The sequence below is a fragment of the Bos mutus genome, chromosome 23 (assembly GCF_027580195.1).
Source record: "Bos mutus isolate GX-2022 chromosome 23, NWIPB_WYAK_1.1, whole genome shotgun sequence".
Classification (NCBI taxonomy): Eukaryota; Metazoa; Chordata; class Mammalia; order Artiodactyla; family Bovidae; genus Bos; species Bos mutus.
The window spans coordinates 2,388,940-2,460,811 of record NC_091639.1 but is presented as its reverse complement, the minus strand read 5'-3'; the positions used below and the strand labels follow the sequence as shown (position 1 = coordinate 2,460,811).

The window sequence follows — 71,872 nt, the reverse complement described above, 5'->3', positions numbered from 1 at the left end:
CACACACACACACACACACACACACACAGCAAAAACAACGGAAACGTGAGTAATGGCTTCCTTAGACTTCAGTGTTCAACATGACAGTAAAAGGGAAGTACAAAAAAGACTGGATAGTTTTTGGCATTAATTTCAAATTTGATCTATTAATTTATTTTGCATCAGATCAGATCAGATCAGATCAGTCACTCAGTCGTGTCCGACTCTTTGCGACCCCATGAATCGCAGCACGCCAGGCCTCCCTGTCCATCACCAACTCCCAGAGTTCACTCAAACTCACGTCCATCGAGTCGGTGATGCCATCCAGCCATTTCATCCTCTGTCGTCCCCTTCTCCTCCTGCCCCCAATCCCTCCCAGCATCAGAGTCTTTTCCAAAGAGTCAACTCTTCGCATGAGGTGGCCAAAGTACTGGAGTTTCAGCTTTAGCATCATTCCTTCCAAAGAAATCCCAGGGCTGATCTCCTTCAGAATGGACTGGTTGGATCTCCTTGCAGTCCAAGGGACTCTCCAGAGTCTTCTCCAACACCACAGTTCAAAAGCATCAATTCTTCGGCGCTCAGCCTTCTTCACAGTCCAACTCTCACATCCATACATGACCACAGGAAAAACCATAGCCTTGACTAGACAAACCTTTGTTGGCAAAGTAATGTCTCTGCTTTTGAATATGCTATCTAGGTTGGTCATAACTCTCCTTCCAAGGAGTAAGCGTCTTTTAATTTCATGGCTGCAGTCACCATCTGTAGTGATTTTGGAGCCCAGAAAAATAAAGTCTGACACTGTTTCCACTGTTTCCCCATCTATTTCCCATGAAGTGGTGGGACCAGATGCCATGATCTTCGTTTTCTGAATGTTGAGCTTTAAGCCAACTTTTCACTCTCCACTTTCACTTTCATCAAGAGACTTTTTAGTTCCTCTTCACTTTCTGCCATAAGGGTGGTGTCATCTGCATATCTGAGGTGATTGATATTTATCCTGGCAATCTTGACTCCAGCTTGTGTTTCTTCCAGTCCAGCGTTTCTCATGATGTACTCTGCATATAAGTTAAATAAACAGGGTGACAATATACAGCCTTGACGAACTCCTTTTCCTATTTGGAACCAGTCTGTTGTTCCACGTCCAGTTCTAACTGTTGCTTCCTGACCTGCATACAAATTTCTCAAGAGGCAGATCAGGTGGTCTGGTATTCCCATCTCTTTCAGAATTTTCCACAGTTTATTGTGATCCACACAGTCAAAGACTTTGGCATAGTCAATAAAGCAGAAATAGATGTTTTTCTGGAACTCTCTTGCTTTTTTGATGATCCAGTGGATGTTGGCAATTTGACCTCTGGTTCCTCTGCCTTTTCTAAAACCAGCTTGAACATCAGGAAGTTCACAGTTCACATATTGCTGAAGCCTGGCTTGGAGAATTTTGAGCATTACTTTACTAGTGTGTGAGATGAGTGCAATTGTGCGGTAGTTTGAACATTCTTTGGCATTGCCTTTCTTGGGGATTGGAATGAACACTGACCTTTTCCAGTCCTGTGGCCACTGCTGAGTTTTCCAAATTTGCTGGCATATTGAGTGCAGCACTTTCACAGCATCATCTTTCAGGATTTGGAATAGCTCAACTGGAATTCCATCACCTCCACTAGCTTTGTTCGTAGTGATGATTTCTAAGGCCCACTTGACTTCACATCCCAGGATGTCTGGCTCTAGGTCAGTGATCACACCATCGTGATTATCTGGGTCGTGAAGATATTTTTGTACAGTTCTTGTGTATTCTTGCCACCTCTTCTTAATATCTTCTGCTTCTGTTAGGTCCATACCATTTCTGTCCTTTATCGAGCTCATCTTTGCATGAAATGTTCCTTTGGTATCTCTGATTTTCTTGAAGAGATCCCTAGTCTTTCCCATTCTGTTGTTTTCCTCTATTTCTTTGCATTGATCGCTGAAGAAGGCTTTCTTATTTCTTCTTGCTATTCTTTGGAACTCTGCATTCAGATGCTTATATCTTTCCTTTTCTCCTTTGCTTTTCGTTTCTCTTCTTTTCACAGCTATTTATAAGGCCTCCCCAGACAGCCATTTGGCTTTTTTGCACTTCTTTTCTAAGGGAATGGTCTTGATCCCTGGCTCCTGTACAATGTCACGAACCTCATTCCATAGTTCATCAGGCACTCTATCAGATCTAGGCCCTTAAATCTATTTCTCACTTCCACTGTATAATCATAAGGGATTTGATTTAGGTCATACCTGAATGGTCTAGTGGTTTTCCTTACTTTCTTCAATTTCAGTCTGAATTTGGCAATAAGGAGTTCATGATCTGAGCCACAGTCAGCTCCTGGTCTTGTTTTTGCTGACTGTATAGAGCTTCTCCATCTTTGGCTGCAAAGAATATAATCAATCTGATTCCGGTGTTGACCATCTGGTGATGTCCATGTGTAGAGTCTTCTCTTGTGTTGTTGGAAGAGGGTGTTTGTTATGATCAGTGCATTTTCTTGGCAAAACTCTATTAGTCTTTGCCCTGCTTCATTCCGTATTCCAAGGCCAAATTTGCCTGTTACTCCAGGTGTTTCTTGACTTCCTACTTTTGCATTCCAGTCCCCTATAATGAAAAGGGCATCTTTTTTTTTAAAAAAAAGAAAAGGGCATCTTTTTTGGGTGTTAGTTCTAAAAGGTCTTGTAGGTCTTCATAGAACCATTCAACTTCAGCTTCTTCAGCATTACTGGTTGGGGCATAGACTTGGGTTACTGTGATATTGAATGGTTTGCCTTGGAAACAAACAGAGATCATTCTGTCGTTTTTGAGATTGCATCCAAGTACTGCGTTTCGGACTTTTGTTGACCATGATGGCTACTCCATTTCTTCTGAGGGATTCCTGCCCACAGTAGTAGATATAATGGTCATCTGAGTTAAATTCACTCATTCCAGTCCATTTCAGTTCGCTGATTCCTAGAGTGTCGACATTCACTCTTGCCATCTCTTGTTTGACCACTTCCAATTTGCCTTGATTCATGGTCCTGACATTCCAGGTTCCTATGCAATATTGCTCTTTACAGCATTGGACCTTGCTTCTATCACCAGTCACATCCACAGCTGGGTATTCTTTTTGCTTTGGCTCCATCCCTTCATTCTTTCTGGAGTTATTTCTCCACTGATTTCCAGTAGCATATTGGGCACCTACTGACCTGGGGAGTTTCTCTTTCAGTATCCTATCATTTTGCCTTTTCATACTGTTCATGGGGTTCTCAAGGCAAGAATACTGAAGTGGTTTGCCATTCCCTTCCCCAGTGGACCACATTCTGTGAAATCTCTCCACCATGACCCGCCTGTCTTGGGTTGCCCCACGGGCATGGCTTAGTTTCATTGAGTTAAACAAGGCTGTGGTCCTAGTGTGATTAGATTGTCTAGTTTTCTGTGAGTATGGTTTCAGTGTGTTTGCCCTCTGATGCCGTCTTGCAACACCTACCATCTTACTTGGGTTTCTCTTACCTTGGGCGTGGGGTATCTCGTCACAGCTGCTCCATCAAAGCACAGCCATTGCTCCTTACCTTGGACGAGGGGTATCTCCTCACTGCCGCCCTTCCTGACCTTCAACGTGGGATAGCTCCTCTAGGCCCTCCTGTGCCCGCGCAGCCACAGCTCCTTGGACGTAGGGTTGATCCTCCCGGCCACGGCCCCTTATTTTGCATAGAATCATTTAAATGTTGATATTTCTGTTTTAAACTATTTCACTTAAGTCTTTTGAAAATACATCATGAAATCAGATGTACAGTAGCTGGTATTATTTTCCTCTTTTGATATGTAGCTTAAAAATACATTTTTAAAAAGCCCTGGTAATGGAGGTTTCTGGGGAGTGTTCACTGTAGGCACACACTTATTGGGCATTTTCTGTGTATAAGGTCCTGGGGAGATGTCAAAGATGTAAATAAGATGTGGATGTTACTTTAGGAAGTCTGCAACCAGCCTAGACAAATGAGACTGAAGTGAAAATGTAAATCACAGTAAAAATGTAAAAAATGATCAAAAGTCATGATTCCCAGGCATTTTTTTTTAGACTCTTATAAAGTGATTCTAAAGTTCATTGGGAAGAAAAAATGAGCAAGAACTGCCAAGAAAAAGTTGAAAAGAATTATAAGCAGTGACTGGGGAAGCTGCCCAAAGGACTATAAAACCACTGCCGTTACGAAAGTCTGCACTCATTAGGATCAAATAAGATAACAGAAACGACTCAAGTGCGTGCATGTGTGTGCCAGCATTCAGTTTACGATAAAATTGGCATTTTAAATCACAGAAAAAGATAATATTTCATAATTGGTAAACTCTTTGGAGAGCTTCCCAGGTGGCACCAATGGTAAACAATCTACCTGCCAATGCAGATGTAAGAGACTGGGGTTCGATCCCTGGGTCAGAAAGATCCCCTGGAGGAGGGCATGGCAACCCACTCCAATATTCTTGCCTGGAGAATCCCATGGACAGGGGAGCCTGGTGGGCTACAGTCCATGGGGTCACAAAGAATTGGAGGTGACTGAGCGACTGAGCACTCACATCTGTGAATCAGCTGGGTGGTTCTTCTCCTTCAGATCAGCTTGTCAGAGCCCTGGTGGGCTCCATCGTGTCTCTGCAGTCAGGCTGGCCACAGATGACCAGGGATGAGCTCACCCAGCAGTCTGGCAGTTGACAGGCTGTCGGCAGGGGTGGCAGGGTGACTGGGCCACGTGTGGTGTCCTCCAGCATGCCAGCTTGGCTTCGTCCCGTGGGGGCCACTGTAGGGTTCCCAAGAGCAGCCAGAGAGCCCCCCAGCATGTGAGCACACCGCCAGTCACTGCTCAGATTCACTTGGCTCGTCAGGTCTCACAGCCAGCACAGATTTTAAGGTTGGAGACGTAGGGGCAAATGCTAGGTGGGCAGCTTTACACTCTCTCATGATGCATTATTGATAGTGAACCTTAGAAAGCATCTAAATGGGGACTTCCCTGGTGGTCTCGTGGCTAAGACTCCGTGCTCCCAGTGCAGGGGCTCTGGTTCCCTCCCTGGTCGGGAACTGAGAGTTCCCACGCTGCCACTGAAGTTCTCACAGGCTGCAACTGAGACCCAGTGCAGTCAAATTCATTATATTAAAAAAAAAAAGGCATCTAGATGTCCAGAAACAGGGAAATGGCAAAATAAAATGCATTTCAACCATACAATGTACAAGGCATGATATTACAGGGGGAAAAAACTGATATATAAAGATGCCATGTGAAAACACAAAACCACTTTCATGAAAAAAGAAAAAGCTTGAAAAAAAGACACAAAAACAAAGTCTAAAATGTTTTCACACCTATCTCTGAATAGAAGGGCTATGAGAGAAATGTTTCCTTCAATTATAGGTTGGACTGGTCTCCACCTCTCGGGAACAGAAGTAAGCTACCAAAACTCCTCAAGTCGTGGTTTATTCACCTGTAAAACGGGAGTCACACCTTAACACCTACCTGGATAAGTTGTTATGAGGATTAAATGAAATGTTTCATGTGAAGGGTTTCACACATAGCCAGACAAATAATAATTACTCAATACATGGTAGATAAGAATTATTTTTTTTTCAATTAGAGAACAGAATAATACTGTTTTTAAACCATAGTTTAAAAGATACAGGCTTAGAATAGCATTTGTATTTACTTAGTACCCATTGATTGAAAAAGTACTTGACAAAAAGTGTCAATACCTTTTAGCAATGTTTTCTATTAGATTAGTGTTTTATTAATACCAACGTGAAAAATGGCAGTCCATAGAACATGTGATAAATTTTTACTGAATCCACAGATGACGTGTGCTGTGCAAAGGGATTTGAAGCCCTGCCAATGATTTTTGTCTCGTGCTTTGGGAGCCAATTATTTGAGACAACAAAGGAAAAGATGCAATAAGCAGAGGCTGATCAACTGCTAATGAATTCCTCTCGGCAGTAAATGGATACTGTGTGTGTGTTCAGTCGTATCCGACTCTTTGGGACCCCCGTGGACTGTAGCCCGCCAGGCTCCTCTGTCCCTGGGATTCTCCAGGCAAGAATACTGGAGTGGGCTGCCATGCCCTCCTTCAGGGCATCTTCCTGACCCAGGGGTTGAACCCTTGTCTCTTGTGTCTCCTGCATAGGCAGGCAGATTCCCTACCAGTAGTGCCCCCTGGGAAGCCCTAAGTGGATATTGCTGTTTGCCTAAGATTTCTTACTTGTTAAGAAATTTCTTAAACTTGTTGATTTCTTAAACATTAAGACTTGTTCTCTATTATAAATGGCACCAGAGACCCGTATGGCCCCAGCTATGACCAGCCACGGTCTGTCTTCCTTGCCTTCTGTTCTTGGTTCAGACTCACTGCCCTCAGGGTTCCGTGGAAGCACAGATCTCGTACAGCTGATGCTTCCTGGGTGCTATTTGCTACTTTTTAAAATCTCACATGTGACTTTCAGAGTTTGACTAGTTTGGAGTCCACAGCAAACCTCCCAGCTTAAAAAAAGCAAAAAACAAAACACTCCCAGCTTATTTTGTCCCCAGAATTCTTCCAAAAAAAAAAATCGTTTATTTGTTTGGCTGCACTGGGTCTTAGCTGTGGCACGCGCTTCGTTGCAGCATGTGAGAGGTTTCAGCTGTGGCACGTGGGATCTAGTTGCTGACCAGGGGTCGAACGTGGGCCCCCTGCACCGGGAGTGCAGAGTCTTAGCCACAGGACCACGAGGGAAGTGCCCCCAGCATTCTTTCAAATGCTCTCAATCCCCTAAATCTCATTAAAGCAGAAGAAAACACGGAAGTGGGTGAGACGCGTGCCCCTGGAGGCCTGTCGGTCGGACAGCAGTGTCACCGCGTGAGGTTCTGAGAAGGAGCGGCTGCTTTTAGCGGCTCAGCTGTGCAAAGGGCCCCTGCTCCCTGACATTTGGGGTGCCCCTCTTACAGTCAGTCCCCGAGTTTTCTTCTGGCTGCACTGAAACAGTACTGACCTGCCTTTTCTTTGGAGGAATCTGATAAAATTCTATGAGTTTCCATCTCCGCCATTTCATTCTGGGCAGAAGAGGCCCCGTTTTTGTTCCCTCTTCAAGAAGGTTGCCCATCGTCTTAATTCAGACACCTCTGCCGGGACCTCCTGGTGAGGCCTGGACATCAACATGCTCAGCGCGATGGCCATCGAGTCAGCTGGGCAGGGACTTCCGAGAGCAGCGTATCCTAATGGGTGGGTTTTACTCTTCTCCTGATTTTGGCCCCAGCCAGACCTTGAGGAAGTAGCTCAAGGAAGATCCCACGAGACCCTCAGGTCCTCTTCTTGGACAACAAGGAGCCTGGTCCCAGGCCAGGAAAGTCTAGGGAGTAGGACGTGAGTGTTACCTGCCGCGTCGCCACCTGAGGCCCCCGACTTCATTCCTGCTGACCCATGACCCGGTCCTCTTGTCTCCTCGCTGGCTTCACTCTAACCCCTGGGAAGCGCAGGCTGCTTTATTTTTGTGCAGGGGTTCCAGCCTTTCCTCTTACCCACCCCTCCTCCCAGGAGCCCTAGGAATACAGGACAAGGCATTTCGAGATATGCTCCCTGTTTCTACAGTGAAATGAATCTCCCTGTGCAGCCAGCCTGCCTCGGGCTTTGGCAGCCTCTGGGTACAAATGAGGTCACATCCCTAGATCCCAACAGCCCGATTCTGCAGAGCCTGGACTGTCTTCCCCGATCCTCACTCCCCTAAACCCCCCGAGACGTGTCCGAGACTCCCAGCACGCCCTGGATTCTGCAGATGGTTCTGAGTGGCCCGCATGCACAGCGCAGTGGGCGCTCTTTGAGCCCCTGTAACTTGAACAACCACAGCCACCCTGATGGTCCTTGGGGCCGTGATGCCCACGGGGTCAGTGGGACTCGGGGGCACAGCAGCTGCTAGGATGGGACTGGAATCAGCTCTGCCTGCTTGCCTCTGCTGCTAGCACTCAAGAGCCTGGGGAGCCCACTGGTTACCGCGTGCTGCCCTCACCGTACCGGAGCTGGAGGGCCAGGCTCCGGCTGTCCCCAAGGGCACAGCTGCCTGTTCAGCCATCTGCTCCTACTGGAGTCAACCTTCGGGGTCAACCTACCTTAATTGACCCTGGCTCTGGAGAGCTGTGGGAGAGAATGGTGTTGCCTGTAGAACTGCCCGAGTCCTTGATGTTCCAGTTCTGAGAGTTCAAACAAACCTGAAGCCATCTTCCTCCAGGTACAGGAGGGCGTCAGGACGACTGGGTCAGGTGGACTTCAATTTAAATCCAAGACGCTCTGCCTTGAATCAGTTCTCTGATTTTTATGTTTCAGAGCTGGTAGACTCTAGGTTGCCCTGGACTCTCGGGGCATCGCATACAACGTGTACAGCATGCACAGCACAAATCTGAAAAGAGATTGGAAAGTAAATGGCTCCCCTGGAGTTGTTCAGTGCACGACCCGCACAACTGTTCACAGCGACCCTTGGTGCGCTCTCTCAGCCTCCGTTGCCCTCACTATAATAGGGATGCTTTGCAATCCTTTGCTGCGGGAGGGTCAGAGATCCACTCGCTCCTCGCCTCCCGTATTAATCAGTCTTTGTAAACATTTGCAACAGCAGAGAGATGCTGGCAGAATGTCACTCAAAGCCCAACCTGTGTCCTTGAAAGATAGGCTTTCCCATCTCTTTAGCCTCTCAGATCTTGTGAGGCATAGAGACCAGTAAATCTTGACAGCGAGTAAGTGTTCCTCGTACCAGGAATCCCTGCCAAGCCGCCTGGAACAGGAAATAGAGTCATCGCTGGGGTCACAGCCCCTGTGTTTTCTTGACGTCAGCATCTCTGCTGCTGCTCCCTGGATAGAGACCATCTGCTGAAACGCCCGCCTCCGTCTGCATCTCCTTTTGTCACTGCTGTGAGGGCTGCGGGGGGTCTCGGAACAGGCTCTGCGCCTCTGTCCTTCTCCACAACTCCCTGGCTCCGTGCCTCTGCGGACACGGCTCAGACTGCGTGCCCACCGCTCGGGTGCCTGCGGCTGGGTCGCTGGACCTTTATTTGTCAGAACAGAGTCCCAGCTGGCTACTTCAGACGATGAGCTAATCAACAGTGTTAGTGATTCGGCGTCCACAGATTTTCTCCACACGGTTCACGGTGCCCACGGAGAAACAGGACTTGAAAGACTTCACCAGGAGGCTCAGACAAGCGAGCTGAAAATACCGGAACAATGACATCTATATATAGGGCTGCCCCGGACCCATCCCCGGCCGCAGGCTGTGACACCAGGCCTCTCTCCTCACCCAGTTCTGCTAAATGTCAGAGCTGCTTGTGAAGGACTAACGGGCCCCTCATTATGGTCTTGTTTGATTTGGGGGCAGCCACGATGAGACCATCACTAGGCCCAGAGCCTGGCAGGGTCGTGGGTTGGAGTCCAGGCTCAGCTCTCCCTGAGAACCGCCGTGCCAGCCTGCAGGTCACTTAACCCCTGGGGCCTCTGTTCTCTCATATGTGATTTAAAAGGACGACATTAGCAGAGATGAGAGAAAGAGGTTTAAAAGGCAGGCAGAACTGGGTTTTAACCCCAAGTCTTACCACTTTCCAGCTGGTCGTGTTGTTGGACGCTGAGCTGGCTTCTTCTTCACTAAAATGAACAAGTGCATACTCACCAGGCTGGCCTGGGAAAGAATGAAACAGGAAAAATATGTGCCAGATGCAAAGTAGGTCTTCAGTGAGCGCTGAGAGCTTTGCTCTCTGAAGCCTTGCCCAGTTGTGTTAAAAGCTGGACTTGGCATCAGAAAGCCTGAATCTAAGTCTCCGTGGTCTCAGCGTGCGCAGGTCACACGGTGTCTCTGAGCCTGTCCCCGCATCATGTAATGGTCTTCTCGCTCCTGGGAGCAAGCGGAGCAATGCAGGGGAAGTGCCTGAAGACATAAAAGATGGTACAATCAGAAGGCGGGGTGCTCCCCCGGCCCGCCCCCGGCTGTCATCCTCTCTGGACCCTCCGCTGCATCATTAAAAACCCCCAAGGAGTGGGTGAGGAGAGGGTGTGCCTTCTCGAAGGGTCCACGTATGTTTCCACTGCCCAGCCTGCCTTCTCGGAGAATACTTTCGAAGCACCAGGCCAGTTACCAGCCAGCCCAGGAGGCTCTGAGACCAGTGGTTTAGGTGAACACGCCTTCCCAGAGGCCCCTGACCTCAGGGTCTTCAGTGAGGGTGGGGAGGTAGAAGCCAGCACGGTCCCAAAATAACAGGTGAGCCTCCCGCTGGAATCCCAGCCAGCCGGGCGCTCAAGGGTCTGTGTGGCGGGGCTCCTGGAGGAGGGCTGACTCTCACAAGAGTGGGGGAGGGCAGGCATCACTTCCTGGGGGTCCTTCCTGGATCACGCGTGGCCGTGCTCCACGAGGGGACACGCAGGCCTTGTGTTCACGCCCACTCCCCAACGTGGAGACCCCCATCACTTCCCTCCAGCATTTCCTACAACAGCCCACAACCCCTGAGTTCATGGCTCAGAGCTAGGAACCTGACCCCTGGCCCCCTGGGCGCCTGGACACACATTTCAGGATAATAGAATCAAGTGTAACCGTCCCCTTGTGACACACCAGACAGAAGGCCAGGAAGGCATTTAATTGGATTGAGGAGACTTTAAAAACGGGTTTTCACGGCTGGGATTCATATGGAGTTTAGGCGATCATTACAGCAATGACATTTTACAGTTGTAAGAACCTGATGCAAAGAGCTGACTCATTTGAAAAGACTCTGATGCTGGGAAAGATTGAGGGCAGGAGGAGAAGGGGATGACAGAGGATGAGGGGGTTGGATGGCATCACCGACTCAATGGACATGGGTTCGGGTGGACTCCAGGAGCTGGTGATGGACAGGGAGGCCTGGTGTGCTGCGGTTCATGGGTTTGCAAAGAGTCGGACACAACTGAGCGACTGAACTGAACTGAACTGAAGAACCTTTGGTGAAAGCGCCTCAGAATTTTTGTAGAAGCCAAACAAAAAAAAAAATGCATGTACAAAATGAAAATGTTTTCTAGATGTTTATGAAATCCTGTATGAATTATTCTATCTAGTGTTCATGGAATGGTTTCCCATCTCCAGGGAAGAATCGCTCACTGATTCACTCAGGGGAGCTCAGATGCTGGCCTTCCTGAGAGTCAGAGAGCGTGTCTGCATGCGGGGAGTGGGCGGAGTGACCCCCTCCGCAGTGACTTGGGGAGCATGGGGACATTCTTCAGCGTTCCCCTCCCAGGGACCCCAACTCCCACCAGGTTTTCACCTTCCTCACCCGCCAACTCCCCAGCGACGCCCTGGCGTCAGATTTCATTCTCATAGCCGGGCTTAGAGAACATCTGTGCCCCTCCTGGCCCCAACCCTTCCCCGACCACGGCCCGGATCTCAGGCCTGGGGTCTGCTTGGAGCTGTGGTGTCAGCTGAGCCTGACATCAGCATGTAGGTCAGGGCATCCAGACAGGCCCTGCGGAGCCCTGGGTCCCAGGAAGGAGCCTCAGGGCCCCTGGAAGGGGTGGGAGAGATTCAGGAGGCGTGGCTTCGGGACCCCAGTCCCCCTGCATGTGGACCACCTCCCTGGGCCCCCCTCCCCCTCTGCCCCCAGCTGGGGTGGTCAGTGGGGAGAGCGGGCAGGAGCCTGGGGTGAGATGGGGCGGTGCCGGGCTGGAGCCGGCCAAGCGCATCTCTTGTCAGTTCTGCCTCCGATGCCAGGGGCCTGGGGGATGGGGACTCAGTGTGTAACGGGGACGGAGTTTCAGTTCAGGGAGGTGAAAACCTGGGAGATAATGGTGGCGATGGCTGTGCACAGGTGTGAATGCACTTGGTGCCACTGGACTGAACAGCTAAATACGGTTTAGACAGGGGGTTTTCATGTGATTTTACCAAAATTTAAAAAAAATTTCATAAAAAGAAAAGAAAATCATCCAGTGTACTCACTTAGTAGCTCGAATTAGGGAATGGGGAGAGAGATCACACCAGGAAAATGGACAGATGTCACACATGTAAGCACATACTCCGGCAGTGGGACATTCATTCTGCTGACTCCTTGTGGGGCAGCTTCGGGCTGACCTTGACGGAAGGTCGTTCTTCTTCTCGGAGTAGGCTTCTCCGCACGCTTATCTTCCGGGCACTGCTCTGCCTCTGGTTTCCCAGCTTGCCCCCAGCTTTGTAAGCAGCCCCCGTGTTGACAACCCTCAGACGACCTTCATTCAAGTGGCCATTTGTCTCCTGCAGATCGTGGTGGCCACGGTGGAAAACAGATGAGTCACAGGCGCTGTCCAGGCCACACCTGGGAGTGAGGTGTGCTGGTGACATGGCCTAGAGCTGGAGCCCAAGCCTCAGGAGAGCCTGGAGAAGCCCCCAACCGTGGGTGATCACCGCGCCCTCTGTCTTAAAAACAGTTTTCCCCAAAAGTTTTGTCCACTGAGGCCTGCCTTTCCCAACAACTCCTCTAGTTCTAGGATGGAAAAAAAATCCCTTTTCACAAAGCTGACTTTGGAAACCCCTAGACCCCACTGCAGACCCCCCAGGGGAGAATCTCTACAGTGTAGGGGCCAACGGCCTCGCGTTCTGGAAGCTGGTTCTGGGGGCAAGTCCCAGCCCAGGGGCTCTCAACCTTCGCCACGTGTGGCAATCCTCTGGGAGCTCCAGACAGTCTGATACCTCGCCTGCAGGCCAGAGAGAGCAGGCTCTGATGGACACTGTGGCCGTGAGACCCAAGAAAAGCCCCTCTGATCCAGTGTCCTCAGGAGAGATGGGAAGGCACATCTCACTCTCGGGCTGCTGGGAGGACCACAAGGCTCGCAAGTAGCCATTGGCCTGAGCCTCCACCTTCACCACCCTCCCCCCATCCCACCCCCAGCAGCCCCAGCGCCGTTCTGGGCAGAAAGTGCAAAGCCGGTCACTGGAAGATCCAGACCACTGGGTTCCGAAGAGTGGTCCTTGGATCCAGCGTCACTCCAGAACTTGCCAGAAACCCAGATCCTCCGACCTCATCCCAGATCCACTGACGCTGAGAGTCTGGGAACGGGATCCAGCAATTGACCTTTTAACAAATCTCTCTAATGATTCTGACTCATGCCAAGTTCAAGGCACTCTTCTCTTTATCTGTGGTGACTTCTAGAATTGCCAGGTGTGTCTTCTCCCTGCTCAGCCTGGGTTAGACCCTTCAGCCGCCTGACTCTTCCACTCCATAGACACCCCTGGCATTAAATTCTCACCACGCAGTTCAAGACCAGCCCTGTTACCAGCACCTTCCACCAGCTCGCCAGGGGTTGTTTCGCTGTCTGAGCACAGGCTGGTTTCCGGGGTTCACTGCCCATGGAACTAGGGAGCAGGGCCAACACAAAGACGGAGTCACCAGCAGATCCACGGCCATCATTTGGGGGAAGAAGTTACTTTCCTGTTTTGATTTTGAAATGGCGACTGGCTTTGGGCTTCCTTGGTGGCTCAGATGATAAGAAATCTGCCTGCAGATTTCCATCACGAAGCCAGTAGCCTTGCCTGGCAGGCTTGTGACCTTACAGAGAACCTCCTGCTTCCCCCTAAACTGCAGTCATTGTCCATCTTGTGATTTCTTTGGAGTGGGGGTCCCACACGTGTATGAAAAGGGTTCTAGGGTTTAGAGGTCACTCTTTACTGCAGTGGCTGCAAGGATGCAAATGATCTCAGATTTGCTCACAAAACATGAGATCACCAGCTGGGCTGCTCTTCATCTCAGAGTGTCTTCAAACTCAGCAGCAGGGAGGACTTCTGGGGGGCCAAAGGGATGAAGTGTCAAATAGTGTGCGGGCTTCTCTCTGCTGGGCAGCCTGGTCCATCTCCGCTGCTGCCAGTGGTTCAGCCGTGAGCTGTCTCCGGTGGGTACATTTTAACCCCCGTGTGACAGTGGTTCAGCCGTGAGCTGTCTCCGGTGGGTACATTTTAACCCACGTGTGACAGTGGTTCAGCCGTGAGCTGTCTCCGGTGGGTACATTTTAACCCCCGTGTGACAGTGGTTCAGCCGTGAGCTGTCTCCGGTGGGTACATTTTAACCCACGTGTGACAGTGGTTCAGCCGTGAGCTGTCTCCGGTGGGTACATTTTAACCCACGTGTGACAGTGGTTCAGCCGTGAGCTGTCTCCGGTGGGTACATTTTAACCCACATGTAACAGTGGTTCAGCGTGAGCTGTCTCCGGTGGGTACATTTTAACCCACATGTAACAGTGGTTCAGCCGTGAGCTGTCTCCGGTGGGTACATTTTAACCCACGTGTGACAGTGGTTCAGCTGTGAGCTGTCTCCGGTGGGAACATTTTAACCCACGTGTAACAGGCGATGGTGTTGAGGTGGACCTGCAGGTGGCCCGACAGCAGAAGATGCAATGGAGACTCATTACCTGACAGAAAGAGTTCCATCGCCTTTATCTGTAGACGCAAATCCTGCAGCAGAGTCTTCACAGGTGGGAAACAGAGGAGCCCATTACAGATTTGACACGACAATCCACCCTTCAGATCTTTATCCCAGAAGATCTTCACGTGGCATCGTTTTCTCTGAATGTCTTTACATCTTGAATATGTAAACATTCACCCAGACTTTGGTGACATTCATTGTTTTGTTAGGAGGATGAGGATGATTATGGAATAAATTAAGGACCATAATCATAAACGTAAAATGTGCCTCGATGTTTATGAATCACGGTGGTGAAATTGCTTTATATCTCTGTGTTAGATCCTTGTCAAATTCCATTTAAATGTGGTTTAAAAAGTAATGTTCTGGCGCAAACCAAGATTTTTGTAACAAGTCAACCAAGAGCCTTAGACGTTGTTGCTATGGGGACCATCAGAGGCGCAGTCTGGTCCTTACTGGGGAGCTCCCGAGCCAAGAGTGATGATGTACGCTGTTTGATCGCAGTCTATAGACACCCTTTAAGATTTCATCCCCAAAGGCAACACGCACAGAACATCACAAGGAGATGGGGAGATATTGGCCTGTTATGCTAATATTTGCCTCCTAAAAACCGTGGGCTTCTAAGACTCACCAAACCCTTAGACTTAATCTGTTAGCAAGTCACTCAGCACCTGCTAGGCCCCTTATCTCTGATCACAGGGCACGCTGGCTTCATCCTCAGAAACCTGCCCCTGATTCTCCTCAGGGGACCCCACGTTCCCTCCTGTGTGTCTCCTCTAAACACCATCTCTTTCCCTAGAGTTTAGTTTCCATCTCAGAAATGAAACTCTACGGCTGATTTCCAAAATAGGACGTAGCGTCCAGAAAGAGCAAGTTGACTTCTATCCAGTTGAATTATAAGTAAGATAATCAAAAGGGCTTCCCTGGTGGCTCAGTGGTAAAGAATCCACCTGCCACTGCAGGAGACACAAGTTCGATCCCTTATCCGGGAAGGTCCCACACATGGTGGCGTAATAAAGCCCATGCGTCCCAGCTGCTGAGCCTGATGGAGCCCGAGAGCCCAGGAACCGCAACTCCTGAGCCCACACGCCATGCAGCCTGTGCTCAGAGCGAGGGAAGCCGAGCAGTGAGAAGCCCACACGCCACACTAGAGAAAAGCCTGCGCAGCATGGAGACCCAGCACAGAGAAAAAAGAAATTTAAAAAATTATCTTCAAAAAGGTAAGAAAGGCAACTGGAGACAATGGGAAGTCCCTTTGCCTGTCCAAGTCTGGGCTGTCCCCCACGAAGTGGAAGCAGTAGCTCTGAGGGCCGTGGTGATGATCACTGAGTTACTTGGTTGATTATTCTTTCACCCATTCATCCAGTCAACGTTTGTGGAGACAACACCTGTGTTTGCCACATGGACGCACAGACGTGTCAGACAAGGCGTCCAGCCTCAGGAGAGACAAACACGGACACCTGCAAAATACGTGTTTATTGATGGATGATGAGACACGCAAAGTGTGGTTCATCCTTACGGTGGAATAGGATTCAGCCACAAAAAGGAAGGGAATGCAGACGTGTGCTGCGACGTGGATGGACCCTGAGAAGGACCTTATGTTCACTGAAATAAGAGCTACTGCTGGTTCCACTTAATGAGGTCCCTAAAGCAGTCAAATTCATAGGGACAGAAAGTAGAATGGGGTGGCCAGGAGCTGGGAGGAGGGAGCAAGGGGAATTTGTGGTTAATGGTGTTATGGGCAGAACTGGGTCCCCTCCAAATTCTTACATGGAAACCCCCAGTACAACAGAAATTGGAGATGAGGCCTTTAGGGAGATTACTAAGGTGAAACGAGGTCACGAGAGGGGGGCCCTAATCACACAGGATTGGTGTCCTTTCAAGAAGAGGAGGAGACACCAAAGCTTGTCCCCCATCCACACGTGAACACAGAAAAGGCCACACGAGGGTGCAGAGAGAAGGCAGCCGTCTACTGAGCCGGGAAAGGGTCCTCGCCAGACACCAACCCTGAGACCACTTTGACCTTGGACTTCCAGCCTCCAGAGGTGTGCGAGAATAAGTACTGTTGTCTAAGCTGCCAGGTCTGCAAGGAGGATGTCCTCAGGTGGATCGTCAAGTTTCAGTCTGAGACGACGAACACTTGCTAGAAAAGGACGGTGGTGCTTGTGGAGCCTAAGTCAACCCCACTGAACTCTACCCCTAAAGTGCTTAAAATGGCAGCGTTTATACTGTGTGCGTTTTACCCCAGTGAAGAAACCGCACACACAGCAGTACCTGCCGGGGGGTGTGCAGGGGCTGTTCTGAGCTCTGACAGGGCTGGCATGGCTCGGGAAGGGCACAGCCGTGGCCGGGGTGGGCAGGAGCTAGATGAAAAGGAAGGACGTGCGGGCCGAGGCAGCAAAGGCCAAACCACAAGGGGCAGAGGAAGGGTGGCGTGTGCCGTGAACGGCCAGCAGCTTGCCGTCGCGGGAGAGGGCGGTGGTCGGCGGGGCAGGGAGGCCGTGCAGCCAGCTGGCAACAGAGCTGGAGGCGTGACCACGAGAGCCCTGGATGTGGAGCCCAGGGGCCTGGCCTCCTCCCTGCAAACCCAGGAGTTGTGCAAGGACTGCAGGCAGGAGGTCACAGGGTCGGAGGTGTGGCTGAGTGACTGGATGGCTGGGAGGCCCCTGGCAGGTTGTAAACTCCCACGGAAGTGTCAAGCTTTATCACGCTTGTTAATGTTACGGTGACAGCTGCCGGTGACATCAGCCCCTGAGAAAACAACAGCACACGGGGGGCGGGAAGGGTTCTGGGGGGCCTGGGGGCCCAGGAGCCAGGGCAGGGAGCTCACGCTCTCCCCGAGACAGCCTCACCTGCAGGTGAGGAACTGAGGGTGGGACAGCAAGCAACCACTGCGAGACCGGGAGAGAGCCAGGCGGCCTCGGCCACAGATCCCGCCCTTGAGAGAGCAGGCCCCGCAGAGAGCTGGGACGTCGGGCGTCCTAGCGGGACTGTCACACACCAGCAACGCTACTCGAGCATCGACACAGGAAAGACAAAGAAGATCGGGCTCCGTGGGGGGAGCAGAAAGAAACACGGGACCCGAGGAACGGCCGAAGAAGCCGTTTGCACACAGAAATCGGCCACTTTATTTTATGTTTTCTTTGATGTGGACCGCTTACCGCGTCTTTATTGAATTGGCCACAGTATTGCTTCTCCATTTTTATTTGCTACAAGACGCGTGGGCCTTAGTGCCCAACCCGGGAACGAGCCTGCAGCACCCCCGCGCCCACCACCACTGGACTGGAGGGCAGAGTCCTAACCACTGGACCACCAGGACAGCCCCTGAGACTGCCGTTTAGAAAAACCTCAATGTATTATTCCTTGACACACATCCAGAAATAGTGAGTCGAAGGGTTCTTAGGCTCGGCACAAAACCAGCTCCGTCCTCTGGCAGCGAAGCCTCGGCTTGGACCACAAGGCTGGGGAGTTAGGAGGAAAGCCTGGCTCCGGGTGAGGGATTTGTGCCTGAAATTTTGTATGCAATTCGGTTTTTATAAACTTTCCCCCAATGACTTACGTTAGAATCTAGGGAGTGTAGTCAGCTTGTGATGGATTTTTCACTTTGAAGGGAGCTGTTTGAACATTCTCTACAACCCCCACAACACACACACACACCACACACACACCACACACACACCACACACACACCACACACACACACACACACACACACACACACACACACACCACACACACACACACACACACACACACACACACACACACACACACACACACACACACACACACACACACACCACACAGACACACACACACACACACACACACACACACACACACACACACACACACACACACACACACACATACACCACACACACCACACACACACACACACACACACACACACACACCACACACAGACACACACACACACACACACACACACACACACCACACACACACACACACACACACACATACACACACACACACACACACACACACACACACACACACACACACACACACCACACACACACACCACACACACACACACCACACACACCACACACACACCACACACACACCACACACCACACACACACCACACACACACACACCACACACACACACACACACCACACACACACACCACACACACACACACACACACACACACACACACACACACACACACACACACACACACCACACACACACACACACACACCACACACACACCACACACACACACACCACACACACACACACACACACACACACACACACACACACCACACACACACACACACACACACACACACACACACACACACACACACACACACACACACACACACCACACACACACACACACACACACACACACACACACACACACACACACACACACACACACACACCACACACACACACACACACACACACCACACACACACACACCACACACACACACACACACACACACACACACACACACACACACACACACACACACACACCACACACACACACACACACACACACACACACCACACACGCACACGCACACACACACGGAACCCCGGGAGGCTGGCAGCTTTTGAAGGAAGCCCAGGGCAGACCCTCCTTGGCAGTGAGCAGTCATTTCCCAGCACTGCTGTTTTGAAAGTTCAGACTTTCCTACTTGGTCACACCTGGAATAAGCTCAGCTCAGAAATAAAATAATAATAACACCACGAAAGCATTTCACACCTTCACCCCAAACTCCAAAGCCCAGAACTCAACAAATATTTATTTGGCACCTATTAGCATACCACTAGGTGGAGAAATATTCTGTGTATTTTCACTCTGCCTGTGTCAAAAACGTGTTTGTGGTGACTTTACAAAGAAGCGGAGCAGAAGACGATGCTTCCCGTTGGGAACAGCACCTTTCGCCCTTTGAATCCCTCCTGCCCAGCACAATCTGGGGACATAAGCCCCTCCGCCCAACGTTCTTTCAAAGAACGAAAGAAAAATACGTCATCAGTTCAGCTGCAAAGTCAGGACAGAGGCATAATGCAGTGATTATATCTAAGTATATAGATGCGATGGACGCTGAAGGAGTGATGGGGGGTGTGAGCCGGGGGGTGGTCAGCATTAGGGGCGCCCACCCCGCCCTGGGCACACCCACATCCTCGTCTTGCTCCAGGAAACCTGAGACCCCTCTCACGGGAGAAGAAAGAGGAGGCCGAAGAGGTTTGTGTGTTGCACGAGACCCACACAGCCAGTCTCGGAAGGAAGGCTAAAAAAATAAGGAGGAGGGAGGCCTTGCGATTTACGTTCTGTTTGTGGATCTCAAAGTCTTTCCTCTCTCTTTGCCACGTGCATTAACGGTTTGTAGGTTGGACAGAGACCACCATGGGGCTGGCCTCCGGGAAGAGGAGGGAAGGAGAGCAGCAGTGGGCTGTCCAGAGAACAAACTCAGTCGTTACAGTCTCCAGGGCCTCCGTCCCAGGCCAGCGCATTCCCATACATGATGCTTTCGTGGCCGGCCCCGCAGTGCATCCAGGCGCTCAGTCACTCGGCGGTGTCCGACTCCTTTGCGACCCCATGGCCTGCAGCCCACCAGGCCCCTCTGTCCATGGATTCTCCAGGCAAGAATACTGGACTGGGTTGCCATTTCCTTCTCCAGGGGATCTTCCCGCTCCAGGAAACCAACAGCTGTCTCCTGAGTCTCCTGAAATGACAGGTGGATTCTTTACCCCTGAGCCACCAGGGAAGCCCTGCCCCCACACTGGAGGCTCTTAAATGCCCAGCCAAGGGCTAACACTTCATCTTGTAGCCGCAAAACCCACTTAGATTCAAGTCTGATCAACTGCAAAATCCTCAAAGGAAAGGCTGCGCTATTTAATAAGAGTAAGTGGGAAGGACAGGTTTCCTTTAATGCAGGGACGATCCCTCCCATTCCCGCCCCACCTCCGGCCTTTCCTGCCCTTTGCACACGTCCCTGGGGTGACAGATGGCCCTGGTGACTCCGGCTCGGGCCTGTGCTGGACGCCTCGTGCCCCTCATGCCAGTCCACCTCCCAGTGACAACAGCAGTGTCCTTCCGTGCATCATGCTGCATCCAGGGTGACCTGGCAGGGGCAGAATGACCTGAGCTTCAATGCAAAACGACCCATATTCCCTCCAACAGGCTTTGGGCTCTGCCTGGGGATCACCAGGTGGAGCCCAGAGGGTGGGCTGTGCTGTCCCGGGAAGAAACGCCCGCCCTCCCCACACCAGGGCCGGGACCAGGGAGGAGCCCCTGATGGGTGTCAGTACCAATAAAAGGACTAGCTTTCCTGTAACAGCATCACCGAGTTGACGGTCCAGCCATATGGATGCCAAACAGACTTGAAGTGGTCTCAGATGGGGGAGGCGGGAACCCAGGACCCTAGACTTCTTCCAAACAGCTGGCAAGTCCCAGAGAGTGTCCTTGTGCTCCACTGCAAAAGCCAGAGAGGGAGGCCGGGTGTAAGTTTTGAGAACAGACGCTTCCCAGGGGGTAAAAGATCCACACTGCTGACTTTTCCTGTGACCACCTCACGACTTCATCTATGAACTTCCGCTCTCTGATCCAGGGCATCTGAGTCACGACACGTGACTCTGCTGATCCCAGGGACCCCCACTTCCTCCCCCACGCCCTCCCTGCCCCCTAACCAGCCCTCACCTGCGAACTCACACCTGCTCAGGTGCTTCCCCTCCCGGCCTCCCTGCTCTCTCTCACACCTGGGTCCTCTGGTGAGCCCCTCTAAACCCAACAAGGGAACCCCTCCCCATGCCCGTGCAGCGGGACTCTCCTGCGCCCTCAAGCCCTGGGCCAGCCCGTATGCTTCTCTGCACTCGCTCACACACAGTCCAGTTGGAAGAAAACCACGGTGCGCCGAAGGCTTGCTTTTCCGGTCACAAATCGTCCCGGCTGCCAGCACCGCTCTCCTGTCCCTGGCCAGATCCTGCTCTAGTCCTCAGGGCACGGTTACAAATCCGCTCCACGCAGAAGTGCCCAGAAGTCAATCAAGGTGGTGGCCAGCGTGCAGACCTGCACGGACATGCGGGGCCCAGCAGGCAGGCCTGTGTAGAGCTGAGCTCTGGGGCCAGAGTCTCCCAGTGATTGGAGTGGGAACCAAGCCCCAGGGAGGGCGAGGGCCGGGCAGCAGAGCCCAGGGGCACACCCTGGAGCTTGCCGGCTGTTTGGGAGGAGTCTGGGGGTCCTGGGTTCCCACCCTCATCCCGTGCTGTAGAATCAGAGCAAAGGTATTATTTTCATTTCTGGTGAAACTTTTCTTATTCCCTAGATGTGAGGTCTGGGGCCTCAGAGGACACAGAGTCTAAATAAGAGGCTCTTGCTTCCCTGATAGCTCAGTTGGTAAAGAATCCGCCTGAAGTGCAGGAGACCTGGGTTCGATTCCTGGGTTGGGAAGATCCCCTGGAGAAGGGAAAGGCTACTGACTCCAGTATTCTTGGGCTTCCCTGGTGGCTCAGCTGGTAAAGAATCCACCTGCAATGTGGGAGACCTGGGTTCCATCCCTGGGTTGGGAAGATCCCCTGGAGAAGGGATAAGCTACCCACCCAGTATTCTTGGGCTTCCCTGGTGGCTCAGCTGGTAAAGAATCTGCCTGCAATGTGGGAGACCTGGGTTCCATCCCTGGGTTGGGAAGATCCCCTGGAGAAGGGATAAGCTACCCACCCAGTATTCTTGGGCTTCCCTGGTGGCTCAGCTGGTAAAGAATCTGCCTGCAATGTGGGAGACCTGGGTTCCATCCCTGGGTTGGGAAGATCCCCTGGAGAAGGGAAAGGCTATCCACTCCAGTATTCTGTCCTGGAGAATTCCATGAACTATACAGTCCCTGGGGTCACAAAGAGTTGGACACGATTGAGCAACTTTCACTTTCATAAACTTGAAAGAAGAAAAGTAAAACTTTATTCTTGGAAAAAGCAAGTCCCAGTCCACATAGTATGTTTTTTAAAAAGAACAAACTATTGATTTCATCCCTGAGTCAAAGGTTTGGAGGGGGATCGGTCATTTCCAGAAACTGGCATCTTTGAGTGAGTATGGGTGAGGGGTGCAGAAAGTGAGTAGTTGATAGTTCTGTAGTTAATAAATCAGCAATGTTTTTATAATCGAAATACAAAATATGACAAACCCCAGGGGTTCCCCAGTACCACCGGGCTAGTCTAGGCTCCTCAGGACAGGGTCCCGGGGCCTGAAGGCCTAGGGCTGAGTAGCATCCACGGCCTTGTCCCCTGGCCTCTGCTCCAGCACGTTCCAGGCAAGGCATGAATCCCTGCCTCCCTGCCCTTGGAGGACACGCCTATCCTTAATGGGCTGTTTGTGTCCCTCCCCCAATTCGTAGGCTGCAGCCCTAGCCCCCAGTGTGATGCTGTCAGGACATGGGGCCTTTAGGGAGTAACTAAGGTTCCATCAAGTTCAGCTCAGTTGCTCAGTCGTGTCCGACTCTTTGTGACCCCATGAATCGCAGCACGCCAGGCCTCCCTGTCCATCACCAACTCCCGGAGTTCACCCAGACTCACGTCCATCTAGTCGGTGATGCCATCCAGCCATCTCATCCTCTGTCGTCCCCTTCTCCTCCTGCCCCCAATCCCTCCCAGCATCAGAGTCTTTTCCAATGAGTCAACTCTTCGCATGAGGTGGCCAAAGTACTGGAGTTTCAGCTTTAGCATCATTCCTTCCAAAGAAATCCCAGGGCTGATCTCCTTCAGAATGGACTGGTTGGATCTCCTTGCAGTCCAAGGGACTCTCCAGAGTCTTCTCCAACACCACAGTTCAAAAGCATCAATTCTTCGGCGCTCAGCCTTCTTCACAGTCCAACTCTCACATCCATACATGACCACAGGAAAAACCATAGCCTTGACTAGACGAACATTTGTTGGCAAAGTAATGTCTCTGCTTTTTAATATGCTATCAAGGTTGGTCATAACTTTCCGTCCAAGGAGTAAGCATCTTTTAATGTCACGGCTGCAGTCACCATCTGCAGTGATTTAGATGCAGTCACGAGGGTGGGGCCCTTGTGGTGGGATTAGTGGCTTTGGAAAAGGAAGAAGACAGACCTTGTCATCCCTGTGTCTGCACATGTGCACCCAGGGAAGGCCGTGTGAGCATCTGGCTAGGAGGTGGTTGTCTGCAAATCAGGGAGGGAGGCCCCACCAAGAAGTGAATCAGCTGGCACTTTGCTCTGGGACTTCCCAGCCTCCAGAAATAACCGTCTATTGTTTACACCACCCAGTTGGCACTTTATTATAGCAGCCAGGATGGACTGGGACAGCTGGCAGACACCCACTCAGCCTGTAAGATCCAATTTAATCACTGCCCCTCCCTGAAGCCTTCCTCCATCTTCAGGACCCAGTGACTCACCTCTCTTCCTGTGCGGTCAGGGCACCCTGATCCCAGATCTTCTGCAGCTTGCATCTGATTGGATCAGACCCTCTGGTCTGACCCTGTCTGTCCTGCCCACCAGGCTAGGTGCTCACGGCCGGGGTCAGGTCCTACTCACCTTGCAACACAGGTGTGACACCTGGTAGGAAGTGTGGGGCAAGAAGAGCCTCAGGCCCGAGTCCTGAGGGTCCCAGCTGGGCCAGTGGGGAGGGGCTGAGCCAGGGCTGCCGGACAAGGCCTCCTGACTGTGGGAGCCCCTGGGCACCCAGAGCCACAGGCCTGGCGTGTGGGCCCTGGTGGACCCCGCGGTGCAGCACCTGGAGGCTGTCAGTCAGCCCTGCTCCCCAGAGGTTCTCCCAGAGGGAGACTTGAACAGGGCGCCTCCCTGGCTCCATGCCCTTGCAGACAGGATTTTGTTGGAAGGCTTACTGAGCTGTGTCAGATTCCCAGCAGCGAACACGACTTGACTGCCCTCCCAGGAGGAAGCAGGGCCCCCATGCAAGCCTTGGCCCCTGACTTAGAAAGAAGCCCGCCTGAACCCTAGCAATGAAAAGCAGCGAGGAGTCAATCGAACTGCGGTCCTAGACAGTAAGCTGGATTCACAGTCAGACATGCACAAGAGTAAATTCTAGGACTCAGGTAGTCAAGAGGTTTCTCCATCAGTTCAAGGTTTCTCTGCCAATTTGGGGTCATCTTCATGAGTTCAGGGTGCTCCTACCCCCGCCCCTCCCCAGGGTCCCACACGTGTTCCACACCCACTACTGTTGTGGCACTGGGGGAGGAGAGGCTGCCCTGGTGTCCCCGGGGTGGTCTCAGACCAGTGGGCCTGGGGTCACCAGCCTCCGTCTTGGCTGTTCTCCTGCTGCCCAAGGTCTGGGGCTCAGACCACCCACCACACAGCTACAGCCACAGCTGCCAGGTTGGACCCCAAGGCCATCTCCGCTCTGTCTCAGCTGCGGCTTTTCCAGAACAAAGCAGCAGCTGGTCGTATGCTGGTGACACGCCCAGCAGCTGGGGGAATAGATCCTTTGCTCCTGAAAGAGGATCCGGGGTGGGGGGAGCTCCGGCGTGAGAATACTGTGCTGTTTACTCACTCAGTCGCATCTAACTCTCTGCAACCCCACGGACTATAGCCGGCCAGGCTCCTCTGTCCATGGGGACTGTCCAGGCAAGAGTCCTGGAGTGGGTTGCCACGCCCTCCTCCAGGAGGTCTTCCTGCCTGAGAACACTTGTGTGTAAATACCATGGGAGCGTGGACCTCTGCCTGCTCCCTCGCGTCCTGTGACAGTAACAGGACAGGGAACTCACGACGGCGTGGTTTGACCTGCAGCCGCCTCCCTCCCTGTCCTGGGAGGCTGTGTTCACATGACCTTTCACCCACCTGAGCACCGCTCACCCCGAGGGACGTGTCCCACCGGCCCCCCTCGGCTTCCTGTCCCCTTTCCCTACCTGTGCCCACCTGTGCTCTCCTGGCCAGGAGCAGCGGGAGGAAGCGCTGCTGGCCGGGAGCCCCGGCACATCCAGAGGTCACCTCACCAGCTGTGCTCCCCGAAGAGGTCCCTTCTGAAGCTGGACACGAGCAGGCACCTCCGCAGCTGCCAGCGGGCACTGGTGTTCGGGGTCCGTGTGCACACAGATTCTGCAGTCACACTCAGGCCGGTCAGCCCCTGGCATCTCCCCAGGCATGGCTGGTGGGAGGCAGGATCAGAGGAGGTGAGCCCCAGGCCAGAGCATCCATGCTCTTAACTTGGCACGTAGAGGCGGCTCCTCCATCCGCCCATCAAGGTCTCGTGTGACCTGGTCCTGTGTCTGCTGAGACACTACGTAGCCCTCCAGGCCAAAGCCTCCTCTGCCTCAAAACCTCCCCTCTGTCGAGTCTTTCCCTGGAGCCCCGCGCCCTCCGAGCCCGTCTTGTGGCCCCTGCAGCACGTGCTGGATCTTCGCCATGTGCCAGCTCCGCTCCCTCCTCCAGGCAGGCCCGGGGCCAGGGTCAGGCCTCGCACCCTCCAGAGCTCTTTCTATCAGCATCTTCTGTCACTCCTGTCGCCGGTTACCCCATCAAAAGCGTCGATGTGGAGTCTGTCTAGTCCAGTCAAATCAGCGTCCCCACATCGAGTCCTCCCCAGAGGGGAGGCCGCCAGTTCAGCGCCGGAGCTGGGCCGGCCAAGGGCTGCCCCAGCCAAGTCCCCGGAGCGCATGCCCGGCGCTCACCCCCCGGGCTCAGCGTCCTCTCCTCTGTGTACTGACCTGTCCCGGTTCACACAGGGGCGGCCACAGCGAGCACCTGGGGCTCAGAAAGGACAGAGCTTCGGAGGCACCCTTTCCACCCAGCACGACACCAAGACCAGTCAAATAACTTTCAAAGTAATTAAAAAAAAAAAACCTGAGCAACATGTAAACAGTCGATAATTAATATCTTTTCGGGAGTAGATAACTCAAGGAATGCCAAGGTCCGAGGCTGTGGGCGAATGGGGCTGAGACTCTGAAGACAATGTCTGCAGCTCCACGGTGCTGCCCTGCGCCAGCCTTGGCCCCGAGATGAGCCCCGGCACTGGGTGTGGAAACAAAGTTCTCTTCACTCAATCTTCTCTGCTGTTTGCTGCCAGGGCCCACGAGACTCCAGCTCCCTCTGCTCTGGGTCGGCCACCACGGCAGAAACACTGCTGCTGCTGCTGCTGAGTCACTTCAGTCGTGTCTGACTCTGTGCGACCCCATAGACAGCAGCCCACCAGGCTCCCCCGTCCCTGGGATTCTCCAGGCAAGAACACTAGAGTGGGTTGCCATTTCCTTCTCCAATTCATGAAAGTGAAAAGTGAAAGTGAGGTTGCTCAGTTGTGTCTGACTCTTGGCGACCCCATGGACTGCGGCCTACTGGGCTCCTTCGTCCATGGGATTTTCCAGGCAAGAGTACTGGAATGGGTTGCCATTGCCTTCTCCGAGAAACACTGTGGACCCTCCTAATTGGGCAGAAAGAGCTAGTGAGTTGTTCTCCCTTTAAAAGGAGAGAAAGAGGGGAATGGAAAGGAGCCAGAGCCACACTGGGAAGAAGTGAGCTATGTTCACAGAGGCAGGGACAACTCCAGAAATAACTTCTGAAGCGGAAATTTCATGACTGCCACCCTCACAATGGGTTTCTCAGGTGGCTCAGTGGTGAAGAATCCACCTGCAATGCACAGACGTGGGTTCTATCCCTGGGTTGGGAAGATCTCCTGGAGGAGGGCATGGCAACCCACTCCAGTATTCTTGCCTGGAGAATCCCATGGACAGAGGAGCCTGGCAGGTACACTCTTGGGGTGGCAAAGAGTTGGACATGACTGAGAGACTAACACCCACTTTTTTCACAATACTTACTGGGACTGAAAATCCACCATTAGGGTATTACAGAGCAGACAACTATGCTTGAGGGAAAATTAAAGCTTCATAAATAGGAAAAGTATTTTTAAATGAGTTTTTTTTTCAGACCGTGCAGCAATGTCTTTTATTATGTATGGTATTTAAAATTATTTGTGCAATTTCTCCATACACAGGCCCAACAAAGTATTATTTAGCAGATTGGAAGCTTCAAACCTGATCACTGCATAGAAAAGGGAAAATTATTCCTACAACACGCTTCACCAGGAGGCCAAGTCTTCTGCTGACCTCCAAGAACGTGGAGAGGAACGCGACGGACAGGCTGTCCACCAGCCGAGCCTGCGTTCACCACCCTACTTCAGGCCCAGGACAGCAGCACACTTCCAGCCAACGATAATCAAATGTCCAAGAAGACGTTCATCTTCATCTTCTGTTGCAGAAATCTGGAATTTGTGTTTTGTGAATATAACCAGAAAATGTGTGGGTGCTTGAGGAGAAATGTCAGGGAAAACAAGACCCTGCTCCTCCTCATACACGACTTGGCTGGGATTTCCTCGCGGATGCTTTCCAGAGAGCATGTCGCCACCAGGCCAGGCGGCCTGAGCCTTGGTGAGCTCACCTGCCATCTCGGTTTCCCTCCTGTCTGCCAGCCAGGGGAAAGTTCAGGGAGGAGGGAGGAATAAATGAGATATTTTTAATAAAAATTAGGTGCTGCTGACTCGTCGTCGATCTAACTTATTTGCCTCCCTGGTGGCTCAGTGGTGAAGAATCCGCCTGCCGGTGTCGGAGACTCAGGTTCAGTCCCTGGGTTGGGAAGATGCCCTGGAGAAGGAAATGGCAACCCACTCCAGTATTCTTGCCTGGGAAGTCTCATGGACAGAGGAACCTGGCGGGCTATAATCATGGGGTTGCAAAGAGTCAGACATGACCTAAGACTGAACAATAACGACGACTCGCTTACTTGCTCCTGTGACACACTTGGTGTTTTCAAAGCTGCTCACGCCAATGCCCGGTGCTGCCCGCGGCTGCCCTGGCATCACTGCTGGACCCCATGCAAAGGGGCAAGGGCCCTCCGGTGCCCTTGGCGACAGAGCCTAGATGGGGGTCCAGGCTGCCTGGGATACACCCCTGGGACAGCGTGAGTTTCCCCTGCCCATCTCCAATGGACTGGACAGAAAGCAGCCTCTGGGACGGCCACCTGCAAATGACCCTGGTGACCTGGTGATCCCTGCCACCTGTCATCCACCTGCTGGAGACCGAGGTCTGCTCTTGTGGTTGTTGGCAAAGCAGGAACCCAGCAGGTAGGCTCCCCCAGCCTCCCAGCCTCACACCCACACGCCCTCTCTGCTCCTGAGGACCCCTCAGCCTCACCAGACTATTCCCCCAGGGGTCAGCATAGCCGGGGCACAGGAATCCAAGGAGGGCCCCACAGTCTAGGGAGGGAGGCAGGGCTGCCCCCAGAGGACCCCGCTGCTCAGGGACTGTCACCTCGTGCTGTCCCCTTGCCTGCGGGTGGCCCTGCTGCCAGCACTGTCTCAGGGAGCCCGTGGCAGAGTCAGGCTAGTCCCTGACCCCACAGGAAAACCTAGACAAGAGGGAGACACAGAGAGACAGCGAGAGGGAAGGGCAGGGACAGAGGGAGAAAGGGAGACTGAAGAAGAATCAAGACAGCAGGAAAGAGGAGATTGAAGAGGTTGCTTTCCCACGTTTTCTCTCTGGTGGCTTGAAAGTTCCTTTAAAATGATTCATCTGCCTCTCCTGCCAGAGAGCAGCTGCCAGGATGGGGCAGCCACGGCCTCTAGATGTCAGGAGGGAAAGCGGGCCCTGGGCTCGGCCAGCCCTGCAGGCCCTGGTCGCGGGTGGGAGGACTCGATGCGTGGGGCTCACGGTCCGCTGAATAACCACTTCCGGTCGGCAGGTGACCGGCAGGACCTCAGTCCCAGCACACAGTCAGAAAGGGGAGAGGGAGGCGGTCTCCCCGCAGAGGCAGACCCAGACCCAGAGTCCCCGGTGGGACTCACACAGCCCCTCCCTGGGGTCCTGGGATCCAGAGCCCACAGCCGGCTTGCAGGATGGTGACCGAGGCCTTGGAAAGGAAGCGGTTCCCCCACTGAGAGCCAACAGTGGAGGGAAAGGTCCTCGAACTGGACCGAGTCTCGAACTAGACAGACCCAGGCTTGACCATTCACACGTCCTCTTGGCAAGTGACCTCATGTGACAAGTCCCTGGCCTCTGTGACCTCTGGGTGGAGAATGGGTGGGGTGTTTAGGGTTTTGCTGGTTCTCTCTCTATGGGTGAGTTTAAAACCTAAGTGAGAATTAAGACTTTAGCAGGGGAAAGTAGGGTCCATTTTATCTTTTATCTTTTTTTGTCTGGGTCACCGGCTTTCTAATAGGGGAACTTCATGGGTGGGATGGCTTGGCTTTTTTGCTAGCTAGCTGTGAAGCTGGGAGGTTGTTTATTCGAGATAGGTGGCTTTGAAGTGGCAGCCTCAACAGTCAAAAGCTTAACCAGGCACTTACATTGTAACTAGAAAAGCCACGTGTCAGGCTGTCTACACTGGCCACGTGTCAGGCTGTCTACACTGCAAGGGCATCTGGGAGCAGCTGCCCCCACTGGACCCTCAGATGACAAGTTACCTATAAGAACTGCGAGGCTCTCAAGGAGAAGACTCCTGAGAGTCCCTTGGACTGCAAAAAGATCAAACCAATCAATCCTAAAGGAAATCAGTCCTAAATATTCATTGGAGGGACTGATGCCAAAGCTGAAGCTCCTGATATGAAGAACTGACTCATTGCAAAAGACCCCAGTGCTGTGAAAGATTGAGGGCAGGAAGAGAAGGGTACGACAGAGAATGAGGTGGTTGGATGGCATCACCGACTCAATGGACAAGAGTTTGAGTAAGCTCCAGGAGTTGGTGGTGGACAGAGAAGCCTGGCGTGTTGCGGTCCATGGAGTCTCAAAGAGTCAGACACGACTGAGCGACTGAACAGCAAAGCCAGAACACCACCCCCGACCCCCACCCCCACCCCACCCCGGCTCATCTGCCCTGAATTCCTGACCCACAAGAACTCTGTGAGATAATCAATAGCTATTGTTATTGGAAGTTGCTGCACTTTGGCCCAAGGAAAGCAGAGGCTGGAGGCTGAGGTTGGGATCCCAGGAGCCCGGTGCCCCCACCCAGGGCTCTCGGCCACCAGAGCTTCGGGACTGGAGGCCTGTAAGCTTCAAAAGCAGGTAAGAGGGGTACACATTTTGTAAGTTGGGACGTTGGACAAATTGGCCTTTATGGAAATGATCCTTAGATGAAATGGCTTTCAGCGAATGATTTTCTGTGAACAGCCTAGAGCTGGGGTCCCTGGTGCGACGACACTTCGGGATCTTAGAACCAGGGCTTCAGAAAGCCTTTCCACCAACACGTGTGAAGGTGGGGTTGGTATGGGTAAGCAGGAAGGTGGTAAGTAGCTGAGCTGCAGGTTTGGGAGACAAACCACCTCCCTCTCTGTCTCTCCCCCTCTCCTGTCCCTCCTCTTCCTCATCCTCCTCCTCTCCGTGTGTGTGTCTCTCCGTGTATCTGGGTGATTGTGAAACAAATGTAATCAATTCCCTACCCAGAGGTGACAGCACTTTTGCTTTCTGGTAATCTGTGATTAGTTTGGGTATAAATTCATCTCTACAGGATGTTGGTAGGAGTGGAATTTACAGGTAGAATGAAAAGAGAAATAGAACTCATAAATAACATCTCCACAGGTACTTAGAAGATGACAATACCAGTCTCCCCTCCACAGATACTTAGAAGATGACAATACCAGTCTCCCAAAGCCCTGGGCGCCTTCTCCCGCTATGAGTACATACGATGGCCAGCTGCAAGAGGTCTCTGAGAAGCAGAGTTTGAAAACTCCCGTTTCACCCACTGAAGGCGGGGTGGGCCTCCGCCTTCAATCCTGCGGTTGCCATGTGAGGCTGCTTGGGGGAGGTGGGGGCTGTGTCCCATCTCTAAAGACGCCACGGTGAGTGTGAGAGGCTGGCAGCCAGCAGTAGGCTGCCCTGTGGGCCCGGGGGTCTGGGAGGACGGGCAGCGAGCTAAGAGCACGTCAGAGAAGGAGGAATGTCCGAGAGTGCAGGGGCCAGCTCTGCGAGTCCTCTGAAAGCGCGGGCTGGGCCGGGGCCTGAGGGCAGCCTGGCAGCTCTCGCAGACTTCGCTTTGCACACTCTCTCTGTTTCCTCCATCCTGAGGGCTCAGGGGCCCAGGGGTCCTGTCCTCCCGCCGGCGCCCAGCCTGGAGCTGGCACGAGGGAGGGACTCAGCAGGTGAGTGCTGAGTGGGTCAGAGGCACTCAGGCACAGGTCCAGGCCAGGCCGGGGTGACGGCCAGGGACCACGGTGCTGGGGGGTGGCTCCAAGAGATGAGCCCTGTGGATGCGCCAGGCCCGGGGCAGGTTTCAGATCCACAGCTGCCCCTGTGCTGCGTCAGATGGGGGCCTCCCAGGGGTCCCCGGGGCCTGGGGGAGGGAAGCCCTGCATCCTGAAATGCCCGGGACCCCTGCCTCCAACACGCTTCCAGTAAGATGCTCCCAGGACTTTCCTCCCTGGCACCCAAATAAAGAAGGTGTCTGTGCTGCAGAATGCACGCCTGGGGTCTGTGAACCAGCCAGTCAAGATGCCACTGAGGGGTGCCCAGCAGCTGGCGGTGCCCCCCTCCTGGACTGAGGACCGGACACGGGGAGAGGACACACGGAAGGAAAGACGGCAGACGGGGCGCTGGTCCACTCGCTCCCCTCCCGCCTGCCACCCCTCCTCCGCCTCACTACCCCTCCCTTCCCTGTCCGCTTGCTTCCTGCCTGCCGGCCTTCTCTCTCCTCTCAGGAGAAGCTTCACGTCTAGTCATTTCCCTCATATTCTATATATATTCTATATATATATATATATATATATATATATATATAATGTGTGTATATGTATACATACTATATATTACATATTACACACATATTACAAGGTATAATAACTTTCTTTCATTAAATACACAGATCTGTAGAGTTTGATGAGTTCTTGATGTATGTATCAATATTAGCATGGTCATCCCAGTCATCTTCATCTCCCCAGAAAGTTCCTTCCTGCCCCTTCTAGTCAATCCCTACCTTCTAGAGGCACCAGCGTTGAGATTTCTACTCTCCACTTCCGTCTCCTCTTCTGCAGGTGGATGGCAACCCGCTCCAGTATTCTTGCCTGGAAAATGCCATGGACAGAGGAGCCTGGCAGGCTACAGTCCATGCGGTCGCACACGACTCAGTGACTAAACCACCACCCCACTCTGCAGGTGGAACCACATCGCGTCTGGTCTGCTACATCCGATGCCTTCACGCAGCGCCGTGTCTGTAGAGGCACCCCTGCAGTTTACTCCCTCGTGTTGCTGTACCCATCACACAAGCGCGTGGACTCTTCTGTCCTTTGGCAAACATTTGTATTCAATCCACATCACTCCACCGACTATTATTAACAAAGCTGCTACGAGAGTTTGTAGCAGCTCTTTGTATGGACTTAGGTTCTCGGGTCTTTGGGATAAAAAACCCAGCACTGGGATTGCTGGCTCATTGGAGAACTTATGTTGAACTTTATGAGAAATTGGGAAGCTGCTTCTAAGTCCGGTGCCACTGGAGCCCCCGGGAGGCCGATGGGTGTGCACTTCAGTCTTACTTGACATCCCCCGCGGGCTTATGATGTTGGGTGTTTTTTCCCATGCTTTTAGGTCATTTTCAAGTCTTCTTCTATAAAGAGTCCAGACCCTTTGCCCACTTTAAAAACTGGGTTCTTTATATTTTTTGAATATTTTTAGAAGTTCTATACATACTTTAGATCTCCAGGGGATGTTCCCAACCCAGGGATCAAACCCAGGTCTCCCGCATTGCAGGCGAATTCTTTACCAGCTGAGCCACAAGGGAAGCCCAAGAATACTGGAGTGGGTAGCCTATCCCTTCTCCAGGGGATCTTCCTGACCCAGAAATCAAACTGGGGTTTCCTGCATCGAAGTCAGATTCTTTACCAGCTGAGCTACCAGGGAAGCCCTAGTTTTTATTTTTTAAGAAGTTCTATATGTGTTTTAGATCTCTGACCTATAAATACTTTCTCCTACTCTGTAGCTCGCCTTTTCATTTTCCTAATGGTGTCTTTTGATAAGCGGACATTTCTACCTTTAATGAAGTCAATTATATAAGAATTTTTGTTTTGTTTTCTGGTTGATTTTTTGTTGTTGTTCAACCTAAGAAATCGTTGCCTATATTCACCAAAGTTCAGGAAGGTATTCTCCTCTGTTTTATTCTAGAAGATTTATATTTTAAGCTTTTATGTTTAAGCCTATGACCGTCTTCAGTTTGCACGTAGTCTGAGGTAAGGGTTGAGGTTCTTTTTGTTCCACACAGTTGTTCCAGCAGCGCTGGTCGAAAAGACTTTCCCCCTCTGGACTTTCTCAGTGCTTGTGCTTATAATTTATACTAATAGAATTGTGCTGCACTTCTCATTGTTTCTCAATTTTTCTGAACATAATGTTTGTAAGACCCACCCATGTTGCTCTAGTCAGTCACTTAGTTATCATCCATTTATTCATTTAGCCATTCAATAAATGGCGAAGAAAACAGAAAATGTCTCTAGTCTCATGAAGTTTATAGTCTATAGAGGATATTGCCAAAGTAAATAAATATATATAGTCAATGATAAAGATGGAAGGAAAAGAAGAGTGAGATGAACAGAAAGAGGTTTTTTTTTCAATACTGAGTTATATTCGCAGTTTATATATTTTGAATATTAACCCCTTATTGGTCATATCATTAGCAAGTATTTCCGCCCATTTAGTAGACTGTGTTTTCATTTAGTCCATGATTTTCTTTGTTGTGCAAAAGCTTTTAAATTTTATTAGGTCCCATTTGCTTATTTTTGCTTTTGTTTCTTTTGCCTGAGAAGACAGGTCCCCCAAAAAATGATGCTGTAATTTATGTCAAAGAGTGTTCTACCTATGTTTTCTTCTAAGATAATCTTTTATTTTTAAATAGATTATTTCTGGTTGTTTTAGACTTTGTTTCGAATAATCCCAGTGTCTGAAGTCTTTGGAGTATAGATCAGTCTGGGGAGTTCCCTGGTAGTCCAGTGGTTAGGTCTCTGTGCTTTCACGGCTAAGGCCCTGGGTTCAATTCCTGGTCAGGAGACTAATATCCCACGTACTGCCAGGCACAGTCAAAAAAAAAAAAGATAATCAACACACACTGATTACTATTTTCTAAATACTTGCTAGCTTTTTTTTTTTTTTTTTTTTTTTTTTTGCATTTCTTCCATCTAATTTAGTATCAGAGTTCATGGCACATCCTAGTTCCTTCTGGTACAGAAGCACCTCAATTCTTGAAAACTTTTGCCTCCTTCAAGACTGCTTATCTGCTGCAATAATTACCAATAAATCTCTCAGCATGAGGAATAGTGGGGCTGTACAGCTTTGAGATGAACAGAGGGTGGTTGGCTCCTCTCCATTCATCTTGAGAATCTTCATTGCTACATAAACAGTGAGACACATTATCATGATTCATGTTCAAGTCGCTTCTCAGCTCAATACTGATTCCAGAGAAACTCTCCGGAAGAAATGGTTTTATTAGGGCTGAAAGGGGATAGCAAGAAAATGGCGAGAGCCCATGACAGTCTGGATGTGTATGTGAAAGTGAGCGAGAGACAGGAAGAGAGATATTGACGGAGCTCTGCGTGGATCTGAATGCTCTTCTGCAAACGGATCGCTGACACATTTAATTATGCTCGTCAGAGTTCACGTTAACCTGAGTTAGCAGGCACCAGACCCCAGGAGTAAATTCCAGATCTGTGTTTCGGGTACTTCCCATTTTAACATCCTAAAACATACAAGAATTAAATCAACACTTCCCTCGAGGGCTATTGAAAGGCTGGAGTTAGGGAGACACTCTAAATATATCTGAGCACGGATGGGATCATATTCCCAAACAAGTCTGGACATCTCTCCTCTCTGCCGAGTGGGAAGAAAATCCTCAGCATAAGAAAATAACTCTCAAGCTGGCACCTGGGCAGGTCTATGACTGCCAAGATGTCTCTAGGGAACCACTTTCCCTCCTGGGAGAGAAGTAGTGTCTAAACACTGGACATGCGATCAGAGCTGATGAGATGGGGCTTGTCTGCTCCCAGCCCGGAGGAAACCAGAAACTCGGAGGTTACTTTCCCTCCAGGACTGCCTCGGTTCTCACTGTGTGCGGTTTATTTTTAAACACTGGTGTGAAATGTCCTACAGCCCAGCTGCTCACCATCATGACCAACGTAAGGTCGATTTTATACAGTTGATCGTCCTTGAAGAGGGCTTCGCTGGTGGCTCAGTGGTAAACAATCCACCTGGCAATGCAAGAGACACAGGTTCTATCTCTGATCCTGGAAGACCATCTGGAGAAGGATATGACAATCCACTCCAGTATTCTTGTCTGGAGAACCTCATGGACAGAGGAGCCTGGGTGGCTACATTCCATGGGATTGAAAAGAGTCAGGCACAACTTACCAACTAAATAACAACTTCCTTGAAGAACCAGCGTTAAGTGACACAAAAGGCCAACTTTCCCCACTAATAAAGGTATTTGTCCTTGGAAAGCTGCCGTTGTCTGTGAAGCTTCTATTCCCCTGTTACACTAATGCAAACTTTGAACTTTGAAAATACTGGTGGATTTAATTTTTATACTCTTGGGACTCAGATTACAAGGTACAAGTATGAGTCAATGATGCCCATTAGCAGTGAACTGAGCCTAGATAAGTCAAATCCACTGAGAAGCCCCAGATTGCACTGAGCCCGGGTTTGGCCAAACACACTTCTCTTCATTGCGGTTTGAAATCTTGAAAATGGCCAGAGTTCACATTTCACCTGTGAAATGGTCAAAAGAAAGACTTGCAAATTAGGACGGTGAGGAAGGAGGGATCCAGCCCAGATCAGGGAGCCAGATTCCTGTGGCTTCAAATCCCAGTCTTGCCGCCAGCTTAGCCGAGCACATGGCTCAATCTCCTTGTCCTCTTTCAAAGAGGCGGGAACTTCGCAAGACTGTTGTGAAAACTGGACAAATCACATATGGAGAGCGTCTTAGAAACGGCTGCCTTGCGTCTGCCCTTAGCATCATCACGAATGCAGAAGCTCTTTTTTATTCATTGGCCCTCAACAAATTCCTGTGAAGCAAGGCTCAATGTACAGACGAGGATACTGAGGCTTAGAAGGGGTAAATAACGTGCTCAGGGTGACACAATCAGGAGGGAAGGACCAGGCCTGTTTGCGGCAAGTCCCATCGCAGCAGGGGCTCTTTGTTGATGTCAGTTGCTAGGTCGTGTCCGACTCTCTACTGGAAGGGGTTGCCGGGGTTCTGCTTGCCTTCTCCTCCGAGTGGAGCATTTATTTCTAGAGCTTTGGATGATCCCCTTTCTCTCCTTCCTTTCTCCCTTTCTCCTTTCTTCCCACAGAATATTCTTAGCATCTCTGTGGCTAGCACACCCTCTTGGTCCTCAGGAAACAGTTGCACGTCTTTAACACATGGCTGGAAGCTCTCAACTGGCTTTTCCTCAGGGCTGATTCAGTGCCCACCCCCCGCCCCGTGAGGTTCCGTCCCTGAACCAGCTGAAGCTCGGAAGTCACGAGTCCACTCATCGACCACAAACGGCCCCAAAATGAAGTCCCCAAGTCCTGCATGTAAAAGCGGGCCTCCTGTCTTCCAGGAGACACGGCCCCACCCCCGCAGTTGGTTCACCCTTGAGTGCGTCGTTTCAGGGAGACACGAAACCCCGCAGCGTTGCCGGGGGCTCAAAGGCGCTGAGTGTGCCAGAATTCCCTCCGGGGGTGCTGATGTCTGTATCATTTTAGTCTTCTAGAGAAAAAGAATGCATTAAACGTGAGCCTGAAGGTGATTTTTGAAGATGTGTGTAACTGCTGCCTTGTCTATAGAAAAAAAAAGAGAAAGAATGGATAAACAGCAAGTACTACTGTATAGCTCTGAGAACTATATTCAGTATCCTGTGATAAACCATGAGGGAAAAAAATATGTATGTGCATAACTGAGTCACTCTGCCATATAGCAGGCCTTATCACAACATTGCAAATCAACTATACTTCAATTTTATTTATTTTTATTTATTTATTTATTTTAATTGGAGGCTAATTACTTTACAATATTGTAGTGGTTTTTGCCATACATTCACATGAATCAGCCATGGGTGTACCTCGTCCCCCTCCTGAACCCCCCTCCCACCTCCCTCCCCATCCCACCCCTCAGGGTCATCCCAGTGCACCAGCCCTGAGCGCCCAATCTTAAAAAGATAGAGAAAGAAAGAAGAAGAACGTGGAAAGCAGCCCCAGAGCAGAATATGACTGGGGTGGATTCGTGTTCCTATCTGACCAGCAGGGCTCCCCCAGCACCCAGGCTGCCCAGAATCCCACGTGCAAGCCCTAGATGTCAGTGTGCCTGAGTTAGATCCTACTCACCCGGCTTGCTCTCACGTTGCCCGTGAACAGGTGTGTGTGTGAGCACAAGGGCGTGTGAGCTTCCTCCCGGTGTGGGGGGCTGCAGAGACTGAACTTAGAATGTAAGTTCTCACAGGCTCCCATGGGCAGCAGGGCTGCCTGGACAGTTGCCATGCTGGACGTGAAGACCACCTTCCCAGCTGATGGGATGACTGTGCTGCTCTGGTGAGAATCCTGTCTTTCCGAGACCTTGAATAACAGCCGCACATGCTGGTCGACTCAGGCCCGCCATGCCTGCCTCTCTGCCTCCAGCAGGGCCGAGGTGGCCCTGTGGTGAAGACTCCACCTGCGGTGCAGGAGACGCGGGTCAATCCCTGGGTCGGGAAGATCCCCTGGAGGAGGACATGGCTACCCACTCCAGTATTCTGGCCTGGAGAATCCCATGGACAGGTTATAGTCAGGGGGTCACACAGAGTCACATGACTTAGCAACCAAACAGCAACAATACAACAACATGATCTGTACATGTGTTACTACAGAATTGTATACACCAAAAAAAAAGGTTAATTTTATTGTATCATAATCAGAGGAAATCTAATCTTACAAATCCAGAAGCTTTGTGCACCTAGATTGTTTTGAAACTATTTTAATTCCTACCTCCACTTAAAGATGCTGAAAACGCATCTCAGGCAAGATTTATTCAAGAAAGATGACAAGCAACTCCAATCAGCAGACCATATAGAAAGAAAAGAACTTGGCCTTACACCAAAACATTACTGAATGAATGCTCACATATTTTAAATTCAATTGGAGCATTATCATCTGTTATAATTCCTTACAAATTTTTCTTAACCGTTTAACTCAGGCTATGATCTAATTGGATAAGAATTTTATAAGAGAACTTTCATAGCATATATTTACTTTTAAAGTCTCTAATTCATAGTCTTTTCATGTGAAGTACTTTATTTTGGAATAAATTTTCTTAAGTGTATTTTGTTACACCTCACCTTTCATCTGAAGACCAGGAAATCTGGATTTTGGGTGTACACCATACGCCCTCAATACTAACCGAATCAGTGGGTAAGACATAATATTGTTCAAGAGTATGTGGTTGTGGGAGACAGGCGTGGACGGAGGACACGATGTTTGTTCCAGCTTACTGGCTTTGCTGTTGGGCAACAGGTCAAGACAACAATAAAAAGATTACTTCCTGATGCAAGTTCCCATTAGTCAGTCTCTGTTAGAAGGATAGCTCTCCACCCGTTCCCATTAAATTATTACCTAGTCTTCACACACTTATTTTAATTTTTTTATATTTGTTTCTTTTTAATTAAAGGATAATTGCTTTACAGAATTTTGTCGTTTTCTGTCAAACATCAACATGAATCAGGCATAGGTGTACATATGTCCCCTCCCTCTTGAACCCCTCTCCCATCTCCCTCCCCAACCCCCCTTTCTAGGTTGATACAGAGCCCCTGTTTGGGTTCCCTGAGACATACCGCAAAGTCCCGTTGGCTGTCTGTTTTACATATGGTAAAGAAAGTTTCCACGTTACTCTCTCCATACGTCTCACCCTCTCCTCCCCTCACCCGTGTCCGTAAGTCTGTTTTCTATGTCTGCTTCTCCATGCTGCCCTGCAAATAAGTTCTTCTTTCTAGATTCCATATATATGGTACCATCTTTCTAGATTCTATATGTATGCGTTAGCATACAATAGTTTTCTCTTTCTGAGTTATTCCACTCTGTAAAATAGGCTCTAGGTTCATCCACCTCATTAGAACTGACTCAAATCCATGCATTTAAATTATTGTCACAAATGTAGTTTTTTGTTTTTTTGTTTAGAAACCCTAGGCTGAACTAAAAGGAAGGAAAATCTTTAAATGCCTCAAAGGTGGAGAGGATAAAATCACTTTTAGTCTTGTTCAAAGTCTTGTCCACTCCACGCAGCCATCCGAGGGTACCAGGTCATCTTTGCTGTGGCCGTTACAACCGAGAGGCCCAGAGAAGGGTCTCCCTACAGAAATGTCTTCCCAGCACTTCTTAGGGAATGCATACATTTTAATGAGTCCTGGCTTAAAGCTCAACATTCAGAAAATGAAGATCATGGCATCCGGTCCCATCACTTCATGGGAAATAGATGGGGAAACAGTGGAAACAGTTTTAAATTCAGACTTTAAAATCAGACTTTATTTTGGGGGGCTCCAAAATCACTGCAGATGGTGACTGCAGCCATGAAATTAAAAGATGCTTACTCCATGGAAGGAAAGTTATGACCAACCTTGATAGCATATTCAAAAGCAGAGACATTACTTTGCCAACAAAGGTCCGTCTAGTCAAGGCTATGGTTTTTCCTGTGGTCATGTATGGATGTGAGAGTTGGACTCTGAGGAAGGCTGAGCGCCGAAGAATTGATGCTTTTGAACTGTGGTGTTGGAGAAGACTCTTGAGAGTCCCTTGGACTGCAAGGAGAGCCAACCAGTCCATTCTGAAGGAGATCAGCCCTGGCATTTCTTTGGAGGGAATGATGCTGAAGCTGAAACTCCAGTACTTTGGCCACCTCATGCGAAGAGTTGATTCATTGGAAAAGACTCTGATGCTGGGAGGGATTGGGGGCAGGAGGAGAAGGGGATGACAGAGGATGAGATGGCTGGATGGCGTCACTGACTCGAGGGACGTGAGTCTCAGTGAACTCGGGGAGTTGGTGATGGACAGGGAGGCCTCGTGTGCTGCGATTCATGGAGTTGCAAAGAGTCGGACACGACTGAGCGACTGAACTGAACTGAGAAAAATTAATCAAGAAACTGGGAAAACTGGAACAAGTATTATAATTCTCCTGCAATGACTAAAGCTTAACGACATATGTAGAGAGGAAAAAAAGTAAAAAAAAAAAAAAAAAAAATCTACGTAGAAGTGTTGCTTGTTCCAGGCACACGCTGGCGTCAGGCAAGAGCCGTGTGGGGATGGCAAGGTGAAGGCCGACACTTCCGGGAACCGGGCAGGAACTTCCGCAGGGCGGTCATCACGGCCCGTGTCAGCTGCGGACTGTGGGCGTGCGCATGCTCAGGGCTTGTCTGCGCCAAGGGCGAGTCACTCCTGCAAATAAAGTAAATATCGATAGATTTGTATGCTTTGTCTTCTATACAAATCCCAGGAAAGGTGTTCCAAAAAATAGTGAGTGTTAGAAGCAAAATTAGTTCTCTAACTGGCAATTTCAAAAGTGATTCTGTATGGTGTTATTAACCTTGCTAGAGATCCAAGTGTTGTATTATTCAAACACTCCCCCCCCATATTTGCTGGTGTTTTCCCGTGTGTGAGTGTTCTCTACGGCTGCTCTAATAAAGTCGTCACGGCTACATCTCAGCTAGCCTCCCCTTCCTTACTGCCGATGATTTTGGTTTTCCTCATCTTTCGATCCAAGGCTCGATGCCAGGAGCGAGCTGAAAACTGCTGAGGGCGCCTCCTGTTCCGATCAGAACCCCAGAACCGAGGCGCGGGGCTCCATGGTGACAGCAGACGCACTCATCCGCCAGGTCAGGTTTCCGATCTGCTCTCAGGGTGTCCTGAACCCACGGTTCCTGTTTGCTTCTACACGGGGCAGTGGCCTTAATCAAGGGAGCCCCCAGATAAAGCAGAGTCACCGGAGGGAGACAGAAGAGAAGGGAAGAAAGGATGGGGAAGAAAGCGAAGATGAAAAAGAGCAGGATGACCACGTGCAGATCCTCCCAGAACGTCTTCTGGGGAGTGACTGATAAACAGCCAACTCCTCATCTGTTTGCTCGGAGAAGGCAATGGCACCCCACTCCAGTACTCTTGCCTGGAAAATCCCATGGACAGAGGAGCCTGGTAGTCTGCAGTCCATGGGGTCTCTAGGAGTCGGATACAACTGAGCGACTTCACTTTGACTTTTCACTTGCATGCCTTGGAGAAGGAAATGGCCACCCACTCCAGTGTTCTTGCCTGGAGAATCCCAGGGACGAGGGAGCCTGGTGGGCTGCCGTCTATGGGGTCGCACAGGGTTGGACACGACTGAAGCGACTTAGCAGCAGCAGCAGCGTCTGCTTCGTTTGTTTAGCCCTTCACCCAAAGACACTCTTCTCAAAGCTATTACTCTCTTGTTTTTGTGTAGTTGCTCCGTCATGTCTGACTCTTTGTGACCCGTGGACTCTAGCCCGCCAGGCTCCTCTGTCCATGGGATTTCCCAGGCAAGAATACTGGAGGGGGTTGCCATTTCCTCCTCCAGGGGATCTTCCCTGCTCAGGGATCAAACCCGCATCTCCTGCATTGCAAGCAGATTCTTTACTGCTGAGCCACCAGGGAAGACCATTACTCTCTTAATGTTTTCAAATTTAATTATGAAGAAAAGATCATGAATACTCTGGTAATTTTAAAGTATTTCATGTGTATAAAAATCAGTGGGGAGAAAGGTCCAAAAGGGAGGGGATACATGTATACCTAAGGCTGATTCATGTTGAGGTTTGACAGAAAACAACATTCTGTAAGCAATTATCCTACAATTAAAAAATAAATAAAAAGGAAATAGAAAAAACAATGGAACACCAGACCCAACAGAGAGAATCTGCTTTAGAATCAGAGCTGGAGCCTATCAGTGATACCTGAGGCCAAAAGGCTTCTCTCTGGTCCAGCGTTTTCCCACCTATGGTCCACAGACCGTCAGCACCATCACCACGGGGACCTTTGAAACCAGAACTTCTGGGCGTTGCCAGGAGGTCCTTGTTTTTCACGTGTTAGCCAGGTGAGTCTTCCGAACTTTGCTGTTTGAGAGCCAAGCCACTGATCTGGCCTGGGCCCCATGCTGTATATCAGACGAGGAAGATTTGTCGTGTCTCGGGGATCATCCAGCCGGTGGGCAGCAGAGAGGACTCAGAATCTCCAGCCCGGGCCTTCGTCTGTGGTCAGCATCAGACCCAGAGCTTCCTATGGGGCCCACTGCGAGCAAAGGCACGTTCCCGCAGCCCTGCGCACGGACGCCTCCTCTCTCCATTCCCACACCCCCAGGACTGTTCCCGTCCGGCCAGCATTCACACACAGGAACCAGGCTCCCAGCAGGTCCCCAGCTAGAAGCGATAGGGGCTTTGAAAATGTGCTCCCTGTGTGGCCCTTAATGACTAGGACACCCGAGTGGGGTGGGGAGACGCGGTGGCCGTGGGGAAACACGCTTGGAGGCCTGTGGTCAGCCCAGGGACACAGCGCCTTTGAGGGAGCAGAGACCCTACGTGTTCAAAGTAGCATGCACTGCATCCTTTAGTTAGGATTTTTTTTTTTTTTGCAAATTTATTGCCAGTGTCCACAGTCTGCCTGGAACATCACTTGTGCTGGAGAAGTTCAGGCTGTCCTGAGTTCGGGTGAGGCATCCTCTGGAGTCAGTAGAAGCTGCCCAGGATGGGAAGGCTGCTTGGTCAGAGCAGTCAGCAGAAGCCCCACTGCCCTTCAGAGAGCAAGGCACCTTCTTCTCCAGAACCGAGAGTCAAGTCTACTGAGCAAGAAGTCCCAGGTAGGGAGCATCGCGGTTTCAACGTGAGGGGCCCAGGGGGAAGGAAAGCGTTATTACTCAGAATAACTTTCCGTCTTAACCAGGACTCTGAATGTAAGGGATGGCGGACTTGAGAGGCGTCCCCTCCGGGAGCCAAGCCGTCCCTAGGTCCAGAAAAGTGGGGCACTGCCCACAATGCCACTGTCCCCTCCTTCCCTGCGACCAGTGCGGACGGGCCAGTCCACCAGGGCCTTTGGGAGGGCCACTGTCCCCTCCTTCCCTGCGACCAGTGCGGACGGGCCAGTCCACCAGGGCCTTTGGGAGGGGCCACTGTCGCCTCCTTCCCTGCGACCAGTGCGGACGGGCCAGTCCACCAGGGCCTTTGGGAGGGGAGGCAGCGAGGCCGCCCATCTGTTTAGTTGTGATAAAATGACGAGGGAGGGGAAGGTCCCCATGGAAACCACCGAGCCTGCACACAGTAGGGACACACGCGTGGCCCAGGGAGGCCTCCAGGCCAAGCGTCGCTCACTTTCTTCCTGGGCATGACTGACTCTTACTGATGCCCCATCAGCTGGGTGACGGGACCTGGAGGCTGGCCGTGGGGGCACTTGAGCTGAGTTGTGGGATTGGAGGGTGATGTTATTCCTGGGAATTTCTATCATATTTTAGGCTCAGGGGCCTGGAGATTACTAGGCCAGCACAGTTTCAAATACTGGGGAAGACTGCCTCACATGTCAAAGGCTTCAGTCCAAAATACTTCCAGACTTCTATGCAAGCTGCCAAACAATTGCGGGAGGAACCATCACTGAAGAGGATGGGTTTATCTGACAAGCATCCCTGGTGGCTCAGATGGTAAAGAATCCGCCTGCAATGCGGGAGACCCGGGCTCAGTTCCTGGGTTGGGAAGATCCCCTGGAGAAGGAAATGGCAACCCACTCCAGTATTCTTGCCTGGAGAATCCCATGGACAGAGGAGCCTGGCGGGCTACAGTCCATGGAGTCGCAAGGAGTTGGACGTGACTGAGTGACTATCCTTATTTTTACACAAAAGTTGAAAGTAGATTGAAAATATATTTGGAATAAACCTTATTTCAGGAAATTCCCTCCTTATGATAATCCTCTATGCCAAACCAAACGCTGCCTAAATGAAATGCATGCTCCCCAGGGCCACTCAGTGAATCTGTCTCACAGAAGCGGCTTTAGCAGTTGCAGAATGGCCCTTCAACGATACATTATTTAAACTAAATGGATTTTGAAGGCCCTATTAAACTCTTGACAATTTTTTAATTGAGGGTAGTGATGGTGAAATGGAGATTTGACGTGATCCGTGATTATGATGCAGAGGAAATATGACGGGACACGTTGAGACGCTCTCCTGTTTCTGGAGCTCTTACAACCTGAGCACAAATGGGGCCATGAAGAGGAGATTAATTATTTTCCCCATGGAAAATGAAATGACTACTGCAATCCAAACAGTGACACCTAAAACAAGACATTCCACTTTCTGTTTAATTTTCCACCGTCAAGTTCAAAGAAATTATCATCTGAGAAGAGACTGGAAGACACAGTGGTGATGAGAGAGTGAGGTCTCAAATACACCGCTTTTGCCATTTTTGATATGTCTCTGTTTCATGTTTTCCCATCTTGTTAGTAAAAGAGATGAGAGTAATTTAGTCCTTTATTGACAGCTCGGGATTCTTATCCAGATTGCTGTTGCTGTTTTAGTCACTAACGCCAGGCTCCTCTGTCCATGGGATTTCTCAGGCAAGAATACCGGAATGGGTTGCCATTTCTTTCTCAGGGAACTTCCTGACCCAGGGATGGAACCCACATCTTCTGTACTGGCAGGCGGATTCTTTACTGATAAGCTACCAGGGAAGCCCAGAGATATAATTTTCGCGGAGTTTCAATCATGCAAATGGAGATCAAGCAGGTCACTAGAATTGCTCCTTCTCCTGGATGCAAATTAAAATGCTCAGTCTGCCGAAACCCGGGTTGAACCAGGGACCTTTAGATCTTCAGTCTAACGCTCTCCCAGCTGAGCTATTCCGGCTCCCCTCACCCAGGTGAGCGAACGGGGTTGTGATGCAGTGATGATCTGGGGGCACATCGTCTGTCTGCACATCACCTCTCTTCACCCAGGGGCCACGCTTGCTCCTCAGTGCAGGGCTGACTCTGGGTCCTGATTTCTCAGGCTGAGCACCTCACAGGTGCCCCATAATCAGTGTCCAATTAATGTTTGTGAATGAACGCACGAGTGAGCGAGTGACGGGGTCCCCAGGAGGGGCTGGCCCGCCCCGGCCAGGACCAGGCCCGCCTCCTTGCTGTGCTCTAAGCACCGTCTTCTGCTTCCTAGCTGAGTTCCGGAAGGTGCTCCAGTTGCACTGCTTGTGTTCCAGAAGGATACCTTCTTCCGTTTCTATCACAGCCTCCTTTTCTCCCTGGAGGTCCTGAGCGAGCTAGGAGAAGCTGGTCATGGTGATTCTCCCCCTCCTGCTACCCACCCACCGCTGGACCCCACATGAGGACCAAGATTCCCATCAGACTCCCCACTGGGGGCTCCTGACCCTGGAGCCACCGCCCCCCAAGTATCTCTAACATGCGCTTTAGGACTCTCGCAGCATCAGAGCCGCCTTATTAAGAGGCACCTTGCTTGGGTCCCACAGCCACAGTTCCTGGTCCAGGTCTGTATCTGCGTGTTCAGTGAGTGTCCAGGCGAGGCTATGCAGATGCTACTGGTTGGGCCCCCGTGTACGAACCTCCACTCTGATTGGCCCAGGGCCAGCGCTGAATCCAGCTGCCTCCACCACACCCACCCTCCGCATCTGTGTCACTTCTGTGCAGTAGAACACGTGACCGCCTTACCCTGCACGAGGCACAGCCCCCTTCTCTGTAAGTGTTCCCTGGCTACCAGCCAAGCAGCTCTGGAAGCCAAGGCGGCCCTCTCAGGCCCCAGGGGACCCATGACCCAGAGCGTGACCCCTGCTTTGCACCTCTCACAGCCCACGGCTGGCCCAGCTCGTGCTGAGCGTGTGGACCTGGAGACTGGCTATGACTTCCTAAGAGCCTCGTGGCCTCGAGTTGTCACCGCCAGCGCCTGGTGCTGCGCCCGGCAGCCTGGTTTCCGGGGAAATCCCTCACGGAAGAAGGAGCCTGTCTCGGGTGGACCTCAGACCTCCCTGCGGCCTGCCTTGCTGAGGTCAGAGGATGGGGCTGGAGCCTCGGGTCCACAGAGAGGCCATCTGTGAATACAGGTGACCAGGAGATGAGGCACTGAGGGTGCTCATAAACCCTGTCTCTGTCTGAGCCTCCAAGACCATCCCCGACACCCCCACGCCTCTGGGTCCTGCAGACTCTGCTGCCTGCACCGAAGAGACCAGGGCGACGGCAGCCTTGGGAAGAAGTGATGGAGCCTGTGATCTGCTCGGCCCTCCCCCGTCAGCTCCACTGAAGGGGCAGGAAGGGGCAGGGTGCACCCCTCGCCTGGAGCCAGGTGCGCCCCTGGGGTCAGGGGGCGGAGGAATGCTCTGTGCTCCTCACCCGGCAGGGCCAGGGGTGGAGGACGGGTTCCCCCAAGTCAGGGAGCAGGGTGCTGGTTCTGCTTTCTGGAGATGAGATGTGGACCTTCTGAGGGCTCGGGCAACCCCAGAGAAGAGCTCCTGGGTGCAGAAGGAGAAGCAGGTCCCAGGATGTGGCATCTGCTGCAGGGGAGGCCCTGAGAACCTGACCGAGGCCACCTTGCTCCAAAAGGAAGCGTCTGAGTGTCTGCCCAGCCCCAAGGACTTGGGCGCAGGGCAGGGTGCCAGCCGCTGAAGGCTTCGCCCCCTCACCACTGAGAAGGAGCCCTGAAGGGTACCACCAACCCTAGTGGGGGACAAGCTGATTCAGGGAGAAGCCCCCAGTTCCCCTCTCCCAGGAGGGCTGGGGAGCCAGAACATCACCAAGTGAAGTCTGGAATTTTATACTCTAGACAGCATTGTAATCATGGGGCAGAGGCTTCCCTCATGGTCACAGATACCTGCTGAGACTTCATCCAGGTCCCAGGAAAGAGCCAGTGCTGAGTGGGGCTTCTGGGACCCCGTGGGGAGAGGTCAGTCGTTGAGGGGACAGTGGCCTGTGGGGTCTAGCTCCTTCCTATACCAAATGTGTTTATCTACCTGTAACGTCTCCAGCACCACTCCGCATCCCGTGTTGAGAAGTAGACTTTTTTCTTCGATAATCAAAGCCCACATTCGTGTGCATTTGATGCTACTCCAGTAACTGTGCTAGTCATTCAAATGTACGTTTGCTAATTTAGTCCTCAAGCAACCCTATGAGGTGTCATCATCTATTTTACAGAAAAGGAGTCTGCGTGGTGATTATTCACCAATTGCACAGGTTATGGATGGCTTAGCAGTGGTTAGAACCCACAGCAGCAACGGTTCTCAGCCAGGGGTGGGTTTTTGCCTCCCTGGAGGTCAGATGCTGCAGTCCGTGGGGTCGCAAAGAGTCGGACACGACTTAGTGACTGAATGACACCTGCATGCCGGTCACCAGTGTCTGAAGACGCTCTAGGTTCACGTCCAAGCCCGCGGTATGTGCGCTGCGCACCTGGGGGTCAAGGCCAGGCCGCTGCCATTCACAGCACACAGGACAGCCGAAGGCCACCCCCGCCCAGCCCAAACACCCCCAGTGCTCGAGCTGAGAAAACGGCCTGCTAGTGGTTGTCTGCCAAATGGAAATGGTTGAATTTTTCTGATCGTATAACATTATTAAATAAATCAGTCTATTCTAGAAAACCAACATTAGAATATGCAAATTACCTGCAACAACAATATTGCCAGAGACAAGGCTGGTTAATATGTCTGTCTGTAAATGTTCAGATTGGTTCCTCTGTGGACGCACATATGCACACCCATGCACACACACACTTGCGCACACACACATTGGTTTTTCACGGAGTCTTTCTTTCTTCAGTTTATTCTTTTTTTGAAAATGAAATTGCGTGTGGTTGCTGATCCTTAAGATTTTTACTTAACCATCCACTGCACTAAAAATACACGTTATGGACTTCTTTCCACATCAGTAGAGACATATCAGGACAGCTTCCCAGCTGGCTCACATGGTAAAGAATCTGCCTGCAATGCAGGAGACCTGGGTTTGATCCCTGGGTAGGGAAGATTCCCCTGGAGGAGGGCATGGCAACCCACTCGGTATTCTTGCCTGGAGAATCCCATGGACAGAGGAGCCTGGTGGGCTACAGTCCACGGGGTCGCAAAGAGTCGGACACAACTGAGCAACTGAGCGTGCACGCACGCAAACGCAGGTCGAAGGTGACGTTCTCGAGGAGGTCACTCTGCCCCACAGTGGGAGTGGGTTGGAAATTTTTGTGGGGGCTTTTTGTTTGGGAGATGGCTCTGGGCCTTTAGTGGGTGGTGGCCCAGGGGTGTTGAACGTCCTATATTGTGCAAGGCAACGCCCCACGTGCAGATGAATCCCTCATGATTTTGAAATATCCCACCAGTGACTCATGTGGTTAAAAAGCTTATTTAGAATAATCTAAGACCCAAAATTCATTTTAATTTAGATACAATCAATTTTTTCTTGGTTTCAACACGACTCCGTTTTACACGACTCCGGTGGGGTGGTGATCCTGGTTTGTGCCTCACCGTGTTCATTGTGGGAAACCTCGTCATGAATAGCCGTGCAGCTGGGAGAGCTGGACTCCGGGAGGGTCTGGCCCGAGCCTGGGTCACTGGAGGGGATCCCTCAGGGGCCGACCTTGACGTTCCATACGTCTCCCCGGGGCACCCACGCCTGTGCGTTTACATATTGAAACATTTCATTACTGATTCTTCTCTCTTTATTTCTCTTTTATGTTACAGTTAAGGTAATATATTGATTCTTCACACTTGTGTGTGTGAGTCATTGTGTCATTATATTGATTTTTTAAAAAGTCATGTGTGTAGGTTATATTATCTATGAATTTCATTTCAGGACAGTAAGGGGAGTGTTATAAACATTTATTATAGAAAAGAGGCATTTGGGTCTGACGTTTATTATAGGAAGGAGTCCTTTAGATCTGACCGAGCTGAAAATCCCTGATTTATCTCATTACACTTAATGTAGCCTCATGCTGGGCACACTTGTTTCACAGTTTATTCAACTCATCTAGCACTGATGGCTATGGAAGTTCTTGGTTCATGTAAGCAACACTCTGATAAATAGACATATTTATAAAAATATGTCTGGGCATCACTGAATTATTTCCTTGGGGGGTGGAATTCATAGCAGTGGAATCGCTGAACCGGAGGTAAGCACATTTTCCATTTTAACGTAGTTTGTCCGAATTACCCCACTAAGGGAGCAGGAGACGCACGTGTGCGGGGCTCCGGGAGGAGCAGGGCTCGTGAGGCAGCGGACGCCATGCGGCGCGCCAGGCACTGGCTGGATTCTGCTCAGGCAGCAGCCTGACAGCTCAGGCAGCGTCCTGGCAGCTGCGTGTCTGCGCCCAGCAGCAGTGCCCGGGCCTCCACTAGGGCTGGGCCACGGTGCAGAGTGGGTGTCCCTCCCGCCCAGCCGCCGCTCTACAGTTAGCAAGCATCCTCTCATGAACCCCTTTGGGTGGTCTGCATGGATGCTCCTGTTGCAGCAATCATTCCAGACTGATCAGAAACCTCTCAATTTCAAGTGACTTTGGTTCACTTTTCGTGGCATTTTTTTTCACTTGGACCTTGTTATGCGTCAGATTGAATTCCTACCGGCATATTGCATATTGAGTGCATATTGCATATTGCCTATTGAGTGCAGCACTTTCCACAGCATCATCTTTCAGGATCTGGAATAGCTCAACTGGAATTCTATCACTGCTGGGAGCCAGTGAGGAACTCCGCCCATGACAAAGGTCATGAGGAAGGAGGCTCGCATACGCAAAGTGTTCTAAACTGTCTAAACACAGATTCTTTTGTGTAGTTAAAAGATTGATTAGAAATTGTATTGGTGAAGGGTTTTTCACTTGTTGGGCCAATGTTTGCTGCTAAGTCTCCATATCCCTTACCTGCTGTGTCCTTGGCAGTGTATTGATTGATATAATGGGTGTATAGAAATGTAAGTAGTAGCCTCAATGTTTGTAACCTTGGACGCTTGAGTTAATTCTTTTCTTGATTGAGCCCACCTCACCTTTGCCCTATAGGAATGCAACTCTATCCAATGCTTTTTGGAGGCTGGCGCCTGACTTTAGAATAATCGCCTGACTTTGGAATAATCACCTTTAGAGAAAAATAAGTTTCTTAAAATGTTAACAGGCCTCCTGGCCAGAAGATGATGTAAATCACCTGAACTTTTGCATATGACAAGTTTGAAAGCCTGGCTTCGATTAGAACCAGGAACTGCTGTCCTTGCATGACTCCACCCTTTCCCCCATTATCCTCTATGCATAACTTAAGGTATAAAAACTACTTTGGAAAATAAAGTCTCGGGCCTTGTTCTCCGAAATTTGGTCTCCCCATGTCGTTCTTTCTTTCACCTTCTGGCTGAGTTTTTCCTCTGAGGCGGGGAAGCTCATCGAGCCTACTAATTTTGCCTGGGCTTCTAAGATCTGACCGGGGAGGCCTTAGTGTCTCCTCTCCTTTGGGAGAACGGGAGGACGCCTGCGGCCTTCGTAGGTGACGTTAATTCCCTGCTTTGGAATTTTATTCAGCCTCTTTTCTTCACTGAATTTTCCTACTGAGCTATCCTTATTTCAGCCTCTTTTCTCCACTGAATTTCCTCACTGAGCTATCCTCATTCTATTACTCTTTATATCCTTAATTAACGTTTAATTAAGCAATTGTTTCCTGATCTTCGCCTACGCCGTCTCTCCTTCCAATACCCTGGATCAGCCGGGGCTGGACCCCGGCACCCACCACAGATATCGTTAGTTAGACGGCTCTTACTGGAGCAGCACCACCTCCTCTGACATGACCAGTACCCGATCAAAGGGAGAGGTCCAGTGGCTAAGACTCTGAGCTCCCAATGCAGGGGGTCTGGGTTCGATCCCTGGTCAGGGAACTAGATCCCACATGCTGCACCTAAGACCTGGCACAGCCAAATAAATAAAAGCATTTTTTAAAAAGGGAGAGATTTGCTTGTGCGAACACATACACACAGACACAGGGACAGCATCACGTGAAGATGGAGGAAGGGACTAAGGCGACGCTTCCACTGCCCAGGGGACGCCAAGGATGCCCAGCAAACACCCAGGGGCTGGGTGAGGGCCTGGAGCAGCTGCTTCTCCCTGCTCAGAAGGAAGCAACCTTGCCAGAATCTCGATCTTGGACTCCCAGCCTACAGAGCTGTGAGACGGTCAGATTCTGTCGCTGAAGCCCCCAGACCAGGGTACTTCGTTTCCGCAGCCTGAGAAAACGAATGCAGACGTCTGAGCTTCAGTGACTGAGTCTGTCTCCTAAGGCCACTGCTCAGCAGAAGCGTTGCGTGACAAAGCCTGAGGCCATCTCAGGAGTCATCTGGTCCACCCCCTCCTGGCTCCGACACACAAACAATGACTGCAGGACTCATCCAAAATCCAAGCGGGTTGGCAGCACCTCCTGCCTCCTGCCTCGGTTTTGGACTCCCGCCGCCAGAGCTGGGAGCCGGTGCGTTTCTGTCGGTCATGCCCTCTGTCTAAGCGCTTTATCTCATTCCTGCTAGACCCAAGCCCCGGCTCACTTCCTGTCTGGGCCGCGGGAGGTCTGGTCACGGGCCGACTCACGGGGCTGGTGGCAGTTCCACGTGCGTCTGGCCCCGCCCAGAGCACCGCGTTTGGTGCAAAGGACATGCTCGGGGAAGCTTCCCTGAATGGGATGAAGTATGAACGTTCACTCTGGGCTTCTCTGGGGGCCGTGAGTCAGGTCCAGGAGGTGCTTCAACAGCACCCCTGAGAGGAGGACAAGGCCTGGCCACAGCAAGCGTGCTGGTCACAGGCGGCATCAGCCTGGAAGGTAAGTACTGGGAACAGCAAAACGACTCCGGGCCCTGTCTCTGAAAGATGCTTCTGAATCCACAGCAACTGCTCAAGCATCCTGCTGCGATGCCCTTCCCCTCCACACTGTGAACCGCGTGCAGAGCCTGACGTTCAGAGCCTCAATTCCCCAAAGGAAGGGAGGGTGGTGACCAGCTAAAAACCTCACCTGTGTGCAGCTTGTTAACCCTGGGGCCACCCAGTGAGAAGGCCCTGGTGCTGAATGCAGTCTGTACCACGTTTCTCATCATCTCCTCATGCCCTGAAAGGGCATCAGGTCAGGAGAGATGAGAGAGGGAGGAAGACAGTCATGTGTGGTGCAATGCCGAGATGTCTGTCTCTTAAATGTCTCCTCTATTTTGTCTCTTCAGCATCCTGTTCTTCTTCTTGTTCAGTCTCTCAGTTGTGTCCGACTCTCTGCAACCCACGGACTGCAGCACGCCAGGCCTCCCTATTCTTCACCACCTCGAAGAATTTGCTCAAACTCATGTCCGTTGTGTCGATGATGCCATCCAACCATCTCATCCTCTGTCTTCCCCTTCTCCTCCCACCTTCAACCTTTCCCAGCATCAGGGTCTTTTCTAATGAGTCAGCTCGTCGAATCAGTGGTCAAAGCTTCAGCTTCAGCATCAGTCCTTCCAATGAATATTCAGGGTTGATTTCCTTTAGGATGGACTGGTTTGATCTCCTTGCAGTCCAAGGGACTCTCATGAGTCTTCTCCAGCACCACAGTTCAAAAGCATCAATGCTTTGGCGCTCAGCCTTCTTTACGGTCCAGCTCTCACACCCATACATGACCACTGGAAAAACCATAGCTTTGACTGTACACACCTTTGTCCACAAAGTGATGTCTCGGCTTTTCTATATGCTGTCTCGGTTCGTCATGGCTTTTCTTCCAAGGAGTAAGTGTCTTTTAATTGCCTGGCTGCAGTCACCAGTGATTATGGAGCCCAAGAAAATAAAATCTGTCACTGTTTCCACTTTTCCCCCACCTATTTCTCATGAAGTGATGAGACCAGATGCCATGATCTTAGTTTTCTGAATGTTGAGTTTTAGGCCAGTTTTTCACTCTCTTCTTTTACTCTCATCAAGAGGCTCTTTAGTTCTTCTCCACTTTCTGCCATTAGCGTGGTATCACCTGCATATCTGAAGTTGTTATTTCTAGAAAGGTGCTGACTTTAAAAACTTTCTATGAATTAAACAAACCAAGTTCCTAGGATTAAAAAAAAAAAAAAAAAATCACATGGCCACCATTTTGCAAGCTCCAGCCCGCAAGATAAAGTCTAAAGCCCATCAGCATGGCATCCTCCACCCTTCATGGTTTTGTCTGTACTTTGCCTACAAAGGTGCGTCTAGCCAAAGCAATGGTTTTTCCAGTAGTCATATATGGATGTGAGAGCTGGACAACATAAAAGGCTGAGTGGCAAAGAATTGATACCTTCAAACGGTGGTGTTGGAGAAGACTCTTGAGAGCCCCTTGGACTGCAAGGAGGTCAAACCACTCAGTCGTAAAGGAAATCAACCCTGAATATTCATTGGAAGGACTGATGGTGAAGTATCACTTCCAATCCTTTGGCCACCTGATGCCAAGAGTCGATTCACTGGAAAAGACCCTGATGCAGGGAAAGATTGAAGACAGGAGAAGGAGACAACAGTGGATGATATGGTTGGATGGCATCCCCGACTCGATGGACAGGAGTGTGAACAAACTCTGGGAGATGGTGAAGGACACGGAAGTCTGGCGTGCTACGGTCCATGGATCGCAAAGAGTCAGAAACGACTGAGCGACTGAACAACAGAAATTCTTCTGCCCCAATCTTTCCTCCCCAAACCCCTACGCCCTCCAGTGGCTGCTCACGTTAATACAGAGGATCTTAAGCGGGGAGACGGGCGTCCCTTGAAGCGGAGCCCACAGCGCAAGCTCGCCGCCTCTGGCGAGCGTCTTTTAGGCGGCGCTTAGGGAGGTGAAGGGGCCCCAACCCGCCTCGGGCTCCCTCTTGGCTCACGGCCCCTCCAGGTCCTCGCCGCAGGTTCAGACGCCCTGTTTGCTCTCGCGGGATGCTCTGCTACGTGCTTATCCCCACGGCAAACTTAGACTCGGCTTAGACCTCCCTGAGGACCCTGCGGAAAGAATCCCGCCCTCGCACTCCGGTGCCCGGTCCCGGCTCCCTGTCGCCCGGTTCGCCCGGTGGTGTGTTTGGTGCTTCCGGCGCCCGACGCTCCCACGTGAGCTCGGGGCAGAGGGCGGCCACGTGTGACCTGGCTCGGGGCCTGGCTCGCGCGGCCCTGCTTCTGCTTCAGCATGTCGATCTCTCCGGCCGTGCGCCGACACCCAGCCCGCCGGTAGCCGCGTGTGGAGACGGAAGCGAAAGGAGAGCCGAGGCTCCGGGCTCGCAAGGTCCTCGGAGCCCTACCGCTTCCTCCGCACCTCCTGACCCGGACCCTGCGCCCACCCCCGCAGGCTGCAGCGGGGACGCTTTGTCCCGACGCCCGGAGCACCGTGTGCCCAAAGGGCAGCGGGATGCGGAGGCTCCGGTCCGCCTGGGGAGCGGGGCTGGCCGCGGAGGGGCGGGCCTGCGGGCTGGGATAGGAGGGGAGGGCGCGGGGCGCCTCCAAACCGCCGCGGGATTTCTGCGAAGGAGAGGTCCTGGGAAAGGCCTTGCTCTGGGTGGATGAAACTGGCTTCTATTTTTGGCCGAAGCCAAGGGGAGCAACTGCACTGAAATGCCCGGCCTTGTGGGCAGCAGGCGAGTGGGCAGGGCCACCCTGTGTCCACCTCCTGCCCAGGCAGAGAGCGGGAGGAGGCGCTAATCCCTGTGGTTCAGGCACCAGCTACCCAAACCCACAGACCACGGCTCATCCCCAGGGGCCGGAGGTGAGCAGAGGAAGTAATTCTGACCCCGAGTCTGACCTTCATCCTGGCCTGGATGGACCATGTCAGTCCTCAGGAAGAACGCGGGGCGCCGGGGAGGACGGGGTAGCCCAGGGACCTGTCCTGGAATCACTGGCCTGGCGATGTTTCCACTGGGGCCGCAAGAAGTCTTTGGAAAATGTGCCTTTAACCAGAAAAGGGGTCTTAACACTTCAATAGTTTACAACCCTGGGGGAAGTGTCTTCTTTGTACCAGGGCTCTGGGGGAGGAGAGGGCACTGTTCTCTGTTTATTTTGCATTATTTTAACGTATTTTTATTTGCTTTACTTAAGTTAATCCTCATGACATCTTTGGGAGTGGGTGACTTCTTCAACTTCAGGAACTCCTGCAGGTGCCCAGCTGTTGTTGGTGAGATGCCCACCAAAACACACAACTCACACACTCACACACACACACACACACACACACTCATGCACGCACGCACAGACATCCTCACACACACACACACACTCACACTCACACACTCACACTCACTCACACACACCACATGCTCCTTTTCCCCAGGTGGGCAGGCATTCATTCAAGCCGCTGTCTGGCAACCCTGGAGGAAGGAGGAGGGATAGGGCCGAGATCATGGAAAGCAGAGGAGAATGGTGGCGGGCTGGGGTGGAGGGCTGCTGCCCTGTCCCCTGGAGTGCTTCAGTCCCACTAGAGTGTGAGGAGGGGTCCAAGGGCCCGAGGCCTACTGGATTTTTCAAGAATTACTGCGAGAGTTGCTGCATTAAAGTGGAGAAGACCATTTTCTTCATTTGTGTAGAGACAGCTCTGCTCTGGTGCCCCACAGGGCCGGGAGATTCAAACAAATCCGAAAAAGCACCCCTGAGTGGCCTGGTGATCCAAGGATGGGCATCTCCTGGAGACGGGGTGCAAGACGGATGCAGAAGAGGCAACAGGGGCAGGTAACTGGCTGACAGGCTGGTTCTGGGCGGGTGAGCTGCCCTCTGGGGACTCACAGAAGCACGTGGGGGACAGTGTGAGGGGCTAGACCTGGTGGGCTCAGGCAACTGCAATTGTCATCAAAGGAAATGTGATTTATGTTAAAGACACAGGCCTGGGAGGTCAGCTGGGCACCTGGATCACACCACTATTATAAAGAAAAAGAAACAGATTCAAAGAAATTCAATACTTTTTATGAATTTCACATAAAAGTAGATGAATGGAGAGCAGCCAGGATATGAAAACAGCTCTTGCTTAAACTTTGGGAGAACACAGGCATGCAAGAAGCAAGAACCTCTGGTTTTCATCACGAATCCACCTGCTCTTTTGTGGCAAGTTGGGCAGAGCTTTGAATGCGTGTCCTTTGCCTGGGCTTTTCCATCACTAAAACAGAGTCATTATGGTTGAATAAGTAAACACACAGTTAGGTTTGACTGGTAAAAGAAGATAATTCATTTACAAAGATAGAGCATTCCATCTTTAAAGTACCTGGAGGAAATAGGAGCTATTGCAGAAAAACCTACTAATTGTTGGTTATGTGGACTGAGTGACTGTTGAAGTCTGCGGTTTGTTTTGGTTTTGAAGAGTATCACTGTGGAGGACTGAAAATGTGAAGATGGCACTGCTCCGCAAGCTGGGCTACACCCTCAACACAATCCTTTTGAAAATCCCAGCTGCCTTTTTTTTTGGCATAAATTAACAAATAGATTCATACAGAAATACAAGGGACTCAAAATAGCCAACACAATCTTGAAAAAGATCAAAGTTGGAAGACAGATTCCCTATTTCATGACTCAGGACAAATCTACACTGATCGAGATGGTGTATACTGGCATAAGGATAGACATATGCTGAGAGTCCAGGAATAAGTTCATATATTTATAGGTAACGGATTCTCACCAAGGGTGCCAAGAGAGTCCACTATTTTGTGGAAAAAATAGTCTTTTCAACAAGTGGTGCTGGGATAACTGGATATCTACATGCAGAAGAGAGAAGTTGGACCTGAACCTCATACCATACACAAGATGACTTGAAGTGAATCAGAGACATGAGTCCTAGAAGAAGACAGGAGTAAAGCTTTGTGACCTTGGGTTAGATATGACACCCAAAGCACAAACAACACAAGAAAAAATAGAGAAATCAAACTTCATTAAAATGTAAAACATTTGTATTTCAAAAGATACCACCAAGAAAGTGAGAAGACACCCTGCAAAGTGAGAAAGATATTTGCAGATCTAAATGATAAGAGTTTAGTATCCAGAATATATAAAGAACTCTTACAAATCAATAATTAAAAAACAACCAAATTTTTAAATGGGCAGAGGATTCGAATATACATTTCTTTAAAGGTGCACAGATGCCAATAAGCACATGAAGAGATGTTCTGCGTCACTAATCATTCAGCTCAGTCCAGTTCAGTCGCTCAGTCGTGTCCGACTCTGAGACCCCATGAATCTCAGCACGCCGGGCCTCCCTGTCCATCACCAACTCCCGGAGTTCACCCAGACTCACGTCCATCGAGCCAGTGATGCCATCCAGCCATCTCATCTTCTCTCGTCCCGTTCTCCTCCGGCCCCCAATCCCTCCCAGCATCAGAGTCTTTTCCAATGAGTCAACTCTTCGCATGAGGTGGCCAAAGTACTGGAGTTTCAGCTTCAGCATCATTCCTTCCAAAGAAATCCCAGGGCTGATCTCCTTCAGAATGGACTGGTTGGATCTCCTTGCAGTCCGAGGGACTCTTCTCCAACACCACAGTTCAAAAGCATCAATTCTTCAGCGCTCAGCCTTCTTCACAGTCCAACTCTCACATCCATACATGTCCACAGGAAAAACCATAGCCTTGACTAGACGAACCTTTGTTGGCAAAGTAATGTCTCTGCTTTTGAATATGCTATCTAGGTTGGACATAACTTTCATTTTCATATGAAAATGCAAATCAGAATCCCCATGAGATACCACTTCACAGTGACTAGGATGGCCACAATCAAAACGATGGACACGTGACAAGCATCAGTGGGAACACGGGGACGTTGGGACCTTTCGTGCCTCCTTAGTTGCTCAGTCGTGTCTGACTCTTAGCAACCCTGTGAACTCTAGCCCACCTGGGTCCTCTGACCTTGGGATTCTCCAGGCAATCCCAGTGCTGGATGTGGGTTGCCATTTTCTCGTCCAGGGGATCTTTCTAACCCAGGGACTGAACCCATATTTCCTGTGTCTCCTGCATTGGCAGGTGGATTCTTTACCACTGAGCCACCTGGAAAGCCCTGTACATCACCAGTGGGAATGAAAAGCGTGTTTCCCTTTGGGATCCTGTTTGGCAGTTCTTCAAGAAGTTAGGCTTGGAGTTAATTCCACTTCTAAGTATATACCTGAGAACTGAAAACATATGCACACAATAACTTGTATGCAAACGTCCACCGCAGCATTATTCATAAAAGCCAAAAAGTGAAAATAACCCAAATGTCCATCAGCTGATGAATGGATAAACAATGTGGTCTAGCCAAACAATGGAATGTTGTTTAGCCATTACAAAATGAGGTTGTGATACATGCTGCAACATGGATGAACTTGGAAAACATTATGCTAATAGACGCCAGAGACCACAGGACACACGTGCAGATTCCACTTATATGAAGTCTGGAGTCAGCAAATCTATAGAGACAGAAAAGTACATTAGTTGCTGCCAGGGGCTGGAGGAAGGACAATGGAGGAGTGATTGCTAAAGAGTGGGGTTTTGGGGGTAATGAAAATGCTCTGGAGTTAGATAGTCGTGATGGTTGCACAACTTTGTGATTTTATTAAAGCAATTGAATTATATGCTTTAAAAGAGTGAATTTAATGTGTGTTAATTATAGCTCAGTTTTTTTTAATGTTCAGTTGTGGGTAAAAAAAATAAGAAAGAATAACACTCGAGAAGTATGGTCTGGCAGTGCAGCCATCAGCTCGTGAGACATGAGCCCTGACTCTCCCAAGAAAAGGGGCTGACCTCTCTCTCACAGAGAGAGAACTGGAGTTGGGATTACCCCCGACCCCTCACACTCAAGCAGAGAGTGCCTCTCCCTTGAGTTGGTACAGAAAATGAATTTCCCATAAGTCTCCTTCAGAAATCTCAGCCACCCTCCCCAGGGCCTCTTGTAGTCCACATCACGTTGTGGACAGCCCCAGACTGTTACCGTCCAGATACCAGCCTGTGTCTAATACGTGCAACGGTTTGCACGTATTCCCCAAGTCTGAAATCTGAACGGCCTTAAAGAATTCAGACTGTAAAGGAAGCAAGCCAGAACTTACAGGTATGGTCTTTGCAGCATTTTTTGTAACCCTGAAAAACTGGAAACAGCTAACTACCCAACAATAAGGAATGGGGTAGAAAAATCATGGTGCATCCTTACCATGGAGCATTATGGAACTCCTGAAAATAGTGTCTAATAAATAATTTGTAGTGACGTGGGGAAATGCCTATGATAATAGCAAGCAAAAAATGCAAGAGACGTGATTGTATGGGTATAACTGTGATAAAACACACTTGAGAAATGCGCAGATTATTTAATAACGACCATCTTCAGTGGTGGGTAGCTTCCATCTGCATTTTCTTTTCAGGTTGTGCACAGTAAGTATGTGATGTTTTTGTTATTTAAAAACTAACTCATTTGGGATGAAATCCAGTGGCGAAGTAGAAGAACAGAGTTTTGACACAGCCTTGGATGACCCACAGGGGTTGAGCAGGAAGATGCAGTTGGCCTCACAGCTTCTCTGCAGCATCCACTTGGGCAGAAGCCAAAAGGGGAGGTGTGGCGTCACCTTGGACGTCAGCCGTGCCCGCCGCAGGGCATGAGGTGGTGGCTTGTGGTTCCACGAGGAGCCTGGCCCCAGTGCTGACCTGAGACAGGAAACCTGTGGGTCTAGTCCCACGAGCTCTGTGACTAGGCTGATTATCAACACTGACGATGAGGGCTTTTAGAGTTTCCCTGGTGGCTTCCTGTACACTATTTCTGTCGATTCTCTAACTGAAGGAAGGCCCATGATGACCTCCTGGTACTGACAAAGAAAACGAATCTGTATTTGTAAATGAAATACGAGATGCAGCAGCAGGTAACCCCCGGCTTCTCAGAGGCTCAGCACAACAGAAGTTGATGCCCTGTTCACTTAACAGTCACATCCACAGACCACTTCTGGCGTGGCGGCCTGTCACGTAGCATTTCAGGACCTGGGTTCTGGCCTCTGTGGCTCTGCCCTCTTCTACGTGCTCAGAGCTTTCTCCCTGCTGGCAGGTGTTGGTTGGAGGTCAGGCAGCTGACCAGAGGCAGAGCCTGTGGTCCGGCCCTCCCCCAGCGCCTCCAAGTCCTCCCCTCTGGGATGTTCTCTGGTCTCCTGCATCCCTCCAGGGCATCGATGCGGGAATGGTCACCAGGAAGGGTGAGACAGTCTGGTGAAAGCATTTATGGGAAATGAGCTGCGAGCCTTCCCAGCTCCATCAGCCACCCCTCTGCCAGGCTTACTCTCCAGCTTTGCTCTTCCGGGATTACCCCCTTAAACATCAAAAGGGAAGCAGACGCCCGTTTGCGGGCAGTTCACTCCTGTGTTTAGGGGCCACGCTGGCGTTTATAGGTTTATTTCTGCAAGAGCAGGACTTCAGAGGCTCTTTCAGACCACTTAGGGCCTCTCCCCGCCAGAGGGATGGGCTGCCCGCCACAGGAGGGCAGTCCTTGGCTCCGCCCCCTGCTCTGAGGGTTAACCTCCCCAGGAAGGTCTTCATTAAAAAGCCTGAGTAGCAACATGAACTTGAACTTGGTTGACTACTTATCATCATTAAACAAAGGGTCTATAATTCAAATGTGCTTTAAAGAAATGCAGGTACCTGGACATACTTATTAATTCACAAACATTTATTAAAAGAAATGAGAAGGGATCTAATTAACATCATCTCAACACTTCAAACAGTTTCTTATCTGACCATCACATGAACTCTGCTGAGACAGAGTTTCCTATCCCGAGTTATATAGCTGGAAGCTGGTACCTTGACTGGTGAGTGAGGGGACCAGGCTTCACCTCTGCAACCTTGCATTCCTGGCTTGTGATCTCCTTGAACCCATTTCCTTGCCTGGAAAGTGAAGGAGTAAAAATTAGTCAGTTAATAATGCCTACTTTTCAGAGTTAGGGAGAATTGAATGGGATAAATAAATTCCCTGGTGGTTCAGTAGTAAAGAATCTGCATGCTAGGCAGAAGACCCAGATTGGATCCCTGGGTGAGGAAGATCTCTTGGAGAAGGGAATGGCAACCCACTCCAGTATTCTTGCCTGGAGAATTCCATGGACAGAGGAGTCTGGTGGGCTATAGTCCATAGGGTCACAGAGGAGTCAAACACGACTGAACAACTAAACAACAAACAGTAAATCCACAGCATCTGAGACACACTTGTGACGACTGCTTCACTCACAGATAAGGAAACTGGGCACAGACAGTATTTCCTCAAAGCCAGGCAGCGAGGAGTAATAAGGCTGGTGAGCCTCTGGGTTGAACACCTGAATCTTCCTCTTGTGCCTTTATTTTCCAGGAAATGTGATGGATAAGGCACAGACGCTAACAACGCACCAGCCCATAGTCCACAGTTACGAGTTCTTTCTATTTAATTCATAAAATGTCTCAATCACTATCTAGTCAAACTCTGCTACTTTAAAAATCATTCTTTATTCCAGCTTCTTGAATTAAAAGCATCTCTCATTTCTCTTCACTCTTTCTCACTCAGGATGAATACTCAGCTGGGCATTCTGGAATTTCCAGGGCCATCTCCTTAAAATGCAGTAAGAATTTATCAGCATCTCCAGCCCCCTCACGAACAGGCCTGGAGGAGACCAGAACAAAGAGGGACGGACCTGCCTCCTGGAGTCCTGAGGCCCAAGGGCCGGTCTACCGCCTGGCTGTTGTATCCTCGCAGTTTATTCTGAGTCTTGGGATCCTCAACCATAAACTGGAGATACCTCTTGCCTCACAAGCCCACAGGATCAGATGGAGTAAGTGTTAGTCGCTCAGTCTTTACAATCCCATGGACTGTAGCCCGCCAGGCTCCTCTGTCCACGGGATTTCCCGGCAAGAGTACTGGAGTGGGTTGCCATTCCCTTCTCCGGGGGATCTTCCCAACCCAGGATCGAGCCCACGGGCCCTGCATTGGCTGACAGACTCTTTACCACTGTGCCACCACGGAGGCCCCCAGAGACAGTAAAGCTTGTTGCAAATTGTAAATTTCTGTGGGATTGTTTTTTACTGCCGAAACCACCCATCCATCACCAGGCAGTTCTTCAAATAAGAGCCAGATCTCTCTCCCGTGGCAAGAATCGTGACTAATATATTCCAGGATGCTTTGCATGTTCCCGGCCTTAAAATAAAACTGCACCCAAACAGGAATGCAGACTGGTCCTGCATTCTCCAGCTCTCACTGAGTCTCTCCTCTCTGCCGGGCTTCAAGCCCAGTTCTCCGAAAAGACAGGATGAATGGCATTAGTCCACCCTCGGCTCCTTCCCAGTCCAGTTCGAGGAGCCAGACGTTCGCGTAAAGTGGCTTATGCTTTAAGAGGGGAACAACAACCCAAAAGCGTTAGAAAAGCTGAGAGAAGCAGGGGCTACTTTGAGTTTAGTGAGATCAGGAGGAGAAAATGCCTGAGTCCTAACAGTTGGCTCAGCTTTGGCAGGTGAAGGGAAGCCCGTGAGCGCGGCTTGGAGGCAGGAAATGGCAGGGTTTGCAGGGACCTGGGAGGAGCATTTTGACTTGACTGAATCAAAGATCCATCAAGAGCAGAGCTGAGGGAGCTGGAAAGTCAGACGGATGATGTTTTCTAGGAAAGAGGAAAAGGACCCCGCCAGGGTTTACAGAGGACCTGAAGTGGGTGGAAACCGGAGGCAGGCAGAGCTTCGCAGAGGCCGCGGCAACAGCCCAGACCTAAGGACGGCAGCGCCAGGGACCAAGAGACCCTACGGGCGTGTTTAATAGAATCCACACGACTCATCTGAGTAATATAGAAGGTCTGGGACTCTGCAAACTGGTAAGCAAGTCAGGGTTTGTCTCAATGTTGCAAAAGCTCCACAGACTCAGCCATTTGACACATCTGCATTAGACGTGTGCTGGGGGCTGAGGACACAGACTGGGGCGGGCTGGGGGGTGGGCAGGGAGGCGGACCCTAAACATGTACCGCTGTCCAGAAACGAGGGGCCAAGAAACAGGGCGACAGGACAGTGTCCTGAGGCAGGAGACTGCCGCTCAGGTAGGGAGGTGGCGCTGGGCTGAACTCTAAGAGCCAGGGCAGGGCTGGGGAAACAGCCATCTACACAGCTTGGAATCCAAAGAGCCGTGTAGCGTGTTCCCTTTGGACATCAAGACGCCGAGGTCCCAGATTTCCACTGTAGTCGAGGGGTTAAGAATCTGCCTGCCATTGTCTGGGACACAGGTTCAATGCCTGGTCCAGGAAGATTCCACGTGCTGAGGGGCAGCTCAGCCCATGTGCTGCAACTACTGAGCCCATGCACCTTAGAGCCCCGAGCTCTGCAACTGGAGAGTAGCCCCTACTTGCTGCAACTGGAGAAAGGCTGTGTGCAGCAGCAAAGACCCAGTCTCAAAAATAAATAAAGGTATAAAAAGACTCCACGGTCCCTCTGTGGCCCTAACCAGGGCCCAGGCTCCTGTTTTCCATCCTGTAGCTGCTTCACTTGTCTCTTGCGTTTAGTAGACTCTCAACCTCTAATAACTTCTTTTTCCTCCCACAGTGGTCACGGGCCAGTTTCCCATCCCTTCTTCCAAATAGCTGACCTTTGGGTGTCTGGCTGGGTTTTTATTAAGTTTCTCCCAGAGACCAGCTTCATGGATAACACTGAGCACTATACAGAGTGTCCTAGAAGCTTCTAGACGTTGCATAGTCAAGACCAGTCCGTTGATATATGATAGGATCATAGGCCACTAGGCAATTCTCACAAAAAGGCGAACTTTTCAGTCCAAAAGGTGAGTCCACCCATCCGGTCTGACAAATGCTGTTTCTGGCTTGATTCCTTGTCTGAGACCATTTGCCAAAACCTCTTCATGAATCAGTAGTTAATCTGAGGAGTTCCCAATCAATTCAGTAGTGCATTGGTTCCAGGCATAAGATATCAATTTGATTTGGTTATAAAATGTAATATTCTATAATTCACAGAGGATCTAATCCACATACCATGTGGTTTTGGAAGAAAGACCTCTGGAAAAATTCAGGGTCTTGCAGGATGAACATTTCTCATCTGCTTCCTGATGTCACTCCAGGCCTTTCCATTCACACTGAAAGATAATCATCTATTAAGAGCATTGCCCCTCATTTCAAGAACACTAAGCTTGTTCCCCCTGGTTTACCTGGACTTGGGTTCTCCCGTCCTCTTGCCCTGACTAATCGTCTCAGACCACATGAGGTGGTCCCTGCTCTGTGGTCAAGGGCTGTGAGTGAAAACACCCTGCACACTGTAACCCGGTCGATCTTTCGAAACCTCAGTTTTAGCTCTCGTAACCTGGTGGTGGTTGGTGGTGGTGGTTTAGTCGCTAAGTCATGTCCAGCTCTTGTGACCCCCATAGACTGTAGCCCGCCCTCCTCTGTCCATGGGATTTCCCAGGCACAAATACTGGAGTGGATTGCCATTTCCTACTCCAGGGGATCTTCTGGATTGAACCCATGTCTCCGGCACTGCAGGCAGGTTCTTTACTGTCTGAGACACCAGGAAATCCCCTAACTCCTTCTGTTTCATTGTCTCATTGTGTTCTCATGCATGAGACCATTTAAGCCCACAGAGGTGATTTGTCCAAGACCCAGAATCCCTGTCTACCGAGTGCATCCTGCTCAAATGTTGAGCAGCCCAGCACCCACCACTGTGTATGGTAACGACCCTTGAACATCCACATGGCCTCTCTGCCTGGCTGTCCAGCTTCTTCCCCTCTCCTGTCTCGGCCATCACGTCCAGTGGAGCAAGGATGTCTTGAGTTCTCTGAGCCTGTTGTGACCCAGAGGGCCTTCCCTGGCCTCCTTGGATCTGCCCCACGAGTCATGGGTGGGCTTCAGGGAGACTGAGTACCCCGGGAGGACACATGTGGAATTTGTATTATGTGCTTATGTGAGTCTGTCTGGGTAGGAATCCAAAGTTTTCATTAGCTTCTCAAAGAAGTCAGTGGTGCCTCCCCTCCAAAAAAAGTGTTAAAATTCATTTTCACACTGGTTTCCTTCCCCAGAGTGTCCCGTCCACTCCTCCTGACCTGTGATGTAATGTTGCTTTGTCATTTCTCTTCAGAACTTAAAACCAAATACTGACATCAGGACTCAGATTTCCCTTCCCACAACGGTTTATTGTTCTCTTCTTTCCAAGTATTCACTCAAAGGGGAGAAGCCAGAGTATTCCTAGGGTGGCCTTTACACATACAACTAATATGTGAGAACCCATTCCAGCTGACCACACCTTGTCTGTAAACCTTAATCATTCCCCGTGGAGGAGATTTAAATCCCCACTTGGCTCAAGGGCTTCCCAGGCGGTGCTAGTGGTAAAGAATCAGCCCGCCGACGCAGGAGCCACAGGAGACCCGGGTTCAATCCCTGAGTTGGGAAGATCCCCTGGAGGAGGGCATGGCAACCCATTCTAGTGCCTGGAAAATCCCATGGACAGAGGAGCCTGGGGGCTACAGTCCACGGGGTCTCCAAGAGTCAGGCACTACTTAGTGACTAAACAACAAAACGATAACACAGACGCATTTGGGGCGTCACCAGTGGAGGGGTCCCCCTAGGTAGAAGCCTAGGAGGCTGGTAAACATCCTCCAGTATACAGGGCGGCCCCACAATAGAGAAGCATCTGGACCATAGCATCAACTTTGCCGGGGCTGAGGATCTCTGCTGTAGAGCCAGCTGTTCCCATCCTTCCTGCCAGCTCAGCTTTCACCTCCGCCAAGTGCCCACAGCCCCTTCTCCCCTCCTGTTCGTTCCCAGACACTCAAAGTGCCCGTTCCCCCGAGTGTGGCTCTCCAGTGACACTCTTCAGTCTTCGCAGGCTGTGAAGTCAACAAGGATAAATTTATACCTGATCCATCCGCGCTCTCTCAGAGGCCAGCCTGGAGCTTCGTGCCCTGGGCAAGGGCACTCAGATACGGGTCACCTGCATGCAGGGGAATGCCCTCATCTGCCTCTTCTCCCAGATGTCAGTTCCGAGGAATCCGGAAGACAGGAGTTCTCACTTCAGAGGGGGACCCGCCAGCCGTGTCTGGAAGAGACTCAGGCAGCACCAAGCCTCTACCAGCCGCAGGAGAGGAGCCAGCAGAAAAAGAGATGAGGCAACATGGCGAAATAAGATTCTGTGCGCAAACAGAGGCTCCCCACAAAACACTGAGATCAGGAAAGACATGTGGGTGGGTGGGCGCTTGACCAGACTTAGAAGCGAGTCAGGGCCACTGCTACCCTCACTAGTAACCTCTGCTACCCCGAGTCCCAGTCCTAGCAGAGCAGAAACCGGGAGTTTGGGGGCAGCCACACCCGGGGGCTGGGCTGGCTCCCAGCAGAGGGGCCCAGGCCAGCCCTGGGCCGGAGCACAGACGTGCCAACTGGTAACTCAGCTTTCTCTCTGCAAGTCCCTGAGCTGTGCAGGAGGCTGAGTGTCCCGCAGGCCTGGGAAACTCAGCATCTAAAGAAATAGGCTCAGTTATGTCCAGCTCCTGCCCCTCCTCCCGAGCGCTCAGAGCAGGCGCTCTGCTGGATCTCAGCTTTACCTGCCTGGAGGCTGAGATGGCAACACGGTCTGTGGAGTCCCGGTTCTGAACCCCTGAGAACAGGCAAGGGGAGCTGCCAGGCCCCTTGTGAAAGGACTGATTGGAGACAGGTGGGGACGAAAAAGAAGCTGCTCAAAGCTGCAGTCAGAGCCCAAACCCACAGAGCATTTGGCGAGCGCTTCCCAGCCCCGTCAAGTCCTCTGGGGGGCATCTGTCACTCTGCCAACCTGATGGGCCTCATGATTAATAAAGCAGGGTCCCCTCAGCCAGGCCAGGCCCCCCCTCCCCTGCCCCATCCAAACCTCTGCTCCCACGTGCCGTTATTTGCGCCCAGTCCTGGGCCGATGCGGGGAGAGAGAGAGAGACGAAAGGAGCCTGCTGTCTGCCTCACCTGGATGCTGGCGGCTGCAGCAGAGACAGGGGAGGGCAGAGTCCAGACGGGGAGGGCTGCTGAGGGCCCCCGCTCCCACTCTAGGCGCCAAACTGGCCTCCAGACTGGAACTCTGAACCAGCCACACACACAAGCCACATGTGTGCTTTGCAAGTTCCTAGTAGCCACATTGAAAACACATACCAAGAAATTAGCTTTAATATTACATTTAATCCGATATATCCCCAACATTATCATGCTTGGTATCCCAAACATGTAATCAATATAAATAGTGAGATGGATAATTCACATTCCTTTTATCAGATCAAATCTTTGAAATTCAGTGTATTTTTTCGACATTTACAGACTCTCTCCATCGGACCCAGTCACGTTCCCTGCTCGCCTGCAGGGCGGGTCTAGAATGATTCGGCACTTTTGGAAAGCACCAGTCAATGCCCCAGGCACGAAGGTATCATGTGTGTGTGTGTGTGTGTGTGTGCTCAGCTGCCCGGTCACGTCCGACTCTTTGCGACCCCATGGACTGTAGCCCCCGCCCCAGGCTCCTCCGTCCATGGGATTCTCCAGGCAAGAATATTGGAGCGGGTACCCATGCCCTTCTCTAGCGGATCTTCCTGACCCAGGAATCGAACCCTCATCTCCTGCATTGGCAGGTGGATTCTTTGCCACTGTGCCATCTGGAAAGCCCAAGGTGTCATATATATAATGGTGCTAAAATAGCGCCTGAAACCATGAGATGGGAATTGTTTAATTTACTAGAATTTCCCACAAGGGGCGCAGATACCACGTGCGGTTGGGAGACTCGCTTTGGGAAGCTCACTGGGGAAAGAATGGGGGTAAGAGTTGGAGGTGGGTCAGCGGCACAGAGAATGTTAGGGTGATTATAGGAGAAGCCTGAGCTCCAGCCTTTCAGGGGCTCCCCGGACACCTGAAACCAAAAGGAACCACGAGAGGGGACTCAGGGAGAAGGACCTGCCGCGACTCCTTTATTATTGGAAGAATTGTAACCGCACCAGTGGCCAGTGAGAGGACACTGAAGACACTGAGCCCCTCACGTGAAAGGACATCTTGTCGTGGCCAAAATATCATTTTTTTATATTAGGATATCCTAATAAAGAATTTTGAGGTGGGAGAGAAAAGCAGGACTGAGTGGAATCGCTTGGAGGAGCTGATCTCTATTTAGTAAGTGCGAAGGGAAAATACGACAGAGTTGCCATTGTCTTTACTAGGTAGCAGCATTATGGGCAACGGCACCCACTCCAGTGCCCTCGCCTGGAAAACCCCACGGATGGAGGGGCCTGGTGGGCTGCAGTCCATGGGGTCGCTAAGAGTCGGACACGACTGAGCGACTTCCCTTTCACTTTTCACTGTCGTGCATTGGAGAAGGAAATGGCAACCCACTCCAGTGTTCTTGCCTGGAGAGTCCCAGGGACGGGGGAGCCTGGTGGGCTGCCGTCTACGGGGTCGCACAGAGTCAGACATGACTGAAGCGACTTAGCAGCAGAAGCTGCATTATGGGTGATTTTTCTGGACTTTCCAATGCTGTTCTGATAAACATGTGTTACTCTGGATCTAGAAAGAAGAGCTAGAATGAACAACAAAATCCAAGGACTCGCTTCCCGGAATCCCCTTCTTGTGTAACTGCTCAGTCACGCGCGGGTGCTGCAGCGTGCATGTCTGTGCGGGTGTGCAAGTGTGCGTGGGCATGCGTGTCCACGGTGTACACGTGTCCTTCTGAGCCTGGTCCCTACTACCACTCAGCACATCTGGCAAGAGGCAGCTACTTCCACTGGAACATAATAGTTTCCTTGGATTCTGTTAATTGGCTGAAATAATCTTTCTGTGGCCATTCTGGATTCATTTCTAATCCCCAGATCCCCAAGTGCTAGTTCAGAGACTGCATCTTTGGCGAATGCTTCCAGCGAAGTGTAGAATGGTTTGCCCCCGCACTTTATGCATAAATAAGACAATAAATCACCTCTCATCTCCATGCCCTCAATACAGAGGCAAAGAACGCGAGGTGATTTGCAGCAGAACCTGAAGCTGCATCGCAGCCCTGCATCTCATCACAGCAGGCTGAGTGCACAGCTGTTCAGAGGGTCATGTTCCAACTGCCTGATTCATGTTAGAGGGGAAGGGGAGAAAGACAGCTGACAGTAAATTGAGAGCAGAGATTTTAACCTATTCAGGAATAAAAATCCCAAGTGATGATTAAAAGAACCTTGAATCATTAAATACTTACAGTTGCAACCTATTCGGCTAGGACACATATGCCCAGAGGGTCAGTTTAGAAAACAAAAATCATATATTGTGGGAACTCTTTTTTTCCAGCAATACGGCAGTTGTGGCAACCCATAAGAAAAGCACGTCCTAAAAACTCTGGGTTAGCTCTCTGGGCAAATGCACCCAGTGAAAAAGAGTTAAAAACCTGGCTTAAAAGAACAGTAGGAGGTGAGTGAATGATGTGGTATCTTATTTCCACATATGTACACACACACACATGCGCGATGGAATATGATTCATCCGTAAGAAAAGAAATCTTGCATTTGCAGCAGCATGGAAGGGCACCGGGGGCCTTGTGCTGCGTGAAATGAGCCTGACCCGCTTGCCTGCGCTCAGTCCGGTCCGACTCTGTGTGACCATGTGGACTGAAGCACACCAGGCTCCTCTGTCCGTGGGATTCTCCAAGCAGGAATACTGGAGTGGGCTGCCATTTCCTTCTCTGGGGGATCTTCCTGACTGAGGGATGGAGCCCTCCTCTCTCGTGTCTCCTGCACTGGCAGGCAGATTCTTTACCACTAGCATCACTTGGGAAGCCAAAGAAGTCAGACGGAGAAACACAAAAGCTGTGTGCCCTCACATGTGAGATCTTGAAAACCAACAAAGAGCGCATGGACGTAGCGCCCGGATCAGCGATTCCCAGAGGCGGAGGCAGGAGGGCGGGAGCGAATGTGAGTAAAGGGCCAGAAGGCACAAATCCCCAGTTATAGAATAAATAAAGCATGGGGCCGTGACGTACAGCATGGTGACTATAGTAATAATACTGTGTCACATTCTTGAAAGTTGCTCGGAGAGTAAAATTTAAAAGTCCGCTTGAGTGGGAAATGGCAACCCACTCCAGTATTCTTGCCTGGAAAATTCTGTGGACAGAGGAGCCTGGCGGGCTACAGTCCATGGAGTCTCAAAGAATCAGACACGACTGAGCACAAGCAAGGGCCCACCCTCAATACAGGGTGATCTCATCTCAAAATCCACGATCACACGTGCAAAGATTGTTTTTCCAAATAAGATCACCTTTTCTTGTTATGGGGGTTACCACTTCTGCATACCTTTGTGGACACTATTAAACCTGCTGCAATCTGGTAAAAATAAATAAATAAATATCCTCAGCACAAGAAAAAAAAAAATGTTTTTTAACTATATGTGAGGATGGATGACACCAGAGGCCAGGGGCGGTGGCCGGGAGGAGCAACCCCACCTTCAAGGAGCAGTGGCTGAGCAGGCGCAGGAGGGCCTAGAGGAGCCATTCCACGTTCAAGGTCAGAAGGGGCAGCGGTGAGGAGATACCCCTCGTCCAAGGTAAGGAGCAGCAGCTGCGCTTTGCTGGAGCAGCCGTGAAGAGATACCCCACGTCCAAGGTAAGAGAAACCCAAATAAGACGGTAGGTGTTGCAAGAGGGCATCGGAGGACAGACACACTGAAACCATACTCACAGAAAACTAGTCAATCTAATCACACTAGGACCACAGCCTTGTCTAACTCAATGAAACTAAGCCGTGCCCTTGGGGCCACCCAAGACAGGCGGGTCATGGAGGAGAGATCTGACAGAATGTGGTCAGTAAGTGCCCAATATGCTTCTTCTATGAAGACCTACAAGACCTTTTAGAACTAACACCCAAAAAAGATAACCTTTTCATTATAGGGGACTGGAATGCAAAAGTAGGAAGTCAAGAAACACCTGGAGTAACAGGCAAATTTGGCCTTGGAATACGGAATGAAGCAGGGCAAAGACTAATAGAGTTTTGCCAAGAAAATGCACTGGTCATAGCAAACACCCTCTTTCAACAACACAAGAGAAGACTCTACACATGGACATCACCAGATGGTCAACACCGAAATCAGATTGATTATATTCTTTGCAGCCAAAGATGGAGAAGCTCTATACAGTCAACAAAAACAAGGCTAGGAGCTGACTGTGGCTCAGATCATGAACTCCTTATTGCCAAATTCAGACTGAAATTGAACCAAGTAGGAAAAACCACTAGACCATTCCGGTATGACCTAAATCAAATCCCTTATGATTATACAGTGGAAGTGAGAAATAGATTTAAGGGACTAGATCTGATAGATAGAGTGCCTGATGAGCTATGGAATGAGGTTCATGACATTGTACAGGAGACAGGGATCAAGACCATCCCCATGGAAAAGAAATGCAAAAAAAGCAAAATGGCTGTCTGGGGAGGCCTTACAAATAGCTGTGAAAAGAAGAGAAGAGAAAAGGAAAGATATAAGCATCTGAATGCAGAGTTCCAAAGAATAGCGAGAAGAGATAAGAAAGCCTTCCCCAGCGATCGATGCAAAGAAATAGAGGAAAACAACAGAATGGGAAAGACTAGAGATCTCGCCAAGAAAATTAGAGATACCAAGGGAACATTTCATGCAAAGATGGGCTCGATAAAGTACAGAAATGGTATGGACCTAACAGAAGCAGAAGATACTAAGAAGAGATGGCAAGAATACACAGAAGAACTGTACAAAAAAGATCTTCACGACCCAGATAATCACAATGGTGTGATCACTGACCTAGA

At 50.7% G+C, this 71,872-nt stretch overlaps 1 non-coding gene and 1 pseudogene across 1 annotated transcript; both read right to left on the bottom strand.

Annotated features, from left to right (window-relative positions):
- Positions 1 to 26,192: 26,192 nt before the first annotated feature.
- LOC102274653 (adenosine 5'-monophosphoramidase HINT1 pseudogene) lies at positions 26,193 to 27,734 on the bottom strand (annotated as a pseudogene).
- A 17,330-nt stretch (positions 27,735 to 45,064) lies between these two features.
- On the bottom strand, positions 45,065 to 45,136 carry TRNAF-GAA (transfer RNA phenylalanine (anticodon GAA)). Its single transcript has one exon. It is a non-coding gene; the product is annotated as a tRNA-Phe (tRNA).
- Between the last annotated feature and the right edge of the window lie 26,736 nt (positions 45,137 to 71,872).